The 68,505-nt window shown below is 36.0% G+C and overlaps 1 protein-coding gene across 3 annotated transcripts; it reads right to left on the reverse strand.

The window, feature by feature from the left end:
• Positions 1-703: 703 nt before the first annotated feature.
• On the reverse strand, positions 704-59,839 carry DPY19L4 (dpy-19 like 4). 3 transcript variants are annotated; one of them, XM_045560744.1, is made up of 19 exons: positions 59,703-59,839; positions 55,693-55,803; positions 50,124-50,248; positions 46,556-46,646; positions 46,169-46,290; positions 45,919-46,064; positions 40,405-40,528; positions 34,886-35,020; positions 33,108-33,239; positions 32,909-33,007; positions 32,272-32,345; positions 28,375-28,533; positions 27,112-27,231; positions 18,562-18,682; positions 17,297-17,353; positions 16,196-16,278; positions 13,229-13,361; positions 6,452-6,610; positions 704-4,795 (listed from the first exon to the last, which is right to left on the reverse strand). In XM_045560744.1, exons 1-19 carry the CDS (start codon positions 59,716-59,718, stop codon positions 4,631-4,633), a joined length of 2,172 nt encoding a protein of 723 aa, XP_045416700.1. In that variant the 5' UTR covers positions 59,719-59,839; the 3' UTR covers positions 704-4,630. The 3 variants fall into 3 exon arrangements, with proteins under 3 accessions (XP_045416700.1, XP_045416701.1, XP_045416702.1); XM_045560745.1 differs by lacking the exons at positions 13,229-13,361; positions 16,196-16,278 and having other exon boundaries at positions 59,703-59,813; XM_045560746.1 differs by lacking the exons at positions 704-4,795; positions 13,229-13,361 and having other exon boundaries at positions 6,468-6,610; positions 59,703-59,813.
• Positions 59,840-68,505: the final 8,666 nt, after the last annotated feature.

The raw sequence follows: 68,505 nt of genomic DNA on the forward strand, positions 1-68,505 counted from the left end.
ACTGGAACCCTCATAACTTGTTGGAGGGATTGTAAAACGGTGCAGCCATTTTAGAAATCAGTGTGGCAGTTCCTCACAAAGTTAACTGCAGAGTTACCATATGACCCAGCAATTCTACATATAATACATATGTGTGTTTATGTGTGTATAGACACCCAAGAGAAATGAAAACATGCCCACACAAAAACTTGTATACAGATGTTCAAAGCAGCATTATTCATAATAGCTAAAAACTGGAAGCAACCCAGATGTCCATCAACTGATGAATGGATAAATAAAATGTGGTATAGCCAAACAATGAAATATATTTTGGCACTAAAAAAGAAATGATAACGAAATGACATGGATGAACCTTAAAAACGTTACGCTAAATGAAAGAAGCCAGTCACAAAAGACCACGTATTATATGATTCCATTTATATAAAATGTCTAGAATAGGCAAACGTAGAGATAGAAAGTAGATTAGTAGTGGTTGCCCAAGGCTGGGAAGGAAGGAGTGGTTGGGTTTGACAGCCAAAGGGTATGAAGTTTTTTTAAAGGGGTGATAAAATGTCTCAGAATTGACTGTGGTGATAATTGCACAATTCTGTGAATATACTAAAAACCATTGAATTGTACACTTTAAATGGGTGAATTGTATGGTATATTAATTATATCTCAATAAAGTTGTAACAAAAAAGTTCACATGCAAATAAAAGACAACTTAAAATTCTGAAAAGAGTTTTATTATGGAAACAAAACAAGAAGGGTAATTAAGCATGAAAGAATTTCAGTCTTGATAAAAGTATATTGCATATTACGAAATCTGAAGTAAACTAGTTTATAACCCAACTCTCTTAAAGGATTTATATTTATTGAAATTAACTTTCATCCTTTGTAAAGATGTAGCATTAGTTACAGGAGGAAAATGTTTAATCTAAATACACATTGTCAGAGATATTACTCAAAGGTCAATATGCATAAAGGTTGTATTCATCTGCATTAAATAGCCATACAAAGCTATTAACTTGAAATATGAAAGGGTTGTTTATGAGTTATTTCAAACTATAAGTTTGGAATGCATGTTTTTTTGTGATACCATTATTCCACTAAATACATGTAATGGTCAGAAATTCAGTGTATTTCTTATAGAACTACACATAGGATTATATGTGCCAAGATTAAAATGTCGCACAATCAATAGACTTATAAACAAAATGATTCAAAGTTGTCCATGTGCTAAATTCAGCAAATGATTCCAAAATGTCCTTTTCAATTATGAAAAACAACTAAGTATTATGTTTAGAAATCTTAATGGACAGAAAATAGTTGAGTCATATATATTCCTTTGTAATTTTCACATCTAATTTTATTTTATAAGCTGTTAACACTACATACTCGGAAACTTAATAAAAAGATATTGTTTCAACAAGAAGCTGTTCAATTTTACTTGCAGCTTTTCAAGCTATAATTCTAATACATATTGGGATCTAAAACTATTATCAAATAGCAACAATAGAGATTATACATTCTGAAAACTGGACAAATGAAGCAAGAACGTATTGAGATGTAAATCAGGTCGCAGTTATTTGCTTTACAAAACGTTCTTAAATATACAGATTAATTAATAACATATGCCCTTTAAATAGTAAAGCATTTAAAATAAATTTACCAAAAAATCAACGTACATACTTTTTCAAACCCCACCAATTGTATAGAGAGGCACTACTTTTATCCACAAAAAGCATCAAAATGTTTTAACATTTCAAAAATAGAAAGAGCCCAAAACAACTGATTTCTCAGAAACAGTACAACTTAATAAGATGGCTATTCACAGTGTCCTTTAAGAAATTAATCATCTATTTTTTTAAAGTTCTTTTTCAGCCCTGAATTGTAACATACTTTGACTTCCATTTCTGCTTTTCTTTGAATCAATGTGGACTGTAAGGAAGAATATCACAACATTGAGGCTATTAGAAATTTGGGTTAATGTTCTGAAAAAAAAAATGCTGTCTATATACATAGAAAGTAACGAAGAAAAAAGGTAGTGTTGAAGTACAGTGCATATCCCTTCAATGGTAAAACTCTACCAGTCTAACAAAAATCACCAAGATACAGATGCCAAAGTTAGAAAATATAAACCAGCACAGAGTCAATGTCATATACCTTATTCAAGTAAGTTTTACTTGTTGGATTGTTTGGCATTTGGGAAGCTAAATAAATTAATTTAGGAGGCTAGAAATCCCATCTCTACTCTTAACAAAGAGTTGCTTATTACTGAATTAAAGTTAATAGGGAAAATAGCATAGTGAAGACTCTTTTTTGTGCTTATTGATGAGGAAAAATTACCAAAATTTTCTTAGGGAAAGAAAGAAATGGATAATATTCTTTTGGAAAATAAAAAGTACACTTAGAAATAAAGTTAAGGCACTTATTGCAATGGGTTTGCAATATCAAGGGCAAAGTATATTTTGTATTTCTTTGAGAAATTCCTTCTACCCAAAACCCATAAACTTTGCTCCTTTCATAGTAGATCTTTACTGTCACACCTAACAACTGTAAGTTAGCCAAGTGGAATTACTTGCAGAATTCTTAATCATGTGTTACTCTACAAGTGAAGAAACGAATTAAATGCTTCCTACTCAGTTTTGTAGTACTACTGTTATAACCACAGTTATAATAGAAGCAAATAAGCTTATTTCTCATATCCAATAATTTCTATAATCAAGCTTACTTTTCCTTTTCAACTGATGCCAAATATTCATTATTTAAAACTTTCAATTAAAAATTTCTCCAAATCTGTTTTATTTAAGAAATAAGCTGACAGAGGCAAAAGCAACTTACTAGTATGTCAAACAAAACAACCAAAACTAATTCAGCACATGTGATCTTAATATAAATCAATAGAAGTTCAAGGAAATATTTCACAATACATAAAACATAGGGTGTTTTATTTCCCCTTCAAAATATGCAAGCTGCCTTTTAAATTACATTGTTTTACATGCTCTAATCACAAGTACTACCACATGACTATTCACTGTGTACTTAGGTAACTATATTAATATCTTCATAAGGCTTGAAGCTTAATACCAGTGACTAGATATACAGAGTCAACCTGAGGCACAGTGTCTGCAATTATCTTAATATAGTTAAAAAATTACATAAAAGAGTGAAATGAGAACCAATGAAACTAATGCCTCAGATATAAGACACTGCCATCAAACAATTCTTAAGCTCCAAAAGAGCAAAGCATCTTAGAGTTTGTCTCAGAATGCATGAATTTTTAAAATATATATATTACAGAAAATAAAGACAATGTAAAGATGCTTCCTTACTATAAATGTAGTAATTTATAGTACTGAAAATGCAATTTTTGCAGCACTCTAACAAGTGAAAGTTTTGAAAACCTGCCCACTGAACAGGCATAAGGTAAAACTAAACATGCATCCCAACGTACTAAAATGATACATATATAGACTACATCTATCCTAAATCTCTTTATAAGGCCAAATTAATTATTTTAGAATTTCTTTTAATAAATGATGAAAAATACAAGAAAACTTAAAGGAATATAGCATTTAGACTGTGAAATTGTGTTGTAAATTTTATTATAATCGTCGTTTTGTTCTTAATATTGAAGACTGAATCACAGTTTCATAAATAACATCACATGTGTTTTATAATAAATATATCTGTATGCAGAGGTATATTTAACAGCATCTGCATATATCTCCAGACATTGTTGCTCATTTTAGTGTACATATTCTGATAAAGACTTAATTTTTTTACTTAATAATTCAGTAGAAAACATGTAAATAGATTGTATACTCCATATCCTTATTTTGTTAAGTATGTCAAATCTGAACAACGTTGTTTTAGAGACCCATTTTAAAATATATATAGGTAATAGCTATTGTTTTGTCATGATTAAACTGGTATTAAATTAATGAACATAAGTGAAAAAAGCTAATCACTTAATAGACAGTCATAAAATAATAAAATGCAATATCATGCACTATGTATTACTAAACAAGTGCTCACTTATATAAGCAGCAGATGATGAGAACAATATCATGGAAAATTATGGATATATCTTTATGTATATCCTTAAAAATCACTTTTCTTTATATAATTTCTATTTTAATTTAAATGCTACATATTTTCAGTGAACATTTAAATTAGTTTTTTATTATAAAATTTCAGTTGTTATAAAACACTAAACACCTCCAAAAACTTGCTTGAAGGTAAGAATAATTCTTTCCTTCCACTATAAAATTATATCACATTAAGTATTACAAATGTTATATTTGAGAAATATAGTCTGATGTTGAACATATTCAAATTCAAGATCAGTATTATGACAGAATGAAGATTTATGGGGGAAATGTTGCAACAGACCATATAATAGTAAGGAAGACACCTGTCTGAAATACTGCAGATGATAGATTTGACATTTTACCAAAAGACAGTAATGCTTGATTTTCTCATATTTCCCACAGAACTACGGATCCAGTTAACAGCAGGAGGGGAAAAGCAGCAGCAACATTTCAAATGTCCATGCGCTGATCTATAAAAGACACCATGTAGGTAGAAGAAAATCGCATTTTACTTCGGGTAGTATAAGTTTTTGAAATGAAGGCTCTGTTATTTTTCAAGACTGGAAGGATATCACAGTGTTGATTTTATATACAAAGTAGGATCTGTTCCAGTAAACTCTAGTGAAATAATTCACATATGGAGAATAGTTAATTTTGACCTCATGACAAAATCGCCCATATTTTGAGTGGGTTAACTTGTCACCTTCTTCACAAACCACCTATCAAAAGATATGAAACATAATATTAAAAAGCTGGTTAAACTTACAGAAGAAATATAATCAATCTACAAGTAATTATACTTTTATGAAAAAAATATATTGCTAAATATAGACTGTAAAATATCTCATATTTAGCAAATAAAACCCTCTTCATAAGTGAGTCACCATGCCCACTAAAATCCTGAACTTCCCTTTGAGATTGAGAAACCAGTATAAAGCGTATCCAATTTTTAAAAGATTTCATCATAAAATTTAGAAGACAATGTTTTCATAATCACTGCTTTAAAGAACCTTATCATGAAGCCTACCAAGGCTGAGAAATAGACATATTATATTCCTCATGTACATTTAAACTCTTCTTTGTGTGTAGAACTGACTCACAATGATCTCATAAGCAAGTAGGCTTTTGTGACTTGCCCAGTGCAAAACTTTATGTTCTCACCTAATGATGTTCACTAAGATAGCTTAACTAGCCTGAAGGCATTTTTACAATAAAATACTAAGTATTATTTTAATGCCTATGAAAGATGTCAGAGAGCCAAATTTAAGAGTAAAAAGATGGATTAACTTAAGTCCAGGCCTGGCATTACATGAAAAGGAGAAGTAATCTGATCTTTAGTGTAGAGAAGGTGGGCAGCCAAGAGCAGAATAGAAAGGTTCTGGATAGCAGACGGCAATATATTATAGAAGTAATTACTTAATACCATATCCAATGTTTAATAAAATTCCATTTTGTCACCAATAACCAAAGTTCACAGCCTCAAGTGCCAACAGAGAAAATTCAAAATACATGTAGCATAAAAGAGAATAAGTTTATATTACAAGATTAAGGAGTCATGAAGAAAACAAAGGGAGAAATCACAAAAACTAATTTCCCACCCCCAAATTGGTCTCAGATGATAAGACAAAGAGCTATGATTATTTAGCAAGGGATAGAAAAAATCTTGGCTGCAACTTGAACAGAATGTGCTCTACAACTTAAAATGACCTGAACTTTTCCTAAGATCCTCTCAGGAGTCAAGGCATTCATTCCAGCCAATGCTAATTACCAGATACACAAACTCCCCTGTCAGTCTTCTTGGTTACCAGATATACAGTATATCCACTGCATGGTAAAATAGCTTGGTAAAACAGGTTGGTAACATAGCTGAAATCAATGTAGAAATTAAGATACAGCTAAATCCTAACAATGAAGGTGGCTCTGAATACACTCATTTCTGTGGATAATAGGGAATCAATGGATAGGCACTGTGTTAATTTAGTAAGTAATTTTTTTGGATCTGAATCAAATTCTAAGTAATTTCTCAATATAAGAATATAACAATTTACCCAGCTGTTCTTTAGATTATTATTATAAGTTAAAATTCATTCAAATCAAATTATGCGATTCTTTTGTGTATAAATGTTGAACCCTGCACAAGTACAGGCAATGAATAACAAATTTAGGTATTGGTAAAATTACTATTTTTTTAATAAAAATGTTCAACTTTTGTATATTTAAAAATACTTCAAACTACTTTGAATGCGCTCTCACCATTATTATATAACTCTTAATTATATTCTTAAGTTCCAAAAATAAAGTTTGACGATTACCAGTTTAAATAAATAGTCGTTTTTCTAAAAAGTAATTAACTTTCCAAATAAATGGTTACTTACATGGCCATTTGCAATGTCTAATAAATCTTTAACCCTACAGCCTCTCATGGTTCCCACCTCATTGCAGATAGCATCCTCCACAATTAGGTAATTAGCTTTGTAGGATGTCAGAATTTTATAAATATCCTCGGCAGATCGTTTTGAATAGATTTGGTAGATCTGAAAGAATATAATTAAAATTATTTTAAAAAGCATTTAAAACTTCTGTTAATCAAAACTGTATGTTGAGCATCTACTATATTCTTAGTACTGAGTACTACTATATTATGGAAAATAAAGATATTCACTAAGACTTGATTTCTTTTTCTTTTTTTTTTTTTGAGACGGAGTCTCACTCTGTTGCCCCGGCTAGAGTGCCCTGGCATCAGCCTAGCTCACAGCAACCTCAAACTCCTGGGCTTAAGCAATCCTTCTGCCTCAGCCTCCCCAGTAGCTGGGACTACAGGCATGCGCCACCATGTCTGGCTAATTTTTTTCTATATATGTTTTTAGTTGTCCAGCTAATTTCTTTCTATTTTTTCAGTAGAGACAGGGTCTTGCTCTTGCTCAGGCTGGTCTCGAACTCCCCAGCTCAAACGATTTACCTGCCTCGGCCTCCCAGAGTGCTAGGATTACAGGTGTGAGCCACCCCGCCCAGCCAAGACTTGATTTCTGCCCTCATGAAGCTTATACTCACGTTTCATAGCAGTCAAGATGAACTATAAAACAAACAACAAATATAATGTGGTTTGTAATTAACCTCTAAATCACATTATGCAATTCTAATGACAACCATATAAAAATATGTAATGTACATAGACACAGACTAGGGAATGTAAAAAATTTTAAAAATTGGGGCAAAAACATGACAGGTGGATTTTTTCTTTTTAAAAATTTACTGTTATGATCTTTGATTTTTGTGTTGTGAATAAAAATTGTGACACGAGAAAAGTTTAATGATAAAGATCACTTCTGATTAGAAATAAATTTTCCAGATTTATATAAATGATGTGCACTTAAGCTTCTCAAGACCATCCTTCATATGTTCTATAGAACATAGAAACTTAAGAACTTAGGAGTAATTTTCTGAGGAAAAACTATTAACCTACTTGAGCTGAAATAAATATATAAAAAGCAAAGACTCTCTATATGTGTGTGTATACATATATGTGTATTGTGTGATTAAGTGTATTCTCATGATTAAAATATTCAAAATATTCCACTGTAATATGCAAAGTAAATGGGAAATAATTTAAGCAAATTTAGCCACCACCAATAATCTAATGGAAGAACATCTAAAGAGATGGATTTCTTAAAGTGTGTTCTGTAAACAGTCTTGCAGGATGCTCTAAGAATTGTTTTTACAGGCCAGGCACGGTGGCTCACGCCTGTAATCCTAGCCCTCTGGGAGGCCAAGGCGGGTGGATCGCTCGAGGTCAGGAGTTCAAGACCAGCCTGAGCAAGACCCCATCTCTACTAAAAAAATAGAAAGAAATTATCTGGACAACTAAAAATATATATAGAAAAAAAATTAGCTGGGCATGGTGGTGCATGCCTGTAGTCCCAGCTACCCGGGAGGCTGAGGCAGTAGCATCGCTTAAGCCCAGGAGTTTGAGGTTGCTGTGAGCTAGGCTGATGCCACGGCACTCACTCTAGCCCGGGCGACAAAGTGAGACTCTGTCTCAAAAAAAAAAAAAAGAATTGTTTTTACAGTTGTCTGTTGTTTATCTTCCTAACTGTGTTGCAGGAGAGCAAGGACCCCATCCTTAGCACCGGAAATAGGGCCAGGCATACAGTACATGTTTAATGAAACATTTGTTCACAGAACCCATGTGTCCACATTAATGCCTATTAACATCTTAATAGTAAACCATACTTGGAAAATTCCACCCTAAAATCTTCTCCTCAAAAAGAATAAATAAATTCTAAACACACTTCAAATTAAAACATTTTTTTCAATCACTAAATGTAATGTGGTTTCTTAGATTGGCTGTGGGAACCGAAAAAGGACATTAGTGGAAAATCTGATGAAATCCAAATAAAATCTAAAGTTTAGTTAATGGTATTGTAGCAATGTTAATTTCTTAATTTGCCAAATATATCATGGTTATGTAAAGTGTTAACATTATAGGAAAGCTGGGTGAAGGGTACACAGGAACTCTCTGTAGTATATTTGCAACCTTTCTATAAACCTAAAATTATTCCAAAATTAAAAGGTTTTTTTAAATTTTTTTTTATTTCAGCATATTATGGGGGTACAAAAGTTTAGGTTATGTATATTGCCCTTGCCTCCCCACAAATTAAAAGTTTATTCTTAAAATTTTTTAGCTATTTAGATTTTTATTTTATGTTCACAAATGACATGGTAATAAATTGTACCAAGTTAGGTCTGGTAGATTTTGAAAAATGGACTAAGAATACTAAAAACTCCATAAAGCACTGAAAAAATGATTTGTTTTACTAGGCCTCAATTTTCTAATTTTCATAATGAGAGAATGGGATGGGTGACCTTTGTTATAATTTTCTAGTGCTAAATTTCAATAAATAAAATTTTAGTCAAAGAAATTAAATTCACAATAATTTATCTCTAATAAGCCCATTATTAATTCATATTCTATAAGTATTTTAAAGTATTTTTACATTCTTGCCAATTAGAAAAGACTTGTTCAATAGATAAAACTGAAGGAAATACAAAACAAAAGCAACAATTTGAGGTTAAAAAAACCTGTGACTTTTAAAGCTATAGTTTTGTAAGTAATGTCTTTTAGACTGCTCGTAACTCTATCTCTGGATATTATATCTTTATCTAAGAAAATGACAAAAATTATTATCCTTATATTATTATAAACTCAAATTGCCTTTTATATTATATCCTCTTTTAATCTTTTTTTAAAAACAGCTTTATTAAGATTTAGTTCACTTACTATATAATCTACTTACTACAATTCAATGTTTTTTAGTATATTTACAGAGGTGTACATCTATCAGCACAACAGATTTTAGATCATTTGCACTACCCCAGAAAAGAAACCTTATACCTCTTAGTTGGCATTCCCCCAATCCCTATCTCTTTTTATAAATCTAGCTGTTCTGGACATTTCATATAAATGGAAGCATAAAATATGTGGTCCTTTGTGACTAGCTTCTTTTATTTAGTATAATGCCTTCGAGGTTCATCCATGTTGTAGCATGTATCAGTATTTCATTCCTTTTTAATGCCAAATAATATTCCATTGCATGGATATATCACATTTGTTTATCCATTCATCAGTTGATGGACATTTGTTTCCACTTCAGCTATTATGAATAATGCTGCCATGAACATTCACGTACAAGTTTTTGTGCAGATATATATTTTCATTTCTCTTGGGTATATATCTAGAAGTACAAATGCTGGATCCTATGGTAACTCTGTGGTTAACTTTGTGAGGAACTGCCAGACTGGCTTCCAAAGCAGTTGTACCATTTTATATTCCTACCAACAGTGAACAAGGATTCAAATTTCTCCGTATCCTTGACAAAACTTGTTATTATCTGTCTTTTTCATTATAGCTATCCTAGTGGGTCTGAAGTAGTAGCTAATTGTGGATCTGACTTGCATTTCCCTAATGGCTAATAAGCCTGAGCACCTCTTCATCTGTATATCTTCTTTGGAGAAATGTCTATTCAAGTCCTTTGCCCATTTTTTAACTGGGTTGTCTTTTTTATTATTGAGTTGTAATAGTTCCTTTAATCTTTTTCATTAACATGTATCAGAGTATTTTGTACTTATTTTACACATGAGATAGAGTCAGTAAGGTTAAAAATAATTTGATCATTGTCACAAAATCCTAAATAAGCAAGGATGCTTAAAACTCATGTCTTCTAGCACTCTGGGAGGCAGAGGTGGGCGGATCGTTTGAGCTCAGGAGTTCGAGACCAGCCTGAGCAAGAGCGAGACCCCATTTCTACCAAAAAAATAGAAAGAAATTATCTGGATAACTAAAAATACATAGAAAAAAAATTAGCCAGGCACGGTGGCACGTGCCTGTAGTCCCAACTACTCAGGAGGCTGAGGCAGGAGGATCGCTTGAGCCTATGAGTTTGAGGTTGCTGTGAGCTAGGCTGACGCCACAGCACTCTAGCCCGGGCAACAGAGTGAGACTCTGTCTCAAAAAAAAAAAAAAACAAAAAAAACCCCTCATGTCTTCATTCTGTGGTGTTTTCCATACAACTTTGCTGACCTTATTAGATAAAGCTCTGGATCTTATTAGATAATAAGATTTTTCAGTTTTACTGAAATGCTAACATTGGATTAGCTCTGGTTATCCTTCAGAAAATAATAAAATCATAAATGTCAGGCCCAAAATATCACATATTATTTATCCTGAAAATACTGAGATTTGAAATCTAGATTGGACAACGTTCCAATCTACTTGCAGAACACTCAACAGCTGCCTACAACAAGTCACACTTGCTGGCTCTCTATCTGGCACCTTCAGGTCTAACGTCCACTAACATGCTAGGGATACCTACCTGAACATTCTGTGGCACACACAGAATGCTAACCAATTAAGAAGTTTCTCACTCATTTCACTGCGCTAAATAATTTTCAATGACAATGGTTCTATTCTACCCGTCCTATAACTATTAATAGTTGTTTACATATATTTTTATTTATTTTTAAGTTTTAAGAAACTGTAACATACTATTAGGGCATTGGAAAAAAACAACCCTTCCATGCAATGGCAATAACATTACTGATAGCCTAGAGAAGAGGTGCTCAACCTTGACACTATTAACATTTTAGATAATTCTTTGCTGGGACAGGAAGGAGGCTGTTCTGTGCACTGTAGGATGTTTACCAGCATCCCTGGTCTCTACCCACTCAATGACTATAGAACTCCTTCTCCTGTTGTGAAATCCCAAAATATCTCCACATATTGCCAAATGTTCCCTGGGGGCATAAATGCCCCAGGTTGAGAATCATTGGCTTAAGGGATTATACAAAGATGGGCCACATATTATGAATTAGAGATAGTGTCTAATTTAAATGACATGGTCTCATTTATGTAGCTCGATTTGGATTTTAGTTTTAACAACAAACTTATTCAGTACCTACTATGTACTAGGTACCATACAGAAAGACAAAGGTTTGGAAAAAAACATGATTATTATTCTCATAGTCAAGTTACATAAAATTTAAAATTCTAAAATGTTTTAATTTAATTAGAACCTAACTAGAACTCTCACCTAATTACATGTGATTCTGAAATTCCCTATTAGAAAAAGAACAAAATCAGAGTTGGCTGTTTTAAATCCACAAAAAATAAAGTCCAGGAATATGCTATCTATATTCTGCCTAAGAAACTCTTATCTTTTCAAAGTATAGCAAATACAAATCAGAGATGGCTGTTGTCTCTTAGGGAAATCACTCTCAGGTAGATCTCCTCATCTCTGATCTCTCCCCTGCCTACTGCAGTCTGTTCTCTCTGTGGTGATCACAAAATCTTTTTAAAAATTTTTCACAGAGAGAGGGTCTCACTATGTTGCCCAGGTTGGTCTGGAACTCTAAGCCTCAAGCAATCCTCCCACCTCAGCCTCTCAAAGTGCTAGGATTACACTCGTCAGGCATCATGCCCAGCCCAATAATTAACACTCTAAAACAGATCTAATCATTCCACTGGTAGGGTTATTAAAGGTCTTTGATGTTTCCCAATTACCTCAAGAATAAGTCTAAATTCTTTAGCATGACATTCCAGGTCCTTCAGAACTTGGCCTCATTTTATTTTCTAGTTTCATGACCATACAAATTTCTTGGCTCACGTTACTTTTTCAGCCTGGAATCAGATATATACCTTTTCCAAACAAGTTTCTAATCATCCTTCAAAGCCCAGATCAAGGGACTGCTCTTTATGACAACTTCTTGGATTTTTGTAGGCAGAATTGATTGCTCCTGCTTTTGAACTCCTCTTTGTACCTTGTGTGTGTACATACAATTATAATTTAATAGTAAATAATAACATAATACATTCTCTCATTTAATTCTCACAAGCAGGTGAGAATTATTTTTCTTTTCAAATTCAGTAACTTGCTCAAGGTCATAAACCTAATACATAGCAGAGCTAGCATTTCAGTCCAGATACTCCAATTTCAGAGTCTGCATTCTTAACCTCTATTTTCTGTATTTCTTCTTTAGCTTAGAGTATACTTAAACATTATATAAAATTCTGTAAGTGAAAAACAGAATATTGGGAACTAAAGTTCAGCTGATCATTACTTTCAGATGTGAAGTTACCATTTAAATCCATACGAAACATTCAAAATAATATATTCTCTAAACTGTAATTAAATAGATATCACTCTAATGTTACACTGAGTTATTAATAAATGCCCATTTTTTAAAAATATCAGTGTTTTATAAGCAGTAATAGAATTTTAGCTTAGAAAGACAAAGTGTATCAAGACATTGACAGCCTTCCTTCAATAATTTAATTGAGAACAATAATATTTTCAAAAGAATATTTCCCTTTATGAAATATTACAAATCAAGTCCCTTGATACTTTGTGGAGAATAATATTTTTTTCATAGAAACACGGCAATACTATTCCTAAAACAAAGAATGTAATACTTTAATTTTGGCTGTGCTCTTGGTTAAATGTATTATATTATGCAGATTTTTAAAAACTAAAGCTAGTTAATTCTTCTAAAATTCTTTGGATTTCCCTGGCTAACTAGGAACACATGCATCGCTATAGACTATACTAAAATACAGAGTGCTGTGAAAAAGATCAAATGCAAAATTTTAAATGCCTTACATTTTCATTTCTCTTGAGAAGATCATCATCATTATAAAGAGGCAAGCTTGTCACCGTCCATCCAGTGCATAATTTAATTACACCCATTAACTGTGGACTCCCTGCAAACACAGCTGCAACTGGAGCTTGCCTTCTGCAAAGAACCATAAAGATTTACACACTGAAAAGGCAAGTATACTATGTAAATCACTGATTTATATCAACTTTGCAATACCAGGCAACCTAAGTTGCAATGTCAGTTTTCATTTCATTTCATTTATAGAATCACTCAAAAATAATCGAGCACCTACTATGCACCAGGTACTGTTTTGAGTGCTGAAGATACAGAAACGTTTTTTTTTTTTTTTTTGAGACAGAGTCTTGCTCTGTTGCCCAGGCTAGAGTGCCATGGCATCAGCCTAGCTCACAGCAACCTCAAACTCCTGTGCTCAACCAATCCTACTGTCTCAGCCTCCTGGGTAGCTGGGACTACAGGCACACGCCACCATGCCCGGCTAATTTTTTCTTCTTCTTCTTCTTTTTTTTTTTGAGTTGTTTGGCTAATTTCTTTCTATTTTTAGTAGAGATGGGTCTCACTCTTGCTCAGGCTGGTCTCGAACTCCTGAGCTCAAGCAATCCTCCCGCCTCGGCCTCCCAGAATGCTAGGATTACAGGCATGAGCCACTGCACCTGGCCCCAGAAACTTTTTCAAAAAAGAGGAAGCATGGGGAGACAATAAGTAAATATATATGTCAGCTGGTAATAATGTGATAAAGCAGAGTAAGGGGATGTGACAAGAATATACTACTTTACATAGAGTTTAGTGGTGATGCTGTAAATTCTCAAGTTCATCTTTTGCAAATATTAGCCACCATAACCTAACTCCTTCCAGATCCATCTCTCTTCCTGCTCCTTCCCTATCTTTACCCATGTGCCTGTCTGCAGATAACACATATAGGACTTCTCCACTCTAAATCATGATCTGAAGTCCCAGATAGATGCCCCTTTCAAGGCGGGTAACCTAGAAACAGGTCCCAAAGGGCGGCTCTAAGCCTTCACTTATTTATTCACTCCCTGTATTCAACATTAAGCATCTACCTGCTTTGTGCTAGGGATAGTGCCAGCCTCTAGAAATAAAGACATGGCACATGGCCATTGTCCTCAGTAGTGAGGAAATAGACACAAACAGAATAATTACACCACAGCAACATTAATATTCAACTGTACAATTGTTCAGGCCTTTGCTATGTTTTTAAAAATACTGTGGTAAATCACACACAGAGATGTAACTTCCTCTTTTGTTAATGGACAACACAAGGCTGTACAGTCAGTGTTCCACAATGGCAAAATACAATTCACAAAAAGTATTAATGGACAATAGTTACGGGTGATCTAAACAAAACAATTTTTATACATGCAAGGGGTATCTTTATAGCAACTGACATTATAATAAGACTATTCTCATTTCTATTACCTATTCTATAAACCTATTCCTCATTCTTAGAAACATTTTGTCTTTTTTTCCCATATTTTCCTGGGCTTTTTTTTTTAAATAGTGTTTTATGCCTTTTTCATGTTTTCATTTCTTCTTTTATGTCTTTAATAATTTTCAATATAGTTATTTCATAATCTCCATCAATGGAGTAGATTGATTATAAAAATGGCTGCAATAATTTCTCTGTCCATAGCCATGGTCTTGGAGGGAACAATTGACCTTGGTCATGTGACCTGCATTGGCCAACAGAATGATAGCAAGCATAATGTAAGCAGAGACTTAAAACGTGCTTGACATTGAGACCCCTCTCTTGCTGCTCTTGGGAACTCTACAACTAACTACCTTGTGAACAAGCCTGGAATAACCTACTGGGTGATAAGAGATAGTGGACCAAGTCAATTTGATCCCCTTAGCTGACACCTAGCCAACCCCAGGTATGTGAGAGAGGCCATTCCAGACTATCCACTCCAAGCTGGGATGAGCCACATCAGAATCCTCCCCACTGCCTCTACCCTCCTGACCTTCAAAATGGTGTGAAATAACAAATGTTTACTATTTGTAAGCCACTAAGTTTTGTGGTAGTCTTAGGTAGCAAATGCTAAATGATACAAACAAATTTTATTATCAGAAATTGGAACAGGTCTAACTCTGCTGTTTATCACAAATACCAGCTGATACTTGGTTGCGCTGAATTGTTTCTTCAAGTGCTTTGTAATTTTGGAGCTCAACTTCATAAAACTCTATTTACTGAATTCTGTGTAGCCTGAGTTGAGGATGTATCAGTCATCCCAGACCAGCCCAAAACATTTTTATGTTAATTTCTCAATCTGGGGTTTCCTGGATTAGACAAGTATAATTTCAAACTACAAAACCACATGAATTCAGATCTATTGCTACAAATTCAGATGGGAAACTTTTTTGACCAAGAGCTGAAGCCAAGAGAAATGTGTTTTCTCATCATCTTTTTCTACCACTTGCTGCATACTTTGTTATTGCATCTTTTCACTAACAGTATAGCCTTTTGAGGGTCCCTGAGTTATATTTGTGTGTTTTGGGGGGGTCTCAATGCCAACTCCCTTCTTCCATAGGCCCCAGACAACATCTCCTGTCTTATGTGAGCGTTAAATTCTAAACTCCTTGGTTATCAAAAATACCAATTCACCACCTATCTGTCTCCAACCCAGGACAAAAGAGGCATCTTCTTGACTATCTAAATAAAAGGATATCTGTTCCTTTTTTATGCTGTATTTCTAGATGTTTGATAGTGGGAGTCTCAAATCTCATATATCTTCAAGCCCAAGGGGATGAGTTTAATTATAAAATTAGAATAAATAATGTCTAATCAAAAAGTAAATATCCCTAAAAACATAAAATACCCGGGTTTTATATGAAGAATTTAGAAACATATAAATTTGTTATTTCCCCTGAATCTATCAGATAGCATGCAATAATTAACATAGCTTAACAATAATCTTGGCCAGTTCATTTCTTACTTTATCCAGGTCATAAGTTCCACTGTATCTGGGTCATAGAATTCCTGTAGTTCCGTTAATTCTGTCATTAATCTTGGAAAAAACTAAAATGCAAAACAAAATCCCCAAAAGGTGTGTGTAAGTAATCAGAAAGTTTAAATCTGTTCCAGAGTATTTTAAAAAACTAAGAGACTAACTTCAGGCAAATGATATTACAACACTCTTCTCGTGGAAAAAAATGTCATGGATCTCTTTGCTTTCTTTCAACAACCTGTTTATTCTTTGCAATCCAAATAATCTAGCCTATGCTATGGTTAATTCACTGCCTAGACTCCATAAATAATTTTATCATTACCAAACAATGATAAATTAATCATCAGTTGTATCCTTCATGCACATACACTAAATAAATACATAAATAAACAAATTTCAGGTCAAATAATTTGCAAGTTTAGTGAGAATAGGTTTCATGTTACATTATGAAAAGCCAAAGAATTTATATCACCTTGTAGATATTAAAATTGTGGAGTCACCAAAATATTTTTTAATATTTATTTTGAGATAGGGTCTTGTTCTGTCACCTAGGCTAGAGTGCAGTGGTATCATCATACCTCACTGCAACCTCAAACTCCTGAGCTCAAGCGATCCTTTTGCCTCAGCCTCCCGAGTAGCTGGGACTACAGACGCATGTCACCATGCCTGGCTAATTTTAAAATTTTTTTGAAGAGATGGTGTCTCACTAATTTACTGAGGCTGGTCTCAAACTCCTGGCCTGAAGCAAACCTCCCACCTTGCCCTCTCAAAGTAATGGAATTATAGGTGTGAGCCACCATACCCAATGATTCTTTATTCTTAAGATCTATTTATTCAGTAATTTCCTTTGCCAATTATAAACTGAATTAATAGCAATTAGACTACAGAAAACTGCATTCTAAAAATGGCATTCTAAAAATGTTTTAGCTTTTCTATTATTTCCTAATGATAAGGAAATTAAGCATTACTAAGAATATCACATTTTATTTTGTAGAATAGTGTCTCAGTGTTTCATACCCACATATATAAACGTATCACTATCGTGTAGATAAAGTACTTTTTAGTAATACAAAAATCTGATTTTCTTACCTCTTTCCATAAACTGAGACCTATAATAGTGGGCACAGCCATGCTCAGAATAAGTGCCTAAAATATTAAAGCAAAAAGAGTTATGGATAAATATATTTCAAAATATACTTAGAGGTACCAGACATTGACTCTATGACCAATCACATATCCTTATCATTATAAAACTTTCAAAGAAACTGAAGTCATCATAGAACCTAGTTCACAGGGTGAGATGGGTAAAGATTAATGAATTTCAGACTTATTAAGCTGGAGGTAAAGGGAGACATACATATTTACTAAATAAACATAAGGCAGAACATTAAAAAGGTAATGCTCATAGTAATATTTCAAATAGCAAATCAATATTCGAAAATTTTGACAGGAATTTATGTTATAAAGAGCTCACAAAGGATACTGAACTGCTACATTAAAAGCTAACAACAACAAAAGACAATGAGTTAACACAGGAAAATAGCTAAATATATATCAATACCAATGTATTTAGAAGAATGTAAAAATTCTTCTAAAAATAAGACTAGCAAAATAGAAGATGACTACTAGTAAAGATAATTCATCATCTTCCTACTAAAACTTGTTCTATTGTCCCATGTCTGTTGGTGACCCGATGACCCACAGTCACACAAACCAGAACCTAGGAAACATCCATGACTTCTCCCTCTTCCTTATTAACCCATACTTAAGACAAGCACTCAGTCTTATTAATCTGCTTTTCTTTCTTTTTTTTTTTTTTTTGAGACAGAGTCTCACTTTGTTGCCCAGGCTAGAGTGAGTGCCGTGGCATCAGCCTAGCTCACAGCAACCTCAAACTCCTGGGCTTAAGTGATCCTACTGCCTCAGCCTCCCAAGTAGCTGGGACTACAGGCATGCGCCACCATGCCCAGCTAATTTTTTCTATATATATTTTTAGTTGTCCAGATAATTTCTTTCAATTTTTAGTAGAGACAGGGTCTCGTTCAGGCTGGTCTTGAACTCCTGACCTCGAGCAATCCACCTTCCTTGGCCTCCCAGAGGGCTAGGATTACAGGCGTGAGCCACCGTGCCCGGCCAACTTTTTATTTTTTAAGTCATGTGCATTAAAATATATTACTTTTAAATCACAAATTATTTTTAAAAATGTTTTTCGCAGGATCTGTTTTTCTACCTGTAAATCATAATGTGATTTACTCATGCTATTTCAATTGTATTCAATGTGGTTTCCATTTATTAGCATTTGATTTTATATAATTGGAAGAGAAACAAGTACTTAACACAAAATATCATCTCACCAACAATATTGGGTGTACAGTTCTTAATCGAAGCCATTTGAAAAGTGTCATCCAAAGTTCAGGAGAACATACACCAAATGCTGCTAACACACACACATAAGGAATCCAGATGTATTTCAAGCTGAAAAAAACCAAAGGAGTCACATATGAGACACCCTATGGACATCATTATTATCTAATTTCTCTTTCATGAGTTCTTTCCTACTACCCATGAAATACCAAAATGTTAAAGAAGAATGAAAAAGCTTAGCCTCTAATTTTCAGCAACAGATTGTTATCCAGTTCTTAAATAATCAAGACACGTGGGTTACCAAATGAGGATATTTTATTTTAAAGCATTAATACTGATGAGAGTGTAGCAAAATTGTACTCTTTGATAGTATATAAACTGTTACAGTGTTTCAGAAGGCAATTTGGCAGAACCTATAATAATTTAAAATACCGTAAGATAGGCAATGCCATATCTAGTAATCTAGCCTACAGATACATTAGCATTAGTGTATAAAGATATACATGCAAGGGTTTTAACTGTAGCATGTTGTTTTAATAGCAAAGAAAGTGGAAACAACCTGAGCATCCTTCAATAAGTATTCATGAAATAAATTATTATGAAAAACAAAAAAGCAAAATGCAGAACTTCATGTACAGTGTTACCCTAGTTTTTTGCTTTTTACTTTTTTAAATGTAGATATATGGTACCAGCAAAAAATAATACCTGGAAAGATACTGCTAAGAGTAGTGATCTCTGAAGAATGGGATGGAGGGATTTTCATTTTTTACTTCATATATTTCTCTATTATTTGAGTTTGTTATAATCTGTATATATTACTTTTGAGATTAAGTTTTAAAAAAGAAAGATTAAAAATTGGGGCTCCTAGGCCAAGCACAGTGACTCATGCCTGTAATCCTAGCACTCTGGGAGGCCGAGAAGGGAAGACTGCTTCAGCTAAGGAGTTTGAGACCAGCCAGAGCAAAAGGGAGACCCCGTCTCTATTTAAAAAACAGAAAAATTAGCTGGGCGTCATGGCAAGTGCCTGTAGTCCCAGCTACTTGGGAGACTGCGGCAGGAAGATCCCTTGAGGACAGGAGTTTGAGGTTGCAGTGAGCTATGATGATGCCACTGCACCCTACCCAGAGCGACAGAGTGAGACTTTGTCTCAAAAAAAAAGGGGGGAAATGAACCTCACTCCTCCCCCTTCATTAAAAAAAGAAAAAGAAAAAGAAAAGTAATTGGGGGTCTTAAAAAGATTAAAAATCCAGGTGTATAGAAAAATGAACTTGTATAAATAAAAGAAAGTACATTACGTTGTAGACTACAAAGAAAACAAAAGGAGCCCATCCCATGAGAGATGGTAAAAGCTGAAAATGGAAGAGGAAACATTTAGAAAAATTTACAGATATCAGTGCTTCATACAGATTATCAAGAGAAAATAACATTCCAGGAGACAACTTCTGTAATTAATACTAAGGAAAACAACTAGATTCTTCCATGATATATTTCTTGATATCAAACTCAGAATAGATAAGAAGAATCTGAGGTCAAAGTATAAATGTTATATATTATTGTTTTATAAAACAGCAAAGCTACAGAATGGAGAAAATAAAGAAATATTCATTTATTTGATAAACATTTATTGATCATGCACTGCAAACTGACCACAGTACTAGAAAGGAAAGAAGAAAAACAAGACATAGTTACAGCCCTCAGGGAGCTTTTTATCACGATGAAATAAAACTGAAAATATGGAAAATAATTAGAAAATAAGTATAAGAAAATTTATGTAAGATCTAGGATTATGTAAATGTGAAATAACTAATTTGAGAAGGATATAGTTAATGAAGGTTTTTAAAAAGTAAATACTAACTCAGGCCTTGTGAAGTAGTAGGCATATACAGAATACCTGTTGCTAAGACAGAGGAATTATACTGGTTTCCTCTGGTCAATCAGTATCTCCTCTTCACTTCCTCATTTCTGGAAATATCAACCTATACTTCCAGGCAGCCAGAAGCAATACTAGGGTCTGGTTTATATTTCCAGGGGACCCCATTCACATTACATGTATATAACATCCCCTGGAACACAACCTCTCTGCTCTAGAGATTAGTCCATTGATGTTAAATCCACTGATTTCTCTGTATCCATCCCTTCTATACCACTTTATTGCTTTAGTAACATCTCTGCCTTTCAACTTTTCTCCAATTCAGCCAAATGCCAAATAAATCTTTTTCAAATAAAACTATGGTAAGACATTTTCTGCTCAAAAAGCATTAGTGGCTCCCCAGTGCCCACTGGATTAAATGAAAACTCATCTAAATGGTTTTCAGGGCCCTCTAAAATACAGCCTTGACTCACATTTCCCATCTTTTCTCCTACTATAATACTTCCCTAAATATTATAAATGTCCCAGCCAGGCTGGGTGTGGTGGCTCATGCCTGTAAATCCCAGCACTTTGGGAGGCTGTGGTAGGAGGATCACCTGAGCAACATAGCAAGACTCCAAGACCTGTATCTCTACCAAAGATAAAAAGATTAGCTAGGCCTGGTGGTGATAGTCCTAGCTACTCTGGAGACTAAGGCAGAGGATCACTTAAGCCCAGGAGTTCAAGGTTATAGTGAGCTAAAAATCATGCCACTGCACTCCAGCCTGGGTGACAGAGCAAGACCCTGTCTCAAAATTAAAACAAAATAAACAAATTTAATTTAAGAAATCTTACATGGGATTCATATTATTCACCTCTCCCTACAGCCACTCTTATCCCTCTACTTCAGAGTCTTAATTACTCCTCTTTATGGGAACAATTTATCTGATTTGTGAGTGTGCAAGAAGAAAGTGAGCACACTTAGCTCAAACCCTTCTAGACTTCTATATTTTAAATCTGCATCCAACACAGTGAGTATACACAGGTGCAGTAAGCTTACCAAGGCTCTGCCCCTTCAAGCAGCAAGGTCTGCAGTTTGGGGACTAAGCTCAACTTGAGGTAAAAGATACTAGAAGTTCTTTTGGTCACACATGAAGAAGTGTTCTCCAAGGCAACTTTTATCACAATCAAAAGTTGTTGTTTTCATCTCCAGCTAACTTACACCTATGTCTTATTTCACTTTAAGTCCAAACTTCAAAGAAAATGGTATAATTTATTGAACCTTTACTCTAAAAGTCCTAGATTTAATCAAAGAAAATCAAGTTACCTTTAGAAATCTCAGAAATTAACAACCAGCAACATAATAGCATTTATATAAAGAGATTTTACCACTAACAGGATGTCACTCTATTGAGACACCTTTCTTTCAATATTCTCAGATAACATATTTAGATCCTAAATACATTTCAATCATATTTGGTATAGGATTAAATGGTAGATGACTAAATACATTTCAATCACACTGGTTTGTCTTTACAAACAATAGGCCAGTATTTATGGGGGGGGGTAATCATTATGATTTTTTAAACTATTAAAATTAGTGATCTTATTCTGACTGTAAAATATTAAGAAAACACCAGAAGGTAGGCCAGGAGTGGTGGCTCCTGCCTGTAATCCCGGCATCACAGAAGGCTGAGGCAGGAGGATCGCTTGAGGCCAGGAGTTCAAGACCACCCTGGGGAACAGCCAGGCACCTGCCTTTAATGGGGAGAGGGGCTAGGGGGGATTAGCTGAGCCGGGTGCGTGCACCTGCAGTCCCAGCTTCTCAGGAGGCTGAGAAAGGAAGATCACTTGAGCGTGGGTGTTTGAGATTGCAGTGAGCTATGATGACACCACTGCTCTCTGGTCCAGGCAACAGAGTGAGACCCTATCTCAAAAAAAAAAAACAAACAACAACAACAAAAAAAACCCAGTAAGCACAGAAGGATAAACTTTAAAATTATACATAATCTAATCACTCAATGTAATCACTTTATTACCTTCTAATGTACACATATAAGTATTTTTAGCAAAATTGTGATCATGCTGTAACCTGCTGCAGTGCTATGATATATATGTTTTCATCCAGGGTTTCATGCTCATAACTCCCATAGCCCCTGTTACAGTCTTTTGTTGTATGTTGGAAGCTTTATGCCGCAGAAGAGCAGGTTTCAGGAAACAAAATCTCTGTGAGAGTGGCATCCAGGGAGGGCATGGAAGCTCTGCACCCCTTCCCTTATATCTCATCCTACCCATCTCATCTGTATCCTTTGTGATATGCTCTATAATAAATCAGTAAATGTAATTGTTTCCCTGAGTTCTGTGAGCCACTCTAGCAAATTAATTGAACCCAAAGTGGGAGTCATAGGAACCCCAACTTAAAGCCAGATGGGTCATAAGTTTCAGAGGCCAAGACTTGCGACTGGTGTCTGAAGATGAGTGTATGATTTTGAGAACTGAGCACTCAACCTGTGAGATCTGATGCTTTCTCCAGGTAGACAGTGTCGAAGCTGAATGGGAGGACACCCAGTTGGTGTCTGCTGCAGAACTGACCGCTTGCTTGGTGGTCAAGAGAAACCTCCACACACACATTGGTCACAGAAGTTTTCTGTGTTGATTGTTGTGGTGTGAGATCAGAGGAAAACATGGTTTGAGTTTTTCCAGAACACCTGCTTTTTCACTTAATATTATATATTCTTAAATAATTTGGATAACATAATTTTGAATACCTGCATAAAAAGGTAGGGATGAATATACCAAAAGTTAAATAAAATCCAATCAACAGAGTGCCAAGGCAACCTACAGAGAGAAAATATTTGCAAATCATGTATCTGATAAGAGATTAATATCTAAACTATATATTAAAAACGCCTACAACTCAATAACAAAAAATCAAATAACACTATTAAAAATGGGTAAAAGACTTGAATATTTCTCCAGAGATGATATGCAAATGGCCAACAAGTGCATGAAAAGATGCTGAATGGCATTAATCACCAGTGAAATACAAATCAAAACCACAAGATATCATCTTACATCCATCGGAATGACTACTATAAAAAAACCAGATAATAGTTAAGTGTAGTAAAGATGTGGGGATATTGGAACCATTGTGAACTCTTGGTGGGATTGAAATATGGAGTGACTGCTATGGAAAATATCATAAAGTTTCCTTAAAAAATTTAAAATAGAACTACCACACAATCCAGCAATCTCACTTTTGGTTATATATCCAAAAGAATTGAAAGCTGGGTCCCAGGTCAGGCACGGTGGCTCACGCCTGTAATCCTAACACTCTGGGAAGCCGAGGTGGGAGGATAGCTTGAGGTCAGGAGTTCAAGACCAGCCTGAGCAAGAGCGAGACTCAGTCTCTATAAAAAAAAATTAAAAAAAGAAAAAAAGAAAGAAAGCTGGGTCCCGAAGAGATATTTGCAAACCTATTTTCACAGCAGCACTATTTACAATATCCAAGAGGTGGAAGCAACCCAAATGTCTATTGATGGATGAATGGATAAACAAATATGCACAGGGAATATTACTCAGCCTTAAAAAAGAAGGAAACCCTGTCATATGTTACAACATGGATTAACCTTGATGACATTAACTAAATGAAATAAGCCAGTCACAAAAAGGTAAATACTATATGATTTCAATTATATGAGGTATCTAAAGTAGTCAAATTTACAAAAGCAGAAAATAGAATGGTGTTACCAGGGCTTAAGGATAAGGGAAAAGGGGGAGTTGTTTAGTGGATATTAAGTTTTAGATTTGCAAGATGAAAAATTTCTGGAGATCTGTTATACAACAATGTGTGAATATACTTAACACTACTGAACTGTACATTTAAAAATGGTTAACATGTTAAATTTTGTTACATGCTTTTTTAGCATAATTTTTAAATAATTTAAATGTAATGATTTTTATACTTTTAAACATTTAGTTTCTATACAAGTAACCTGTCTAATATAGACAGAATTATAAAGCTGTAAATTTCTAAACATGGTAAGATTTTCCTCTTTCATCCAGAAAAAGATGAGATGCTCTGATATGAATTATAATTTAAGAATAATTAATGTTAATAAGCAAAGAATCTCATACATTGACTTTTATTTATTTATTTATTTATTTATTTATTTATTTATTTATTTATTTGAGACAGAGTCTTGCTTTGTTGCCTGGGCTAGAGTGAGTGCTGTGGCGTCAGCCTAGCTCACAGCAACCTCAAACTCCCGGGCTTAAGTGATCCTACTGCCTCAGTCTCCCAAGTAGCTGGGACTACAGACATGCGCCACCATGCCTGGCTAATTTTTTTTTCCATATATATATATTTTTTTAGTTGGCCAGATAATTTCTTTCTATTTTTAGTAGAGATGGGGGTCTTGCTCTTGCTTAGGGTGGTCTCGAACTCCTGACCTCGAGCGATCCACCCACCTCGGCCTCCCAGAGTGCTAGGATTACAGGCATGAGCCACCGCGCCCGGCCGATATATTTATTTTTATGTATCTTACATATTGTACACTCAAGGATTAACTTTGACTAAAGAGAAATTTGGGGCCGGGCGTGGTAGCTCACGCCTGTAATCCTAGCACTCTGGGAGGAGGCGGGAGAATTGTTTGAGCTCAGGAGTTCGAGACTAGCCCGAGCAAGAGTGAGACCCTGTCTCTACTAAAAAAATAGAAAGAAATTCGGCCGGGCGCGGTGGCTCATGCCTGTAATCCTAGCACTCTGGGAGTCCGAGGAAGGTGGATCGCTCGAGGTCAGGAGTTCGAGACCAGCCTGAGCAAGAGCGAGATCCCGTCCCTACTAAAAATAGAAAGAAATTATCTGGCCAACTAAAAATATATATAGAAAAAATTAGCCGGGCATGGTGGCGCATGCCTGTAGTCCCAGCTACTGGGGAGGCTGAGGCAGTAGGATCGCTTAAGCCCAGGAGTTTGAGGTTGCTGTGAGCTAGGCTGACGCCACGGCACTCACTCTAGCCGGGCAACAGAGTGAGACTCTGTCTCAAAAAAAAAAAAAAAAAAAAAGAGAGAGAGATTTGGTCTTTGTCTTCAACTCTTGGGAGGGAGGTCATCTCTTGCCTCATAAAAGTATCTTTGTTTACCTGGGACCCTTGCTTGGGTCATACCTGAGAATGTATGCCAATAATGCAATTTACGTTGGGGGCCCTAGGCGACGTGGCATCAGTTAAACCTTTGTAGGGGCTGAAGACTGACATCAGCCATACAGATGGTCAACCACATATATGTAATTGAACCCCAACAAAAACGCTGAACACAAGGCTTGGGTGAGTGTCCCTGATTGGGAGTACTCCATGTGTACTGTCACACTTTGTTCCTGAGAGAAACAAGCACTATCTGCACAACTCCACTGGGAGGGGACAACTGGTAGTTCTGTGCCTTGGTGTCTTCTGGACCCTGCCCTATGCATCTCTTTCCTCTGCTGAATTTAATCTGTATCCTTTCACTGTAATAAACTGTGAGTGAGCATATTGACTTTTCTGAGTTCTGTGAGTCCTAGGCAGTTATTGAACCTGAGGGTGGTTTGGGGGACTCCCAAACTTGCAGCTGGGACCAGAAGTAAGGGTGGTTTTAGGGACTCTTGAAGATTGCAATTACCCAGCAAGACCATGGGCTTCAGGGAAGGGGAATCCTATCTTATATATTTTTATATCTCCTACTATAAAAGCAGGAACAAGGGAAGTTTGAAAGTTGAAGACTTAAAAATATACAGTGCAAGATGTTTCAAGGATTCAAACTCTGGAAACAACTATGATATAACTTACCTGAATACTAATATAGGGATACCTATTTTGCTTTAGCAAATGTTAAGAAGGCAAATAGAACATTAAAATGATCAAACAAATGAAATGTAAAAATTCTACCTTATTGAACATTAAATGGGGTCACATATGTACTCCATAAAGGTTCATATGCCATTTAAAAGCAATAAAAGAAATGAGGTAAGGGAAAGGATAAAAGAAAAAATAACTACCTCCAGACCTCAACAAGGCCTACTGCATGCTCACTGGACTTCACATAACGAGAACCTTTCCCTTCCAACAATGTCCCATGATCCTTCCTACCACAGGCCTTGGCATATGCTATTCTCTCTACCTGGAATACACTCTCCTCTTCTGTTCACCTACTTCACTCCCACTCATCTTTCAAGTCTTAAGCACCTTTTCCTTAGAGAAACTTTCTGATCTCTTTAAGTCAAATTCTGTTTTAATGTGTTCTCACAGCACCATTTACCTCTTCTTCACTTATCAAAGTTGTAATTTTATTTTTGTGTGATTAACAGCTTTCACCTCCATTAGGCCATAAGTTACATAACATTAGAGACTGTGTGTCCGCTTTTGCCTATCACTGTCTCTAGCACCTAGCACAATGCCTAGACCTTGGAAGACATTCAATAGTTTTTAAACAAATGAATGAATAAGTAAATGTCAGTTCATTGTACTATAAATATCTTTGTAATAGTTAGATTAAGAAAGTTTATAGATTTTTAGTTTTTCTTTTACCAGTGATCATCACTGAGTATGTTTTGTGTTTTAAAAAGTTTTATAAATGTATTCTTGAATATATCCACTTATTACTATTATAAAGGACAATCTTTATAAAAACCAACAGATCAAATAATGTACACTTACCCTTCCATAACCATTGCAAGAGAACCCAATAAAATAGTGTGAATTACGTGATAAATTATTTCTGGTCTTTCTCCAATTCGTCCATCTTCAAGAGTAACAGTTTCTGTCAGGGACTTATCACTACAGAAAGGAAATGTGTTTTTTAATACTTTGAAAATATATTTTTGAAAAATCAAAAATTCACTGTTTATCATCTTTGAAGGCCATACCTGAAACTTTAAATTTCTTCATTACAAAAAACTTGAAAGTATATTGTTATTCAAATACCTAACTTACATATCTCCAAGTCTCTGTAAATGGCTTTTAGAACTTGAAGACAACTGACTATAAAGACTAAATATGAATTTTCAGGATAATAAAAAATATTTTGGCCAGGTGCGGTGGCTCACACCTGTAATCCTAGCACTCTGGGAGACCGAGGCGGGAGGATCACTCGAGGTCAGAAGTTCCAGACCAGCCTGAGCAAGAGCAAGACCCCGTCTCTACTAAAAATAGAAAGAAAGATTTGGACAGCTAAAAATATATATACGAAAAAAATTAGCCAGGCGTGGTAGCACATGCCTGTAGTCCCAGCTACTCGGGAGGCTGAGGCAGAAGGATTGCTTAAGCCCAGAAGTTGGAGGTTGCTGTGAGATAGGCTGACGCCACGGCACTGTAGCCTGGGAAACAGAGTGAGACTCTGTCTCAAAAAATAAATAAATAAATAAATAATATTTTTAGGTTCTTTTTCTAAGATTTAATTATGGCTCAAGTACTGATTGCTAAATCAATATAGTTAAATCATAATTTGAATAAATTTCCAAGATGAAGAAATTACAACCTGCTTTCAAACATAATAAAAATATTCAAGAAGAGAACTTTATGATTTAAAATCACTTATACTACTAGTTTCATTTAAGTTAAATGGAAGAAATTATTCTTACATTAAGTAAAAATTTGAGTAAAGCTGAATAGAATTATTCTTACATTAAGTAAAAGTTTGAGTAAATTAGTGAATGGTCTATAAAAGTTTAACTGATTATTTACATATCAGTTATATATTAAATCTACAACTATATTAAATCTGTACATTACTTATTTAGATGTATAAAAGTAAATTTGAATTTTTCTGGTCAACTTATAATATTTTTCATATCAATGAAGAGGGAATGGAATTAGGAGCTCTAAAATAAATACAAAAATATTGGAAGGATATTAAAAATAAGTATTCTACATATTTTCATAATATAGTCAATAATGTAATTGATTCCTATAGGTACTTACTTAATTCTCCTAAAAATAACTTGCATCATAGAAAGAAAACAAATAACTAATACTAAAATATAGAAAGGTAATAAAGAAGACTGAGTCAATCGCAAAAAAAAATCTTGAGATGGTGCTTGCAGGGATTCTTGACAGAGGAGCCAATTCATTGTAAAATTCCTATATAAGACAAAAAGCATGACATTAAAATCATAAGTATTTTAAACTATTGAATATAAAAGTATATCTTTTTTTAATCTCAGTGGAAACTAGGACAAAACATATTTCCTAAATCCATTCACTTATAACAGCAAAGTCCTATCCTTTATAAATGAAGACAATAGTATTAGTAAACCTCCTCAACAAAGCATGCACTCTCATCAAAACTGTTGTAATACATTAAAAACTTCTGTGTTTTATTACCTAGTAACATGATCATCCCTAAAGCCCAATACAGTTTTTAGGGAGTTTCAATTTCTATTTTTATCTGGAAGACAACAAAAAATTCAGCTGGCTAACCTCTACCATCTGCACTGTCTAGTGTGGTACCTACTAGCTACAAGTAGCTTTTAAACACTGGAAATGTGGTCAATTCAAATTGACATATACCTTAAGTACAAAATATACCCAGGATTTCAAAGAAAAAAATAATTTAAAAAACAAATGAGACCAGGTGCGGTGGCTCACACCTGTAATCCTAGCACTCTGGGAGGCCGAGGCGGGTAGATCTTTTGAGCTCAGGAGTTCGAGACCAGCCTGAGCAAGAGCGAGATCCCATCTCTACTAAAAATAAAGAGGAATGATTTGGACAGCTAAAAATATATACAGAAAAAATTAGCCAGGCATGGTGGCGCATGCCTGTAGTCCCAACTACTCAGGAGGCTGAGGCAGGATTGCTTGAGCCCAGGAGTTTGAGGTTGCTGTGAGCGAGGCTGACACCACGGCACTCTAGCCTGGGCAACAGAGTGAGACTCTGTCTCAAAAAAAAAAAGAACGAAAAAAAGGAAAATATCTCATTAATAATTTTTACACTGTTTATACATTCAAAAATATTTTCGATATACTGGATTCAAGAAAATATACTATTAAAATTCATTTCAGGCCGGGCGTGGTGGCTCACGCCTGTAATCCTAGCCCTCTGGGAGGCCGAGGCGGGTGGATCGCTCCAGGTCAGGAGTTCGAGACCAGCCTGAGCGAGACCCCGTCTCTACTAAAAATAGAAATAAATTATCTGGCCAACTAAAAATATATATAGAAAAAATTAGCCGGGCATGGTGGCTCATGCCTGTAGTCCCAGCTACTCGGGAGGCTGAGGCAGTAGGATCGCTTAAGCCCAGGAGTCTGAGGTTGCTGTGAGCTAGGCTGACGCCACGGCACTCACTCTAGCCCGGGCAACAAAGTGAGACTCTGTCTCAAAAAAAAAAAAAAAAAATTCATTTCACTTATTTTTTATTTTATTTTTTTATTTTTTTTTATTTATTTATTTTTTTTTTTGAGACAGAGTGTCACTTTGTTGCCCGGGCTAGAGTGAGTGCCGTGGCATCAGCCTAGCTCACAGCAACCTCAGACTCCTGGGCTTAAGCGATCCTACTGCCTCAGCCTCCCGAGTAGCTGGGACTACAGGCATGAGCCACCATGCCCGGCTAATTTTTTTGTATATATATTTTTAGTTGGCCAGATAATTTCTTTCTATTTTTAGTAGAGACGGGGTCTCACTCTTGCTCAGGCTGGTCTCGAACTCCTGACCTCGAGCGATCCACCCGCCTCGGCCTCCCAGAGCTAGGATTACAGGCGTGAGCCACCGCGCCCGGCCTTCACTTATTTTTTAAACATGGCTACTAGAATTATAATTATATAAGTAGCTCACTTACATTATTATTGGACAGCCCTACTTTAAATTGATAAATGTAACTCAACTAGGATCCATTTTAAAAAGAGATACCTATTTACTAAGACAGAAATCATAAAACTTGAAGTGCAAACCTTGTGAGTTATAAAAATCAAGGTAAACTTTTCTGACTCTAAGCTAAGTATAATAAGACTCCTAGTTATATGTACTTTTATCTGCACCCTCATTTCTAATCCATCTCCCATCTCCAATACCTCTAGGGAAGGAAGAGCTGGAGTGATGTTCAGGAGTGCTCATGGATGGACTCAGAAAGTCTACCTTCCAAATTACTGGGCTTAGAACAAAAAGTTAAAAGTTTAACAATGTATCAAACAGCAGGTATATTTAAGAGGGTGCCATAAAAATATCTTGTACCTGTGATGAATCCACCTTTTTAAAATCTGCCTATTAAAGTTTTTAATTCTAAATTCAATTCAAATACTAATTGAATGAGTATTCTTTCCATATCTCCCAGTCTCAATCTTCCCTTCCGCATAGTCCCATGGCAGTTTACTTACCCCACTATTATACTGCTTAATGTAGTCTGCCTTGTGTTAGATTATAGTCATTTTTTTTATCCCCCAGAGCACCCGGCCTACTATCCTGCATATCTAATAAATATCTATTAACATTTCTTCAGTGGTTCCTGCAAATCTGTCTTAACAAAAATGTTTGCTGAAATTTGATGAACTCCAAATCCTACTGTCCAACTGGCACATTTTAAACATAACACATTTACTACTTATACCATCTATGTCATTAATCGTATAAAAACTATCTTACGAGATGGCAATATTCTAAGGACAGGAACCATGTCTTATTCTTAAAATACCTAGTGCATTAGCTTATGATGCAAATCTAGTATCTGACATACTGAATAAAGAGGGCACTACATCAACTAATAAACATTGGCAAAAAGCAGCCCTTAACCTTGGGAGACTCTAGATGAGCTTAACCTTGGATGTGGTAAGTCAGTGGAAAGGCCAGTCACTTACGAAGGGTTACACCAATTTTTACTGATTGCCTGCTATGTGTAAGGCCTACGCTTACACCTAAAAAAGACACAGTCCCTACCTTTTGGAGCACATGGTCTCTTAAAGGATCCTTTTATTTTAGTAGATATACATATGTAATTTATACATCAGAAGACGTCTCCAGCATTTAAACCCTGTTAAATACTTTGTTAACTGCAATCTATCACCACGTGAAATTCTATGCACAGTGTCTACAATCCCACATAATCCCAGTAAATGAGAATAAAGTTCTAAGGTATATTAGAACCAGAGAAATACATAGGTAAATATATATCTCCTCTGTTATGCAAATAGACTTTATTAAAATACATAAAATCATTTATTTCGTTTTAGATTAAAAAACAAAACAAAAACTGATTTACCAACAAAAAATAACACAACATTATTTTGAATTAAAAAACAGTTAGCTTCTGGTCCAATTATTATGACCCCAAGATGAGATTCTTTGCTATGAAATAAATACCTTACTGCTCTCCTTCTGCCTCTTTTTAATGTAAGCATGTTGTTGATATAGTGGTTAAAATTATCCTTGCTTTATTAATTTTAAATCTTTATTTATTCTGACCTTAGGCTGTATCTTTTTTCCTCATCAAGGGAAGAAGTAGCCTTAAAATACTATAATACTTTTTCTTTTTTTTTTTTTTTTAGTAGAGACAGGGTCTCACTCTTGCTCAGGCTGGTCGTGAACTCCTGAGCTAAAGTGATCTTCCTGCCTTGGCCTTCCAGAATGCTAGGATTACAGGCATGAGCTACCGTACCAGGCCACTATAATACTATGAAGGTTTAAGTATATCTAATTTATAGGAGACTTAAATGAGATATATAATTAAATGAGAAAAAAAATTAATGTCATTTTCCCCAGATATTATAATATCTAAAATTAATTATTTTCTAAATGTTATATAATTAGGTGTATATTCCCTGCATTGAGTATTTTTGCTCTTTATTGTCTAAAGTGGTATAGATTTAGGTAAACTTGCATAATCTTAAACTTACTTAGTCATATTTAGTCCAAATTTTACTTCAAGGAATTTCAGCATGTGCCCATTTTCTTTGTGTGGGACAAACATCTAGAAGAGAAAAACACTAACTAAATAAAATAATATTAACTATGCTTACAGCAATACGCTTTTTCCAATACTAGAGATAGAAAACACAGCAATACTACAAAACAAAAATATGAATTAAATCATATGTGATATGACTATGAAGTAAAGAGATTTACTGACATAAGTCAATCACACTATACCTTATGCTTAAACATAATAACTAAAATGGGGTAGTAGAAAATTTCAACCATATCCCACCTGGCTCAAGTAACCTACCCACTCTTCTGAACACCTTTCATTTGTCTCAATTTATTCCATATATTGCTTAATGTTAATTGGGTAATGATGATATTTTAAATTAAATGGAAAATAAAGTGTATTTCTCTTTTTCTTTTTAAGTATATAGAGAAAAGACTCAGAACCCTATTTTTTCACCCAATATGCTACTTATGATCATTGTTCAACTCAAAATTACATTGTTTCAACTCCATTACCTTGCTATCTCATTATTCTCATTAAAATTTAGTCCAATATAATTCATTATTCAATTTGCTGTACTACAAGAATCTCAGGCAGTTGCTTACCTTCATTATAATATTCAACGTCACTGTCAGAGTACACACCAAGTAAAAATGAATTACTTTCATCATTTTAGCTACAAAAGTTCCTTTCTTCACATTCAGCTACGGGGGGAAAAATCACATGAACAAAGAAGTGAGGTACAAAAAAAATTCACAATTTAAAAATTTATCACAAGAATGATAAAAAGGCAATTCTAATTACCTGAAGGCACTTAGCAATCATTAAGGCTGCTACTAAACTTAATAAAGGAGACACCAATAACGCTGGATTCTCAAATTGCAGTAAATATCCCACAAAGAGAGAAAATATATAGATTTTGTAAACTTCATAAACCTATTGTAACAAAAATAAAATGAAAGAGAATAATATACATTTTATTATACATCTTTTCATTAGTTTTGTTTCGACTTGACTATAATTATACAGTAAATGCTCTACTATAATTTAAGACAATATTATACAAATGTTGAATTCATATTTTTAATGTTATGGTATATAATAAATTTATCACTTTTTTCTTAGAACTCTCTGAAAACAAAGTAAAGAGCTTTAAGACTACTGGTGTCTAAATTAGACTGAAAGGAACTTCCGGACACTGGCTTAATCTCGTTGATTTGCTCTGATATTAAAATTCATCTATGTAACCTCAAACTGCATAAATCAAAAATCTTGATCTTTAGCAGCTGTTTCCAAACCTACCCAGTGAAAATATACTGCCATGAAATGTACCCCCAGAGAAAAGTACTTTTGCTTTTGATCCAGTTTACAGTGAGCATAAGAAAGTTAAATTCAATGTTCTAATAGATCTTCCAGGAAGTTATATGTCTTAGATTTTTTCTAAAATTAAATAGTATAATAACTTAATGCATCATAAATTAATTAATTTACAAAGGGAAAATTAAGATAAAACACTAAAAGCACTAGTTAGGAAGAAAAATTAAAAGCCAGAGTGTTAAAGTAAAAAACAAATAAAAAAAGACAGTAAGAAAAAAAATCCATAACAAGCTAGATCCACTTTAGAAAAAAAGCCACCTCCCTGTTACAAATCAGAACAGTAGCTACCCTTGGGGGCTGAAGTAATGACGGGGAGAGAGCATGATGGAGTCTTCTAGGTGCTGGTAATGTGCTATTCTTGATTTGAGTGCTGGTTCTACAGATGTGTGCCAGTTACCAAGTCACTCTCTCTTAGCTTCAAACCCATCCTTCATCCATCCTCTGCTTAGTAATGCTGGGGCTGGGACTCTATAATCTACATTTCTCCTTTTCCAGTTGGTTCCCTATGAAGCTCTGGCAATAGGAAATGCTAGACAGACAGTGCAAGGCTGGAGGAGGAAGGAGAGGCTTGCCCTTTCCTCTTGTTTCCTATTTGCTGTGGTTCCTGAAATTATCACCTCAGTGACGCTTCCTCACCCCAACAGAGCAAGTCCTTTCTGCTTGAACACTGAATACAGGTACAGTTTTACCAACATTTGAAGAACCAGCTTCATCACATCCTCTAGCCCCTGAGATCCAGGACCAGCTGGCCAGAATCCCATCATCAGAGGCGTGGGTCCCAGTTCTGAAGAGCCCTTCTTTTGAGCCCAGAGACACCAGCTAAGCTGAGCAGTGGCCACTTCTCAGAACTCTTGAGTTTCAGCTTATAAGGTCCCTACCCTATGTCTCCAAGTTTTAATAATTGTATATTTTCCCCTTTGTTTTCTCAGCCCTAGTGGTGGTAGCTGCATCCTGCAGGTGTTACCTCTATGAAACTTTCAGGATCTTACTACCCTTTCAATTAACAAGTTAGTGACTTTATAATTGGTTAGCAATTCTTCGTGTTAAATTCTCTCTGTTCAAATAACTTAAATGTTGGTACTCATCAGGGCTCTGAACCATCTGAGTATATGGGATAAAGAAAAGAAAGGGAGGTTTTAAAATATAACATTATAAAAACATTTATTCTTTGGATTTAAAATCATCATTTCAAAATGCCATAGTACCTTGTCATTTTGCTCCAGTGAAAAGATATCTAGCAGGAACAGAGAGATTGCTTGAAGAAACAGGAGATAGTGGCTATACTCCCACATCATCATAAATACATATGTTGAAACATTTATCAACACGTAGCAAAACCTCTACAGAAAAAAGGGAAGAAATTGAGCATCAAAAGCTTTATTATCATACTATAAAAATCTATTTAGGTTTTTACCTCAAAGCTGCAGCTCTGTTATTGGTTCAACTTTAAACTATGTAACTCTTAAAAATTTGTTTTTAAAACACATAATTACTATTCAATCCTTACAAAAACAGTAAAATCTTAAGGTACTCTAGAGAGAAAACAAACACTTGTCCTTCAATGTTCAACATCATATTGAGAATTTCAGAAAGACAAAAGGAAAAGAAAAAAGAAAATTCAATACAATTTTCTTTCATCTCAAAAGAAGTAAAGCAATAAATATAAGACAATGGTGGTTTTACTAGACTTGGCTGGTGAGCTTTGTTATTGTGAAAGTAACTACTTTTGCTGTGAAAATACTTTCACTTCCATGGTGCTTCATATTTTCCGAAGAACTTCTATTTAAATAGTCTGTTTACATATCAGCCTATAACCCCATGTCTTTGCTTTCTTCATTTCCTCTTAACAAAAGTGTAGCCTTAACTTTCCCCAACGCTTGTACTGTCAACCATATAAAACTCTCAGCTGTTTTCCTCTGCTAAATATTAAACACAAGGATTTCATTGCCCTTGCCTGATATCTGCCTGGTTAAATCAGTTCTATCCTTCCAAATGTTGTCTCCCAAGTGATCCCTTAGTAAGCATCCAAGTCTGTGGCAAATCCACTGTCACATAACATATTTCCAACGACAGTCTCTCCTTCCTCCATGAATCCAACTTTTTCATTCTCAATTTCTCCACGGGTTGTAGTGTCAAATGACCTCATTCAGATAAGGACAGTGAAGGAGAAGGATAATAAGGGTCAGGTCAAGAAACCTAAGATGAGAATTATGTTCTCTAAAACTAAATCTTTCATGCTCAACTGACTATATTCAAGGATAAATTCCAGAGTCAGAAATACCTTAACCATCAGAAGATAACAGAATTTTCCAGCACGCTGAATAAGATTAAGACCAGAGAACAAAATGTAAGAGATAGCAAAATTCTACCAGTTGGTCAAACAACACCAACTGCAAAGCTCAGAAGGGCTCCACATGGAGAGAACATATAAGCTCCTGCTCCTTCTACCACCATAGCTACATATAGGGAGAGTGTTCTAGAAACTTTCTAAGGTGGAACAATCAGAACTATAATAACCAGGCCTGAAACCATCATCCCCAGAGAAACCAGCTCCATAAATCAATGAAGGCTCAAATCTAGACCCAGCCTAATTAACCTCCTGGGCATTTAGAGATTACTTTGTAGATTCTAGGGAGAAGCTACAATATAATAAAATAAACCACTAATTCCAAGGATTTATTCTCAAACTGCTCTAAGAATATGCAGTGAAAATAGGTCTTAAAGATAGAACTACATGTCAAACACAATCTGGACAATTAGCTAAGTTTTTCCTTTTCCTGAACATTTTCAAAGTTCTATGCAGTCTTGTCTACCCCTTACCTTGCTCACAGTGCCTCACACGGCTTCATTTTTCACTGTGCCTGTAGTGTGAACTTTTTATATAAATGATTTAAGTGACACATCAAATAGGTTTCAGTAATCAATCACAGAAGTCTCTGGATGACTCCAGATAACTGCACAAAAGATCTGAGCTTGGATATCCTGATGCAACTGGGACCACGAGATCTAACCTCAAGAATGGGAAGCAAAGTACACAATATGTGATTGAAAGAATACATGTTGCTGGAATACTACTCAGCAATGACCAGGAGCTAAGTATTGATACATACAACAACTCAGATGGTTGTAAGGGCATTATTAGGCTGAGTGAAAAAAGCCAATCTCGAAGGGTTAATACTATATGATTCCATTTATATAACTTTTCATAGTGACAAAATCATAGTGATAGAGAACAGCTCAGCGGTTGCCAGAGGTTAGGGTTGGAGGAAGGATGTGACTATTAAAGAGTAACATGACAGAGTTTCTTAGTGGTGATGCCTCCACTGTACAAGTTCTATATCTTGATTATGATGATGGTTACTCAAATCTACACATAACAGTGCATACAACTATACATCCCTCGGTCCCAAAACACCAGTGCATGTAAAGACTGGTGAAATCTGAAGAAAGTCTGTACCTGAATTAATAGTATTGTGTCAATGTTAATTTCTTGGCTTTGACAATGTTTTATGGTCAAATAAGGTAGTATTGGGGGAAGGTGGGTGAGAGGAACATGGTAATTCTCTATATTATTTTTGTAACTTCTTGTGAATCTTAAACTAATTTAAACTAAATATAGAGAGAAAGAGAAGAGGAGAGGGAGGAAGGGAAATAGAGTATACATGACTGAATGATTGGACAGTTTTGCTTCTTGAAAAATTTAGTTGTTAGCATAGTTCGGAGGCTATGAAGAAAAAGAAAAAAGAAATAAATAAAAGAATATTTTATTTTCCAAGATTTTCCAAGATTTCTCAACATTTTGTAGTTTTCAGTGTAGAGACCTTACCTTTTTTTAGATTTATTCATAGATATCTGATCTTTTCGATGCTTTAATTATATACTGCTTTTGTAATACTCAAAAAGTATGAAGAAGAGAGAATATGCAGAATACGTATAATGTAAGCTTAAAAAGCAGAATGTAAATTTATTGTAGAGTTATGATTCTATTTATATATGGAACAAATACTTGAATGGATTATAGGGCAGTAGAAATGCTTGATTTGTTATAATAGTGATTAGTGCTGGTATTTTTTTTCCTGCTGTGTATTTCTATAAAATCCTTAATATTCTTACCCCTTTAATGTTTGCATATAGATATTTTTCTCTTGTTGTGTATACTTAACTACCAATGGAGTGAATGACTACTTATAATCGTATAACTGATAAATACCATTTTCCCCCTTTATCTTAACATTAAGAGACAAAGACAGAGGGAGTGGGAGAGGATATTATGGAGTATTCTCAAAATACAGAAAAATAATTGTGGTTAAATTAAAAAAAAGAAACAAAATATAACCTAAAATAAGATTATGAACTATTCTTGGATCCCTTCAAAGGTACAAGGTCCTTGGTAATGACAGCAAACTGTAGGAAAATACACTTTTCATTACATACCATTTGCACTGATAGAATTGTTTTTTACTATGTGTTAATGTATATTACTTTTTTAATTAAAAAAATTAGAAAGATGTAAAACATAACATGGCAATGGAAAAAGACTCCAAAAAGAATAATATGCTAAAAAAAAAAAAAAAGAATAGTATGCTATAAAAGGGAAAAATAAGTTTACAAAAACCTTCTTTTAAAATAAGTAAGACTTAGATGGAACTGGAGACCATTATCCTAAGTGAAGTATTTCAGGAATGGAAAAACAAACACTACATGTTCTCTCTTATAAGTGGGAGCTAAACGATGGGTACACACAGTCATGAAGTGGTGTAATGGACATTGGAAACTAAGGGAAAGGGAGGGAGGACATTGAGGGATAAAAATTACCTATCGAGTAAAATGTATACTATTCTGGTAACAGGTACACTAAAAGCCCTGATCTCAGCATTATACAATTCATCCATGTAACAAAAAACATTTGTATTCTCTTAATCTCCTGAAATTTAAAAAATTTTTAAATTTGAAATAACAAATAAGAACAATGATTTCATTAAAAAGATACTTAATAAAACCATTTTGGGGGACAACAAAAGTTTCATTTTAGTGCAAAATAAAGGTGAATATAAAGAAACTTAGGCAGTTTGTTTCACTATACTAAACTCTTTCATTTATTAATACAAACCGGGCCGGGCGTGGTGGCTCACGCCTGTAATCCTAGCACTCTGGGAGGCCAAGCGGGAGGATCGCTCAAGGTCAGGAGTTCGAGACCAGCCTGAGCAAGAGTGAGACCCCCATCTCTACTAAAAATAGAAAGAAATTATATGGACAACTAAAAATATATAGAAAAAAGAAATTAGCCGGGCATGGCAGCACATGCCTGTAGTCCCAGCTACCTGGGAGGCTGAGGCAGAAGGATTGCTTAAGCCCAGGAGTCTGAGGTTGCTGTGAGCTAGGCTGACGCCACGGCACTCTACCCTGGGCAACAAAGCAAGACTGTGTCTCAAAAAAGAAAAGAAAAACAAACTGAAGGGAAAGAGGGATGGGCGAAAACCTACCTAACAGGTACAATAAACACTATTTGGGTGATGGACACACTTATAGCCATGCCTCAAACATTACAAAAGTGATCCATATAACCAAAAACTTGTGTACCCCCTTAATATTTTGAAATTAAAAAACAAAAACTGAAGAATTTGCCACTGATGTATAATAGTGGAAAAAAATTAAAAAATAAAAAAAAATAAAAAACTGAAGAATTATTATTCCCTAGGAGACAACTGTACAATCTGACAGGAAAATAGTCATAGACTCCTTGACTATTACACTAAATATTCTTGCTCAGAAAGCTATTTTGACAAACACATCAAAAAGAAAAATTACAAATCTGAAACGTGTCATGTTATTTTGCATAAAAATTAAATATTATGGTTATAAAAATGAAATAATAAAGTTTGCTATACTCAGGACATTTATCACCACTGAAAGGAAGAGAGAACAGTATATTTTTCAGAGATTTCAAAAAAGAACCATAAGTGCATCTTGTTTCTCAGACAACAAGGCCTAACAGAAGCCTTTCCTTGGTCCGGATTCTCTGCTCTCTTTTTCTAGTCAGGAATTCTTAACCCAACATAGGCAGATTGCCAATAGATTGCTATACTTCAGTCAATTTCAATATAATTCTTGCCTTTGTAATCCCATTTATTTCATTTTACACATTTACAATATTCTGAGACAGAGTCTGTAGGCTTCGTCCAAGTGCCATAAGGGTTTGTAGCAACAACAACAATGTAAGAATTAAATTATCTGCGACAGTCCTCTGAAACTTGCACTAATCTACCTACGCCTCAGTCACACAAACCAGGAGAAGAAAACAGAGAATATACAGTGCTATCATCAAAGGTAACATTGCTGTCATTTGTAGTCACTCTTTGTATCTTCATTAATATTTCTTCAAATTATGATGACTAATGGCCATCAATATTTTAGAAGTACTAAAAGAATAGAAGGACAGATCAATTTTCAAAATAGATGTTCATCATATATTTGCCAACTAACTGCATTAAAATAATAAAGTAGTTACTTTCTCCTAAAAATAATTCACTGTTAATAACAAAATCTGATTATATAACAGTGTTATTATAAGAAAACTACCTAGCCATATCTTTTATAATATAGTAACTAGGTTTCATCGAATATAACTTAACTCTTAATATGAACAAAATTTCTTAAAAATTATGTACCACATTTGCAATACATCAGAACTAATTGTAATGGATAAAACAGATTTGTATCTTACCTGTACATTAGCATTTAAGTTGCTTTTTAAATATCCTGTAAGTGCAGCCACTTGACATGCAAAATATGGTAGTGCCCAGTTTTCTCTTAAAGGAATAGAGTATTCAATTCTTGTTGTATCTACCCTAAAATTAACCACAGATGAACAGCAAAAGCAAAATATTATATTTGTGTTACACGAGACTTTTCAAAGCACTTTCACACAAATCTTTGTCCTCTATAACAATCCTGTGAGGTAGGCATAGACAGACCTTTCATTGCCTATACAGCATCTTTGAGCAAATTTAATAGTGTCTCACCTCCGCCCCCAACCCAGGAAGATGCAGTGCTGCTGTGCACTGTGTGGGTGAACACACAGGCCTCTATGAAAATTGGAAAAGGCATACCTTCTCTGGGTAGATTCCGCCCCATGCTAAGGCATACAACTTGTTGCACAGAGTACCCTGGATTTCAGGGCCACCACCTTCCCTTAACCAGATGGCTACCCTTCTCTAAAGTACAATCTGTTCTACATAATTAGCAGCTTGGCAGATCCAAAGTTCTTATCCTCCTTTACAAAAGGAATATGAAGCTCATATAAGACATGGTATGACTTAATCAAGGTCATAGAGCCAGCAGGTGCATTCCTGGGATTATAAAACTTACCTTCTGACATCTAGTTTAATAATCTTTTCAATCAGCAGGTTACCCAGAATTAACATCATAATAGTCTTTTATGGGATATACCTAGAGACTTTTGAAAATTTCCAGAATGACAAATACAGAAATGTCTTTGTAGGTTACTCTTAAATTTCTCTTCAATCAATTTTCATGGAGAGAGTATTGTGTAAATATCTTCAGACCACAAGGGACTACCTTTCCAACAGTCATTAAATTTGGCTCTCTTACACTCAATGGCTATTTTCCACACAAAAATAAAAGTGCTATTGTTTTTCTGAAAATTTATGAAAATTGCGGCTTTTAACTATCCTGAGTAATAATGATGGACATACTTACAGAAAATTTAGTTCCCTCAATAGCTAAGTAGTTACCTATATATGCATATGGTATCACAGCTAGTAAATTATATTTCCAGTTACACTGATCATGACCCACTGGATTGCGTGCAAATAATCAAAATTACAATTGTTAAATCCTCATGGACCAAGAAGCTATAGTAGTAACAGCAATAATCCAGCCAGGCTCAGCATGATATTACATTCAAAAAAAACAAACTCAAATTTCAAAAAGCCATAAAAACCAATGAATAAAACATTTTTTAAAAAGCAATTAAGGAGAGGCCAGGCACAATGGCTCACACTATCATCCCAGCACTTTGGGAGGCCAAGGCAGGAGGATAGCTTGAAGTCAGGAATTCAAGACAGCCTGAGCAACACAGGCAAGACCTCTTTTCTATGAAAAATTTAGAAATTAGCTATGACGATGCCACTGCACTCCAGCCTGGGCAACAGAGTGAGACCCTGTCTCAGAAAAAAGAAAAAGAAAAAAAGAAAGCAATTAAGGAGGAATTACATAGCACATATGATGAATCCTAAAAATTCTCCTTACTCAAATCTCTTTTCCTAGTCTCAGATCTATAAGCGCTAATAACTTTCTCTTTCTATTCCCACCCCAATTCCTGTCTCATTCACCCTTCTTCTCCCCATCAAATCTTTTATTTTTTTCTCAAGAGTAGCACAATTTACTTTCTTATGTTGAATCATCTACAGCTGCGGTCCCCAAGCCCCGGCCACAGATAGGTATGGTCAGGTCCTTGGCCTGTTAGGAACCAGGCCACACAGCAGGAGGTGAGCGGCAGGCTGGCAAGAGAAGCTTCACCTGTATTCACAGCCCCTCACCATTGCCTGAATCACCGCATAAGCTCCGCCTCCTGTCAGATCAGGGGCAGCATTAGATTCTCACAGGAGCAAGAACCCTACTGTAAACTGCACGTGCGAGCGGTCTAGGTTGTGTGCTCCTTATGAGAATGTAATGCCTGATGATCTGAGGTGGAGCTAAGGCAGTGATGCTAGTGCTGGGGATCGTCTGCAAATACAGATTATCATTAGAAGAGGTTTGACTGCACAATAAATCTAATGCTCCTGAATCTTCCCGAAACCATCCCCCAACCCCTGTACCTCCACCCCCATCCCAGTCTGTGTAAAAATTGTCTTCCATGAAACTGGTTCCTGGTGCCAAAAAGGTTGGGGACCATTGACCTACAGCCTTCACTGGGTTTCTTCAGATTTACATTTTGACCTATTTTATGTTTAGCGGAACAGTTCAGTAGCTAAGCAAAACAAGACACAAGATTTTCCAAGGAAGAAAGAGACAAGACCATGGCAAAAAATAATTGCACATTAATATTTTTGTTCCTACTGATATGTATAACAGCACTAATCACTATTATAACAAATCAAGCATTTCTACTGCCCTATAATCCATTCAAGTATTTGTTCCATATATAAATAGAATCATAACTCTACAATAAATTTACATTCTGCTTTTTAAGCTTACATTATACGTATTCTGCATATTCTCTCTTCTTCATACTTTTTGAGTATTTATTACAAAAGCAGTATATAATTAAAGCATCAAAAAGATCAGATATCTATGAATAAATCTAAAAAAAGGTAAGGTCTCTACACTGAAAACTACAAAATGTTGAGAGACAGTAAAGAAGCCCTAAAGGGGGAGATTATCATGTTTTAAATATCTTAGAATGGAAGATTCAGTATTGTTAACATGTCCATTCTCCCCAAATTAATCTACTGACTCCCATAACATTCTTATCAAAATTCAAGCAAGTTTTTTTTTAAAAAATTAAAGTCAAGCGCAGTGGCTGACATCTATAATCCCAGCACTTGGGGAGGCTGAGGCAGGAGGATCACCTGAGGCCAAGAATTCAAGACCAGCCTGGGCAACATAGCCAGAACTTGTCTCTACAAAAAAGTTTTAAGAAAAAAGAAAATCAGCCAGGCATGGTGATATACACCTGTAGTCCCAGCTACGCAGGGGCTGAGGCAGGAGGATTGTTTAAGCCCAGCAATTCCTGCCTAGGTGACATACTGGGACTCTTAAAGAAAAAAATAAAAAATCTTATTTAGAAATTGGTAATTAAAATGAAATTAAGCATTTGTCCTTACTTTCTAATAGTTCCTAAATTTGAAGGTAACCAAAGAGTCCTGGGTAGTGAAGAAAAATTCTTTTGAAGAACATAGCTAACAAAAATAGAAAAATACAATTTTATAAACCCTAATGAAATTACTAGTTAAGGCAAAGATTACAAACCTTAGTTAGGTAAATGGTGAATGGTAAAAAAAAAAAAAATCCCCTAAATAGGAATTTGGGGGTCAACTAGGGAAATCATATTATGGACTAGAGATAAGATAAAAAGTTATTGAAACAGAACAGTCCAGACTGTGGAATAAAGAAAGTAGCATATAAAACAGTACAGATATAGTACGTATGTGTACTATGTCATTTTGGTAAAAAAAAATACATATACGCACACACACACACTCTCTCTCATATAGAAAATGATCCAAAACAATATGCACCAGGGTATAAACAATGATGAGTGATCTCTAGGTGGTAGAAATATAGGTATTATTTTATTTTTGCTGGTCTCAATTTTCCATATCACTTTGTACCTATATTACTTTGTAATAATAAAGTTTGGTTCATCTCTGCTTTTTTTATTTTTTATTTTTTGATGCAGAGTCTCGCTCTGTTGCCCAAGCTTGAGTGCCGTGGAGTCAGCCTAGCTCACAGCAACCTCAAACTCTTGGGTTCAAGTGATTCTCCTGCCTCAGCCTCACGAGTAGCTGGGACTACAGGCGCATGCTATTACACCTGGCTAATTTTTCTATTTTTAGTAGAAATGGGGTCTCGCACTTACTTAGACTGGTCTCAAACTCCTGAGCTCAAGCAATCCTCCCACCTAGGCCTCCCGGGGTGCTAGGATTATAGCCATGAGCCACCGTGCCTGGCTCATCCCTGTGCTTTTAAGAAGAAAACACACTTAACCCATTAAACTGGATAGCTATACTTGAAAACTTCTAAGGAAAATTTTAAAAGTCCTTCATGTAAAATTGTTGCCAGCATGTGATGCTAAATATAAACAAAGCCCAGTTAGAGATATAACCCTTAATGCTCCCTGTCGATAACCTGAAAGCGTCATATTTTTCATCAGGCAACTGCTTAAGGAAAATAAAAGAAAATGTATAACAGAAGAAACGTTTCATTTTTTAAAATTTAATTATGCTAAGTGCTATGGTGGGGGGAAGTGCTATGGAGAGGAAGGAGAATGTCCATCACATAAGAAATAAATTTATGACATTGACCAATGCTAGGAAAACTTTATGACATGTCTCATATGAGCTCTCCATTTCAAAAAAAAGGCCCCATCCCCTACTCTCTTTTCCCTCACTATTAAAGAATTGAGGCTCCTTTGATCACCAAAGGGGATGGGTTTATTAATTCAAAGTACACTGTCATAGATTAATATAGAGCCCTTATCTACGGTGGCTAACTTAACAGTGCTGTATTTGATGCCTCCTCCTTTTCAAGAAGTTATGTCATCAATTTTAAATAAAAGAGAAAAGAAGAGGTATATCCATGTATACCAGTGTCACTATGTCTGAAAAAAGAGATATAAGGCAGGTGTATTATTTTTCTATTGCTGCATAACAAATGACCACAAATGCAGGGGCTTAAAACAACACAAATTTATTATCTCACAAAGGCCAGCAGAGTATGGCTGGATTCTCTGTTCAGAGTCTCCCTGAGCTAAAATCAAGGCATCAACCAGGGTACAGTTCTCATAGGGGGCTTGCAGTCCTTCTTACAAGCTCACTGGTTGTTGCCAGAATTCATTTCCTCCTCACTTCAAGCCAGCAGTGGTGCAGTGAATCCTTCTCATACTTCAAATCTCTCTTACTTCCCCTTCTAAGCTGGAGAAAGCTCTCTGCTTTTTTTTTTTTTTTTTGGAGACAGAGTCTTGCTCTGTTGCCTGGGCTAGAGTGCCGTGGTATTAGCATAGCTCATAGCAACCTCAAAATCCTGGGCTTGAGCAATCCTTCTGCCTTAGCCTCCCAAGTAGCTGAGACTATAGGCATGCACCACCATGCCCAGCTAATTTTTTCTATATATTTTTAGTTGTCCAGCTAATTGCTTTCTATTTTTTTTAGTAGAGACAGGGTCTCGCTCTTGCTCAGGCTGGTCTCAAACTCCTGACCTTGAGCGATCCTCCTGCCTCAGCCTCCCAGAGTGCTAGGATTATAGGCGTGAGCCACTGCGCCTGGCCAAGCTCTCTGCTGTTAAAGGCTCATGTAAGTAGATCAGGCCTGCAGGGTAAGCTTCCTACCTTAAGGTCAATGTGCTATATCACATAATCACAGTAAGGACATCTCACCATATTCATAAGTTCTAGGGATTAGGATGGGGAAAATCTTGGGGATGGGGGGCATCTTCAGAACACTGACTACCATAGCCACAAAAAATTATAAAAATCAATTAGAAACACCTTTCTTACCTGTTAATAATGAACCACGCAACAGTAAGCATTCCTGCTAGCCATGTTCCACTCATAAGCCAACTTGTAGCAAATAAAGCAATAACATATATTCCTTGCAATCCAAAAACAATGCTAATATAAAAATACACTGGCTCCATACTCTCCTAAATGGAAAAAAGAGAGTAAGATAATAGGATGACATTAAATAATTTGAGGATTCATAAATATTTGAGAAAATAAACATTAAGGTCAAAAGAAATATACATACGTTGCTTCCAGTTGCGTGATATAAAACACTGGTGATAAGTTCTGGATATAGAGACATTTGCTGCACTGCATTTATTGTCTTCAGAGATACAGTTTTGTTATTGTGTGTCAGTTCGTAAACACCTAAAGGCAGGAAGATTTTTCTACAGATTATTTATTCTGTTTTTAAAATAATTAAATATATATACCATTCATTAGTCATTAAATATTTAATATTATCAAGAAATCCCAAAATATAATATCCATGCCTCATTTTTCCAATATTTTTATTAAGTACTATATAGAAAAATACCTATATTCTGAGACAAATCCTCACAAAGGCTCCAATATAGAATAATGTTTTAGTTTAGAAAAATAGTTATTAAAAATATAACTGTGATTATCATACCTCTTTCAAATGAAGGCGCCTTTAACATATCTTTATAATAGGAGTAATAAATGGCACTATCACCCTGAAATGTGATCTCCCGTTCAAGCTCCTAAAACAAAATGAAATGATTATTTAAATAACAGTGTTTTACAAAGAAAAGTTAAATGCCTGAGGTGATAGATACCCCAATAACCCTGATTTGACTAATTCATATTGTATACCTGTATCAAAATATCACATGTACTCTATAAAGATATACAAATACCCATAATTAAAAATTAAAAAAAAATCAGTGTTTTAAATTTCAGCTGCAATCTTCCTTCTCCCTCCTCATCTCCTAAATTAACATATTGATTTATCCTTTTATTCAGACATGTTTGAATTTCCATTAATCACCAGTAGCCATATTAATGAGGAGATTAAACTTTTCAACAATCTGGCAATTATTATCATTTTTTTAAGGAACACGGTTTTGCTATGTTGTCCAGGCTGCAGTGCAGTGGCTATTCACAGGTGCAGTCATAGCTCACAGCATCCAAGAATTCCTGGGCTCAAGCAATCCTTCTGCTTCAGATGCCCAAGTAGCTGTTTTCATTTTAATGAAAACACTTAAGGTTTAAAATTGATTATAACTAATAAGTCATTAGCTGTTTTATATATAAGGAAAATCTAAAGGGAAAACCAAAAGAAATGCCCTAAGGATAGTAAGAATAGTAAGACAGGTAATAACAAATGATAGTTGAAGTGTTACAGGCCCATAATAAAAACATGTTCAGGAAGTAAGTAGTATTTTCTATTACTACTCCACATTCCTATGTATCCAGAACAGTAAGCCCTTCCTTACTTAGTACTTTTCAAAAGCAGCAGATACTTAATCAGTGCTATTCAAATGAACTTTCAGAAATATATGCAAGTCTTAAAATTCCTAAAATTAGGTTAAAGAGAACTAATAACGTAATAGTCAAAATTATTAGAAGGCCTTGTGCTTTTTATGCTGAATTAAAACTTCTATGAATCTATAATCTTTTACAATCAAACTTGATTTTCACACGTAATATTTACCAATTAGTACAACAAAAGATATTAGAGCATTTTTCCAAAGTTTGATCAACAGAACTTCCTAAGATGTTGATGGGTGTTACTAAAGAGTTCTGTAGCTAAATAAATTTTGAGAAAGGCTGGATTAAACCCAACTAAAGGCTTTCTTTATTGCAAGACTTTTCAGAGTTTCAGTATATGTTATACCCTGTGAATCTCCAAGAGGAAGTCTTTCCCAGATCTATTTGACCAATGAACCCTTTTTTCCCCATTTAGAGCTTGCTATGGTCTGAATGTTTACGTCCCCCCAAATTCTATGTTGAAATTTAAGTTCCAATATGAAGGAACTTGGAAGTGGGATCTTTGGGAGATAATTAGGTCATGAAGGCAGAGACTTCCTGAATGGGATTAGCGCCCTTACAAAAGAGGGCCCACAGAGATTCCTCACCCCTTCTACCATTTGAGGACACAGCAAGAAGATGGCCACCTAACTAACCAAAAGTGGGCCCTCACCAGACACCAAATCTGCCCACACAGTGATCTTGGACTTCTCAGCCCCCAGAACTGTGAGAAATAAATTTCTGTTGAAAAAGCTACTTAGTTTATGGTATTTTGTTACAGCAGGCCGAGCATATTAAGATAGAGCTTACTTACCTAAATAAATTTCCTTAAAATGATTTTTTATTAATGAAAACAGATGTTTCTGTTTAAGATTTCAAAGATTAAACTCTCAATCAGTGTTTCTCAAACTTACTGTGCATATGAAATACCTAGAAATGTCATTAAAATGTAAATTTTTAGTCTAAATTGGGGTCTGAGAGTCTGCAATTCTGAAAAAGCTCCCTGGTACTGTAATGCTCCTGGCCAATACACAATGCATTAAAAAACAAAGTTCTTGATGAAGGCCTTCTATATTTTCAAACCTTTGGTTGTTCTCAGTTCTGCCTACATCACAGAATCACTTGGAAATATTTTTTGAAGTACTGATCCCAGCCCTTCCCCCTACTCCTACCTAAGAATCTGAGATGGAGGTTATCTTTTTAAAGATCTCAGATGATTCAGTCATATATCCAGTGTTGAGAACTCCTATTAATCTGCATAACATTTTCAAGAAAATAACATATGCTACAGTAATAGCTAAATCAATACACATGTAGTCAGTAATTACTCAGTTAAATGTTTTGGCAGTGTTAAGTAAATTCATGGCTTAGGAAGCTTGACTACCTGCTCAAAAATAAAAACAACAAAAAACCCAGTCTGGGCTCAAAAATTTTAAAACCCTATAAAGTCAAGGGAACTTTGAAAACAAACTATTTCAAAGGTCAAACCATGAAATTATAAATATAACTATAGTGACTAAAGAGTCTGTGGAATTAAAACCAAACATTAATCACAGTAACACGAGGCAACACCTTGAGAAATACTATGTCATTACCCCTGTAATGTTCTGAAATAAAAAACACACACATATTTTACATGTAAGCAAAGTTTTACATGGAAGCAACATATTTTTTGCATGGTTTTAATATTCATAAAATTTTTCTAGGGATGCAAATATTGTTTGAGAGGAGACTGCAGTTGGCTCTGTTCAGAATTTCACGAAGGATTGTTCACAAGTTCATGGCATTTCAGTACTCAACACAACATTCCTATATCAATTTGCATTTGTAGCTATAGCATTCATGGTGATTCTATATATCAGTAAAAATATATGATTACTTGATTGTTTTTACTGTAGTTATGTGCAAGTACTTTCACATTAAATAAATTAATGTTTTATTAAAAAAAAATACTATGTCATACCTTTTAATCACTTTCAACCCTCCCAAAACATTCTAATCATATGATCTAAAAATTAAAATATTTTAATGCTGAAACTTCCACAGACTGTTTCTTTTTTTTTTTTTTTTTTTTTTTTTTTGAGACAGAGTCTCACTTTGTTGCCCGGGCTAGAGTGAGTGCCGTGGCAACAGCCTAGCTCACAGCAACCTCAGACTCCTGGGCTTAAGCAATCCTACTGCCTCAGCCTCCCAAGTAGCTGGGACTACAGGCATGAGCCACCATGCCCGGCTAATTTTTTTGTATATATATTTTTAGTTGGCCAGATAATTTCTTTCTATTTTTAGTAGAGACGGGGTCTCACTCTTGCTCAGGGTGGTCTCCAACTCCTGACCTCGAGCGATCCACCCGCCTCGGCCTCCCAGAGCTAGGATTACAGGCGTGAGCCACCGCGCCCGGCCGACACAGACTGTTTCTGAAATGTGAGCTACCAAAACTACTAAAAGGCTGAATAAACCCCATAACATTTCACTGCCATCAAAAGTCCCTGATAATTAACTGCACGAAGGAGAGCACCCTCATAGTTTCTATTCTATGAAATATACTATTGAATTTTTTAAGGTTGATACCATGACTACATTCTCAAAAGAGCTTCTAAAGCATTTTGTTTCTAACAATCATTAAATAAGACAGCACTTGTCATACTTATTACACATATATTTTGGCTCCCTAGAAAAACTTTCGTACACTCAAAATTCTTTCTTCTTACCTGCTTGTTGGAAAACCAGAATTTCCGTTCATGGTATGCTGATAAGTAGAGAGCATACATCATACCACTAGTAAGTGCTGCAAGACAGCCAATGAGAATCTTTGCAAAGCGTTGAAATAATACATCTGAAAAAAAATATTAAAAGTAATCAAAAGGTAATAGACACTCTTGATATCGTGATAAAAATGGCATTCTACCTCTATTGACCTTTCTTCTCAAAACCCAGAACCCCAGTCTAATCATGAGAAAAATATCAGATAAATTCCAACAGAGGGATAATCTACAATATACCTGACCAGTACTCCTCACAACTGTCAAGGCTTTTAAACAAGGAGAGCCTGATAAACTGTCAAAGCCAAGAGGCACCTAAGGAGACATAATAATGCAATATGGTATCTTGGACAGGATCCTGGAACAGAAAAAGGACATTAGATAAAAACTAAGGTAATCTAAATAACATATGAACTGTAGTTAATAATAATACATTAATATTGGTTCATTAATTGTAACAAATGTACCACACTAATGTGAAATGTTAATAAGGGAAACTGCATGTGGGAGGGCATAATGTGGGAACTCTACTATCTGCTCAATTTTTCTATAAATCTAAAATTGTTTTAAAATTAAAGTCTATATTCTGCAAGATGAAAAAGTTCTGAGATCCATTTACAACAACATAAATATACTTAACACTATACAGCTGAACACTTAAAATGGTTATGATGATAAAAAATTAAGTCTATTAATTTAAAAAAGTAATCAAAAGGAATGTACAACCCAATTATCTAAAGAAAAAAAATTACATTCAGAATTACTATTGATTTTTCTTTTTCCTTTCAAGGAATTCTTTTTTGAAGAATAACTTATATACTATAAACTACAGTCATTTAAGATGCATAATTCAGTAAGTTTTGATAATTATGTTTTAAAAGATCACATACAACTGTTATATATATGTGTATATGAGTGTGTGTATATATACATATATATATATGTATTTAGATTTATATATGTATATATATTTATATAAAACTACTTCTTTTTTGGAGACAGAGTCTCGCTGTGTTGCCCGGGCTAGAGTGAGTGCCCTGGCGTCAGCCTAGCTCACAGCAACCTCAAACTCCTGGGCTCAAGTGATCCTCCTGCCTCAGCCTCCCGAGTAGCTGGGACTACAGGCATGCACCACCATGCCCGGCTAATTTTTTTTTCTATACATATATTTTAGTTGGTCAGATAATTTCTTTCTATTTTTAGTAGAGATGGGGGTCTCGCTCTTGCTGAGGCTGGTCTTGAACTCCTGACCTCGAGCAATCCACCCACCTCGGCCTCCCAGAGTGCTAGGATTACAGGCGTGAGCCACCGCGCCCGGCCATAAAACTACTTCTTGATGAAATAACATCAAACACATTTGGATTTTGTACACACAGAATGATTCAGTCCTTCTACAGCCATTAAGTATAACAAGCACAAGCCTAAGGGCCTAAAGCCAGCGTCCATTACTGAATGATTGACAGATTTGTAAAAATCAAATTCTGTTAGCTTTAGTTTAGGTAAACTAAAAATCTTGGCTATTTTTAAAACACTAGTAAATATTAGTTTGCACAGCAACATAGTTTACTATGCAAACTAGTTTAAATAGAATAATTAGATATCACTAAATGAGTAAGAATTATATTCTAAATGTTCGTGCAGTTACACTTCATGGCAATAAAAATAAATAAATAAATAAATAAATAAATAAAGAGAAAAAAAAAATGTTTGAAAAACACTACCAAATAAATCAAATATTAGCATCAGTATGATACGATTGTTTTAAAATTTCTGTTTCCAAATGGCACATATAAAGCATTTGGCATGGTGCCTGGTACATAGTAAGAGCTTAGAAAATATTAACTATTATTATTGTGTAACACACACATAGCTGCAAAAATATATGAGATAGTTAAAGCAATGTTGACAATATGAACTACAAAAACTCATAAGAAAAACTGATCTATGGTGGCAGCTTGGGGAAAGCACTTCAAAGTTTCTCAATGTTTCTTATTTTCTTTTTCATTAAAGCTTAGACAATGGCAAATCAATCTCGCTTATCAGGAGATATTATAAAAAGTATATTCAACCTATTTGTATATATGAATGTCTTACCTTAATAGTAAATATTTTGCTTTTGTAAGAAGTCAAAGATGGAATAGACATCAAGCTTTCAGTGTTTGACATGGTATATATATTTTAAAGAAAATAAGGAGCTGTTGGCCCTGGAAATTGTCTTAAGAAATAAGAATTTGAATTTGAAAATTGAAAAGTAAAGAATTTGACTTCTACTTAAGCTGTCAGTCATAAACCAGCCTAATCAGTTAACTTATACATGCACCAGTTCCTTCATTTGTAAAATGCTAATCAAGCACAAAAAAAGAAAAAAATGATTACATATATGTCACTATCAATAATACAGAACACAGTTAAGTAATATTTAATGCACAGAAAAAAGCTAATGATATATTAAGAAAAGAAATGCAGGATTCAATTTCACAAAAAGTGAAAAAAGTATAAGTATACAGGAAAAAAGATAAACAATACTTATGCTAAAATTTTAATAGTTATATCTAGTGAAATTATGGATGTTATTTTTATTCTTCTTTTCTCTATTTTCCACATTTTCTACCTGGAAAATATATTTTTGTAGTCGGGGAGAATACTACATTGTGGCGCTTATGTCTAAATTGTTTAATTTTCATTCTTATATTAATATTTTCCAAATTTTTTAAATGGCCATTCTATTAGTCAGTTTTGCTATGATAACAAAAGTGACCCCAAAATATCACTGGCTTATAAAACAAAGGTTTATTTCTCATATTACTTATGGATTGTGGGTCAGCAGTGACTCTGTCCCAAGCTGCCACCCAATGCTAGACTTTAGATTAGCTCTGGCTTTTCTTTTATCTTCTAAGTTCCAGACTGGGGTCAGTCCCTATTTGGGACATAGCATTCTCATGACAGAGGAAAAGAGCTGGACACCAGGCAGAGTCTCTGCTCAGAAGTAGTACACTATTACTTCCACTTACATTCCATTGGCCCAGGCAAATCACATCATCACCCTGACGATGAGATAGGGATGGGTACTCTGCCTCAGAGAGGCAGTCCAAATGACATGGCAATGGAAAGAGATGTATAATCCACTTTTAGGGAAAGGAGCAAACGTTTGGAAACAATAAAACAGTCTACCATGCTATGCCATCTTAGTCATAAACATTCACTTCCTTCCTAAAAGTAAAGCACACTCACTCCTTCTCAAAAGAGAACTAAAAATAGCCTGCTCAGACTATATGATAGAGGCTTTATATGCCACGTTTTAAGGCCTGAAGAGTTGAGTCCTTTTGAATCTAGGCAGGAAGTTCTTTTGATAGAACACTCTCTCAAAAGCTTAACCAGTTATTCTTCTCCTAGGCATTTACCTAAGAGAAATGAAAACATATGTCCAAAGAGACTTGTATAAGAACGTGCACGGCAGCCTTATTCATAACTAAATACTGAAAACAACCCAAATGCCCAACAAGAGAAGAAGGGATAAACAATTATGGTATAGTCATGTGCCACATAATGTTTCAGTCGATGATTGGCCACATATACAATGGTGGTCTCCTAAGATTATAATACCATATTTTTAATGTAGCTTTGCAATGTTTAGTTATGTTTAGATACACAAATATAATTGCCTACAGTATTCAGTAGAGTACATGCTATACAAGTTTGTAGCCTAAGAGCAATAGGCTATTCTATATAGCCTCGGTGTGTGGTAGGCTATACCATCTAGGTTTGTGTAAGTTCACTCTATGTTCTCACAATGATGAAATCACCTAATGATACATTTCTCAAAATGTATCCCTGTTGTTAAGCAACCCATGACTGTATACTCAATGGTGAAATACTACTCAGCAATAAAAAGGAATGAACTACTGATATACACAATATGGATAAATCTCAAAATGATCATATTTTTAAAGGATAATATACTGAGGTGAATGAAAGAATCCAGACACCAAGGCATACATGTTTGTATGATTCCATTTATATTAAAGTTCTAGAACACACAAAGTTAATTATTCAGTACTGATAAAATATGGTTGGGTTGCCTTAGGGGCAGTAGGGAAAATCAACTGGAAAGGAATACAAGGAAACTTTCTGGGATAATAGAAATGTTCTATATTTTGTTTTGGTTACATTCAAGTATCAAAATTCATTTAATTAAACACCTAAGATTTTGTGCATTTAATCGTATGTTAATTATACCTCAACTTCTATTGATTGAAAAAGACAAAAAAAGATTTCCTACCCAAGAGTAAGAAGACATATTGCCTAGTAGGATTTCAGAATTGCTATGGACCAGTGGCTGATGTATGTCTCCTACTCTTCATTTCTGAATAGATGCATTTATTCTGATTACCCTGTTCCTATCCAACAATGTATATTAAAAGATGGGGCATGTGCAGAAAAGAGTTATTATAGCAGACCTGAGACTGCTTTCCTAAGAAAGGCCTACTTGCAATGTAGGCTCTCGGCTGGCATCTGGGACTATGCCTACCCTATTTGTACAAACAATGTAGTTTATGCTTTCCTTCTGCAAGTCAAGAATTTTGGCATATGGTAGGCAGAGGCTACCTACATGACCAACCAACAATAAAGACCCTGAGCACTGAGTCACTAATGAGCTTCCCTAGTAGACAAAACTTTATAAACATCACAATTTGATCTTGAAGGAAGCAAGCACATCCTGTGTGACTCCATTGGGAGTGGAATTTTGGAAGCTTGTCCTTGGCTTCTTATGGATTTCACCCCATGGGCCTTCTCCCTTTGCTAATTTTGTTTTGTATTGTTCAGTATAATAAATCATAGTAAGTACAACTATATTCTGAGACCTGTGAATCCTTCTAGCTAATGACCAAACATGGGGATGGTCTTGGGAGCTCCTGACACAAAACAGCTAACTTGTCTTTTAGTTCATAGGTCTCTGGATCAGAATGATTCATAGCTGACCCTGAGGTAGATAAGAAGACCCTGGGTTCAAGACTCATGTTGTGACTATTTTCTACTTCCCTATAAAAAGATTATAGATTCTTGCCCCTACCACATGACCTGTAACACTTCCCTGTAGTCAGAGTATATTTCTCTATCGAATTGCCTGAAGTGATTATATGACTTGCTAGGGCCAACAGAATGTTAAGGCCAAGTGAGACTGTTCCAGGTCAGCAGAAACTTTAAGCAACATTGCATGATTCTGTCTGTTCTGCTCCTTCCCTCTGTCACAAAAAATATATGTACCAAATAGGGGCTGTTCCTTCTTAACACAGGAAACTACAGCCAACCTGCAACCACAACATGTAATATTAATCAGAAAAAAATGTTTGCCACATGCCAGTGAGATTTTGAGGTTGTTCTACAGCAAAACCTAATAAAAGTCAACCATATACTTAATCTCAAAATATGTTTATACATTAAGATATTAACATAAAATATATTTTCTATCATAACTTTTTTTGTAGTATCACAAAAACTCCAAATCTGTCTCACTTACATTTTGGAGCTCTTTCAGGAATTGGAGTGTCATTGATTTTCTCTTCTTTGGCAGATTCCTTATTTTCTGAAGACTTTGGCTTTTTTCTTTGGCGCAATTCTACAGTTGGTCCTTAAAACATTTGAGATAATATTGCAGTGTGTGATCAAAATTGTTCTAGTCTATATCCCGAGCTGATTAACTTTTATTATACTAAAGCAAAAGTCACAGTGAGATCTATTAGTACCAAAGATAAATTTTTCATAATTATTTTAGCACCCCTGCAAACCTGTCTTTTGTACAAAAAAAAAAAAACAAAGATAATTTAGGCTCCACCCCCCACTTCTTTTTGAGAGTCTTATTGATAAACCAAGTTAACAAATCTATTGAGATAGTTAACAAATATACTGGCTGGACGAGGTGGCTCACGCCTATAATCCTAGCACTCTGGGAGACCAAGGCAGGAGGATTGCTCGAAGTCAGGAGTCCCAGACCAGCCTGAGCAAGAGTGAGACCCTGTCTCTACTAAAAATAGAAAAAATTAGCCTGGCATGGTGATGTGTGCCTGTAGTCCCAGCTACTAGGGAGGCTGAGGCAGGAAGATAGCTTGAACCCAGGAGTTTGAGGTTGCTGTGAGCTAGGCTGATGCCACAGCACTCGCCCGGGCAAGAGACTGAGATTGTCTCAAAAAAAGAAAAAAGCCAAACATATTGTATGTGACTAAGAGGCCAGGTAGATAGGTCTTTTGCATTAGATAGAGTCAAAAAATACACATTTAAGATAAATTGGGAACAGAATATTCACATAAAAAGCATTCTTACAAAAAACTGTCATTTTCCTTTTAAGAAATTTTCTTTATTAAACACATCACTTTTAGGAACTTAAAAGTGTTCTCTCTTTGCACATACAAATGAATTTTATTTATGAAAGTATAATTTACACAAAAAATTTGCATAGATTTTCAAATAACTTATGAGGTATACAAATCTCAACAGTCATCTCTCAAGGATCTATATTAGCAATGATCAAGAACCATAGAAATAAATAATCTATAAAGGATCAATAACACTATACTTTCTGCATCTGTGATGCCATATATTTGAAGATACTATTTAATAATAGGTTTTCAAGGATAAAAAAACACTATCATACTGAATGCATGCACTGATTTTCAGACATATCAATTTTAGTGGCATTAAATTGTAGGGGCAAAAAGTACAACTTGAGAAATACAGTATTCATTTTAGCCAATCTCCTTAACTTTGTCCCTAAAACTAACTTTTTGCCTGTCACCAAGAAACAAAACTGATCAGATGCAAATTTCACCTCATTTCCTTTCTATTAATCATGTAACTTCATAATTGAAAGACAAAGCCAGATATCTCTAGGAGGAAAAACATCAAAGGCCAAAGCAATGGCCAAACTAGATTATTAGTTCTGATAGGAAAGTTCTCGGGTAGAATTCAAGTTTCCTTTTCACTACTTTTTTATAGCATTGTAAAGAAAAACTCAAATTAAATAAGATTATAACATACCCACAAAAATAACCTGCTATTTTAGACTTGAGTCCAGTGATCTTCATACAATATAACAGGGCTACAAACAGGCTTGCAAATGTCTATCCAGACTATACATAGAAATTTCCAAATGAAACCTTAATATTGCTCTACTCAAGTTTGTCACTTCTTTCTTGGCTCTGACATTTCTTTCAGGAAGCATAACTATAAACACCCTGACTATTGTTATCAAGGAAGACATGTTTTGGAAGTTCAGATTCCCAAGGAGTATTTATTTAGAAATAACAGCTGGACAATGAAGAGGATCCAGTGAATGTGAATAGTAAACAAAAAGGGATATAGAGAATACCTGGATATAAGTAAAACACAGAGACTAGTCTTTTTTTCTTTTTTTGAGACAGAGTCTTGTTCTGTTGCCCCCAACAGAGTGCAGTGGCATACCTCACTGCAACCTCCAACTCCTGGGCTCAAGCAATCCTCCTGCCTCAGCCTCCCTAGTAGCTGGGACTACAAGCATGCTGGCATCCTGCTAATTTTTCTATTTATGGTAGAGATGGGTCTTGCTCTTACTCAGACTGCTCTTTAACTCCTGAGTTCAAGTGATCCTCCCACCTCAGCCTCCCAGACTGCTAGGATTATAGGCATGAGCCACCGCACCTGGCCTATTTAGTTTAATTTTAATACAGTGAATACAAGATAATTTGTGTTTTGAAAAAAAAGCACAGAGTGCCAAATAGACATAAAGCACTCAGAATAATGCCTAGCACATAGACATGTTTAATATAAATATTATCACTGCTAGCATTATAATAAATGAATTTAATCACTCATTCATTGTTGACTGTTACAGCTCATCACCCAAATATTTATGGAATTAAAAATTTGTTGAAACTATATTTTAATAAAGCTGCAACCCATTAATTGTTCCATATAAGATATAATTACTTTTGAATTACCTGTAATTCTACAACCAAAAATCATTTATCATTTTATATCAAATAAGTAAATTTTATAAAATGGTATAGTCTTTTTAATTGGTTCCACATCATATCTATTTAATTAGGAGTAAATATAATCTAAAATAATTTTTCATTTTACATGATGTATATTAAAGACTTCCAGTATTGGAGTGCTAATTTTTTTCATACTTGAATTAAGCATGAACGTGCCCATAGGAACATACAAGCTAGCCCATCAACCTACCCCTATAGATTTGCAATTAGTCAGAAAAGGAAAATACACCAAGAAGTGTTTCAAATTACAATATGTGTAACAACAGATAGAACCAAGGAAACAAATGGAATTACATTCTCCTTACCAACTACAAATAGCTTGGATTTTGAAGCTGTTTTTAGTTACAGTGTCTTAAATTTAGATCAGCTTCAACACTCTCAAAACTCAAGTGGAGGAGGCAAATATGAACCAAGCATGAGCATAGGGACAAGGGCAGCAAGTCACAGAGCAGTAAATACTTCTTACACTTAATATTTTTAAAAATTAATTTCTACTGAATTTTACAAACTCCTTCCTTGCACTCTTGGTTCAAAAAGGATTAAATCTAAATTAGATCAACTTACTATCACATTCACAACTCCACTCATAAGGTAAAAAGTTATGTTTTCCACCAGAATACAAATTCTAACTGCTGGGTCAACTGACTCACCATATATTGTTCCTGAAACTAGTAGGGGTATCATGAAGTTATTATGCCATAAATATTCCTTATAGTATCTATCACGAGCTGATAAGTTTCTTCCAACTGCCCATTTTTCTCTGACGCCAATCATTTTCTATAATTATTGCTGAAAAAATGGATTTTCCTGGCATTCACTCTAAGGAGGCATGGAAACCTTTCTCCAGGCCACCCACTTTCACCCTTGAAGCCCTCTTGGCCTCATCATCCCCCAAAACTACTTACCTGCCCCTGCCCTTTGCCATTTTCTGCCTAAACCATAAATGAATTTGGCCTTCCTCAGTTTCTGCGTCCTCATCCCCTCCCAATTCACCTTACCGTGTTTACCCCAATCCCCGCCTCTATTTATGCGTGTGGCGAGCGTCCCCTCTCAGCCTGCGACTTTGTGTTCGTCAGCATTCACAGGCCTTCAAAGAGCGCACGCAGAATGCGACGCATCTGGTTAAACAACCATCGCATTCAAATATGCACTCAGCACCTAAACCTACGTCTTCTAAATCACCCCAGGTCCCCCACTTCATTAATGACCTGCTCACAACCCTCCTTCTCAACCACTCCCCACAAGCTTTCACTCTTGCTACGGGTTCCCAACTTTAAGCACCACCCTTGCTTCCCAATTCGGCCGACAAAACTTGGGGCCATTCACTCCGCTCCTGCTGAATTTCTCCGCAACCCTCTCCCCGCCGCCGCGCTCCTTCACGCCCTCCCCACGCGACCGCAGCCACCGGCCGCCCGCAGCCCGGGCCTCCGGGCCCTCGCGCCCCCGCCTCTCTCCCCAGACCACGGGCGGCAGTTGGCGCGCTGGACGCTGGGGCCGTCACCTTCTTCCTCCGCCATCGTCTCCGCGGAGGCCGGGGCGCCCCTCCGGCTCCCGAGCGGCCCGGAGTCTCCCGTCGCCCAACCCCTGGGCCGCCCCGGGCCCGCTCCCGGCCGCCGCGCCCCCACTTCCTGACCCGCCCCCCTCCGGTGTCGCTGCCAACCGCATCCCCCCAGGCGGCCAGGGAACCAGAGTGCCGGGAGCGGAGAACGGCCGGAGCGTTTCGCTGGGGCGCCCGGGCCCGCGCCGGCAGGAAGGAGGCTCCACGCCAGGGGCCCCTACCCTGGCAGCCGGTGCTGGCCGCTCCCTCACCTGGAAAGCGAGGCTGGAGGGTTCCGCTTCCCGCTGCGGCCTCTCCCTTCGCCCTTCCCTTCCAAAAAAGTGGGGAGTTGAGCATGCTTTCCGCAGCTTTTGTGATTCGACTTAGCGAATCAGAGACAATCATCAGATACACCCTCCAGATCCAGCCAGCCCCTATCCTCGCCCCATTTCGAAAAGGGGAAACTGAGGTCCAGCGCGGTGGAAGTCGCAAGGCTAGTCAGAGCCAGAACTGTAACCCAGTGCTCCCAACTGCTATCAGTGCCTGCATTCTCACTGGAATTTCGAAGTGCACCAAAATGTTCTGGGTTGGCGCTTTGGTTTAGTAGGCCATTTGACCATTGCAAGAAAGAGACTTGTGCTTCGAACTTAATGTTTTTGATCAGCAAAACTGATTAAACAAATACATTGCATTTCATGATATTCTGGAGAAAAACCCAAAATACTATGGTATCAGGGTGGGGTGCAATTAGATATTCCACAGCAACAGAACATAGGTTTAATTTGTTAAAACTATGTATGTCTTCACTTTCGTTATTACCTAGCATACTCCAACGAATACCAGAACCTTTTCCCCAACAGTGCTCAGAAGTAATTTTAGGAACTGACAGATTTTCTTTTCTTTTCTTTTTTTTTTTTTTTGAGACAGAGTCTCGCTCTGTTGCCCAGGCTAGAGTGCCAAGGTGTCAGCCTAGCTCACAGCAACCTCAAACTCCTGGGCTCAAGCAATTCTGCTGCCTCAGCCTCGCGAGTAGCTGGGACTACAGCCATGTGCCACCATGCCCGGCTAAATTTTTCTGTATATTTTTAGTTGTCCAGCTAATTTCTATTTTTTCAGTAGAGATGGGGTCTTGCTCTTGCTTAGGCTGGTCTCAAACTCCTGAGCTCAAACGATCCTCCCGCCTCAGCCTCCCAGAGTGCTAGGATGACAGGCATGAGCCGCCGCGCCCAGCAGGAACTGACAGATTTTAAAGCAGGAGAAACAAGCATAAGAACTTGATGTTATGAGGTAATTATGGATATCCCCTTATTAGCAGGCAGCAAGATTCACCTAATAGCACCTTTAAATTAGGATATTTGAAGAGAAGCCATCTTTTTTTTTCTTTCACAGAATATCAGTGCAGAAGCCATCATGCTTCAGTGCTGCGCAAAAACAATTCCAGGAATTCTTTTATGTCTTGGTTTGCTGTGACTGTCTTTTGCCTTCAGACAACACTGCATAAGGAGTTAGAAAGAATGCACCAGAACAGGCCTGGGGTCAAAGGAGAAAGAGAACAGAGTGTATGAGACCTGGAAAACCACAGGATATGTCAGGGCCCATGGACATGGGCAACAGATACTCAAGTGTCCTTCTTATCAAATCAGCTGGCTAAAAGAGCCACACTTCATGGGACACCAATACAAGTAGCCATTGAGTTTGGCTGTTTTCCAAGTCTAGGGTCTTAAGGTGATACCTACACTTCTTTCATGATCAGCTCAAGATGACTAATGGACTTAATTGTATATTTGCCTGCCCTATATCATAGTGGGGGAAAGAAAAATGATATAAAAAATAGCTTCTTAAAATGAGAAATGTCCCAGCTACTTGCGAGGCATAGGTGGGAAGATTGCTTGAGCCCAAGAGTTCGAGACCAGCCTGGACAACATAGCAAGACTCAGCCTTTACAAAATATTGAAAAATTAGCTGGTCATGGTGGTGCGTGCCAATAATACCAGCTACACAGGAGGCTGAGACAGGAGGATCACTTGAGCACAGGAGTTTGAGGTTGCAGTGAGCTATGATGACACGGCTACACTCTAGCCTGGGTGACAGAACGAGATTCTGTCTCAGTAAATAAATAAATAATAAAAAATGAGAAATGGAAATATGAAAGAAGATAGAGATAATTATTCAATCATTAGATAGAAATCAGTAGACTAGTGGTTGTGTTCCCTAGTAGAAACATTCTTCCCTTGAATCCTAAAAAGGATGAGAGTGGGGCATCTTATTCTCAAACTGGTATAATCTTGCTACGAGAGAAATACGCCTTTTTTTTTTTTACTCAAAATACATAACTTCATCCAAAAAGAACCCTAATTGCTCAGGATGTTGCCTTGCAACAGGCATTATAGCCGAGTTTTCATTAGGTCATTCCATAAGGCCAGCTGTTTCCAAAGGGTAATGCACATGACTAGTGAACACATGGTCCTAAGGCAATTTCAGGTGATAACCTGATTCCTATTTTACCATAGCAAAACCATGGGCTGCAGTTTCCCATCCAAAATTTGAAGGATAATTTCATTTCCCTTTGCCTCACCTTGATCAGTCCTAAACACTCCACAATTCCTCAAAGTGGTCTTTTATTTATAATCTACTCTCCAAGAGCAATATGATTTTCTACCACCTCTAGAAGTTTGAGGACCCCTTCTGTATGCAGTGGATATTTTAAGGGAGTAATGTGAAATAGTCTTTGTTTTAAGAAGTCGTTAGAACATGTAGATTAGGAGGCTTTTATAGTAAACTGGGCAAGAAAATACAGGCCTGGAATAAGGAAATGGAAATAAAATGTTCAAAGAGAATGTATTCAAAAGATGCTGGAAATAAAATCTACAGTGCTTGATGACATATTGGATGTGATAAATGATGAGTTAAAGATAACTTCTGAGGTTTCAATCTTAAAGTTAATCCTATCTATTCCATGTGCCAAGGACAATGTACTGCCAAGATATGAGAAAAATACAACATGACAGCCCTTAAGGATTTATCTACTTGAAACCAAAGAAATATATGCAAAGTCTGTTTCAAAAACATTCTTCTGATAAATGCTTCACCTCAATATTATTATAGTATTAACAAAACATAAGTGTGAAATCCTTGTGTCAGTTCAGCTTTTCTTCTATTAAAGATATGGAATTTTGTCCCATCTTTATTATGCAATAAAATCTTACCTATTGATTAACAACATTATATTCCCCTCAAACACTGCCTTGCTTGTGAAGTCTGAACCAAATATGATCAGTTTGTCTTTACTGCCATTATATTCTGGTTGGTATTTTGGCCATATTTTATCTTTAGCATCAGGTTTAAACTCTTTGAAAACATATTGTAGACAAATATTTTTAGAATTGATTTACAAGTTGTTGATAATAATAATTATAGCTTGAATGTGGTTTGGCAGGACAACATGACAAGTTTTATATTTTGCACTATCCGTGAGTACTATTCCTTGAATTGAAACTGTTTTGTTTCAACTTGTCACTAGTTCTAATTGTGACTTTGGATAATTGGGCTTTTCTTTTACCTTTTCTAAAAAGAAGAGGATCTATTGTCAGTTCTTGCAGTTATTTCTCAGGCAGGCCTCGCTTGTTCCTTATTGTCTGAGGCTGTACTTCAATACTCCCTGAATGCATTTTCCCTGTTACCACTCATCGTAAGAATCTGGTATGTTCCTCTTCCACTGGCTGAGAGCTACAATCATAAACACCAAAAGAGTCAAACTAGCAACATCCTTCCAAATGGAATACATTAAAAATGTATTCTATTTAAGCATTTTTGAGCTGGATATAGTAGACATCTTAGGACATTTTCTAAAATACAATTTTTCCTAGAGTTAAAACTACTCTATTTCAAGAGTTCGAGACCAGCCTGGGCATCTCTACCAAAAACAGAAAAAATTAGCCAGGCATGGTGGTGTGCACCTGTAGTCCCAGCTACACAGGAGGCTGAGGCAGGAGGATTGCCTGAGCCCAGGAGTTTGAGGTTGCAGTGAGCTATGATGATGCCACTGTACTCTACCAGGGTCGGAGCAAGACTCTTGTCTCCAGAAAAAAAAAAAAAAAATACTATTCTATGAAAAGATTTTTTTTTTTACCAAATTGGCAAAAATACTCATAAAGCAAAGCATTATTGAAACTAAGTGGCTCATTATCAAGATTTTCTGAGGCAAAGCTTCTAGTTTAGTAAACATAGATGGCTGACTTTGTACCAAGACTCTTTTCTTTCCTCTTTCATAAAGTAAGCCCTTTAAATATTTGTAAAATGGAATTGAATTGAATTATCTTAGAGGTGCCGGACATAATTCAGGACACTTTAATATAAGCATGTCCCATGCAATATTTGGGACATACTTATACTAAAAATTACTTATTTGAAATTCTCGTTAAATATCCTGTTTTCTGTTTTGTTTTGGCTTATTTTTTTGTTTTTGCTAACTCAGATGACCCTATTTATAGGGATTGAGACTGCCCATTAGAAGACACTTAGTATCAATTGTTCTCAGGCCTTCTTGGCCTTCTTGGCACATGTAAATGACCAATTAAATTCTTTCTTATTTTGATAGAGGGAAGGCAATTAGATGGCAGGTGGACTCTGAGTACTTTTATTCAATAAATTCATAAAAATATCTGCCTTCCTAAAGCCCTGACAGATGAAAGTGTTTCTGCTGTTTTTCCACCCAACAAAGGGCTTAGGCCAGTCCTAGATGGACTTAGTGGAGTCCTCGAGCTGCCCCTGAAGTACTGTTCAGTCAGACAGCCACTGCATATCATTTACCAGGCATGTCCAGACCTGACCTATTAAAAACTAATGAAATTCCAAATTGTAGGTATCTTAAAACCAAAAGAGCACAATGATTTTGGGGAAAAAAATGTTTTCCACCAAAATAATGACACCGCTATTACAATTTATCTGTAACAAGGAAACTGCCGTAACATTTTTCTTCTTTAAAATACAGTAAAATATAAACCTCATCGATTATGATATGACTAAAAATAGAAAAAATTGGCTGGGCAAGTGGCTCACGCCTGTAATCCTAGAACTTTGGGAGGCAGAGGCAGGAGGATCCTTTGAGGCCAGGAGTTTGAAAACAACCTGGGCAACAGCAAAACCTTGTCTCTACAAAACAAACTTAAAAGGCCGGATGCGGTGGCTCATGCCTGTAATCCTAGCACTCTGGGAGGCCGAGGCGGGTGGATTGCTTGAGGTCAGGAGTTCAAGACCAGCCTGAACAAGAGTGAGACCCCGTCTCTACTAAAAAATAGAAAGAAATTATCTAGACAACTAAAAATATATAGAAAAAAATTAGCCGGGCATGGTGGCACATGCCTGTAGTCCCAGCTACTCGGGAGGCTGAGGCAGAAGGATCGCTTAAGCCCAGGAGTTTGAGGTTGCTGTGAGCAAGGCTGATGCCACGGCACTCTAGCCCAGGCAACAGAGCGAGACTCTGTCTCAAAAAAAAAAAAAAAAAACAATTAAAAATGACAAATTAGCCCAGCCCGGTAATGTGCACCTGTAGTCCCAGCTACTAGGGGAGCTAAGGCAGGAGCATTGCTTGAGCCCAGGAGTTGAAGGCTGCAATGAGCTACAACGGTGCCTCTGGACTGCAGCCTGAGTGACAGAACAAGGCCCTGGGAAGGAAAGATGGAAAGGAAGGAAGGGAGGGAGAAAAGGAGGGAGGGAGGAAGAGAAAGAAAGAACAAAAAAATTTAAATGCTGTTAGAATCGTGGATAAGCCTTCTTAGGCCCAGAATAGGGTCCTGAAAAGCCAGTAGCACTATGTATCCAATAGATGGCAGACCAATACCAAACTGTCTTTGGGATGTATTCTTCAGTGTAAAAAGTGACTCCTTGAATCTATAATATGAAAAGCATACCATTAATACCTGGATTAATATTAACATTTTAAAAATTGACAAAACAATGCTGAAGAAACAATTTTTGCTATTTAGCAAAATTCAAATTTGTAAAAATTCTTAAAACTTTATAGAATCACACTAGTTTTCACCTGCTGGAATAAACATAAATTTATTTGTTCAACAGATATTTATTGTATATATCTCAAGTACTGACTAGTCACAAAGGTTACAGTGGGGAACAAGAAACACACTGCCATTAACAATATGGGGTGCCGCTTACAGGGAGATCTCACTGCAAGTCCAGGGAGCAGGAAAAAGATCAGATCTCTGAGTAAGAGTCGGTGGAGAGAGGGAAAGCAGAATAAAATTAAAGAAAAATAAAAGCAGAATAAAGGTATTTCAGGCAGAGGAAACAAACTAAAGCACATCACTCCTGCTAAGAACTGGAAAAGATACAAGAGTATAGGGACAAGAGGGAGGAAATGCCACACAAAAAAGCTACAGAGGTACTAAGCAGGAGTCAGCTCATACCATAGCATGCAGATCAGACATGTGCGCATTTTTTCCCTGTAGCAGATGAGAAGCTATTAAAAAGTTTTAAGAACACATAATCAGATAGATCTATGTTTTTAATTTAAAAGATTTATTTGTAAAAAAAAATCATTCTGGCAATAGAGGGGAGCAAAATTTGATGCTTGGAGTCCAATATTGAGGCAAAAAATAGGCAAGATACTGGTAGGTAGGACGGTGAGGGAGAGGAAGTTAAGAATGACTTCCTTAACTTTAACACCCAGAGAAACATTGTACTGGTTACTGAAGTAAAAGGAGCACAAGGAGCAACAGGCTTTTGGACATGAGAAAATATGTTCTATTTTAAGCATATTGAGTTTGAAATGTCTGGGAAACATCCAAACGAAAACGTCCATTAAGATGCTGGGTATGGAATCTCTAGCACCACACAAAAGTGTGGAAATAAATGAATTTGCCCAGAGAGAATGAATAGATGAAGATGCTGAGGATAGAACCATGAGAAATCCCAATCATGCAGGGAAGGACAAATCATAAACCAAGCTGAGAACCAGAACAAGGTGAGTATTTTACATTGATTGTTTAAGATGTGTTTCTAGTGTTTGACTCTTCTAAGTATCAGGTCTCAGTTATAAAACACTAGCTCAAATTCAACTGTGAAACTAGATTTGTTACCCACTAATCAACATTCACTTTTAGTATAACAACAACATACAGCAGCTGCTTGCTTAATGGCAAGATGGCAATAAAGTAAAAGGGCAGACCAAAGAACACTAGGAAGCCCTACTCTGTGATGCCGTAAACAATGAACCATATTCATGCAATGCTAGGAAAACAGCCAGAGCAGATGCAGCAACTATGAGAGTACTAACCCCATCAGCCACTCTTCAATTCTTACTTTGTCTTCCAGATCTGTTTCTTTTTCTTTCTTTGCAACCTTAAGCAGGTTTTATTAAGCTTTAATTCCCTAATCTGCAAAACAATACTAGTACCTACCTTAAAAGGTTGTTGTGAAGATTCATTTAAATAATAAAATGCTTATTATTGTTGAGCACACATGTTCACAGTAGTTCTGTTGTTGTAGCTTATACTCTTTTGAGGTTATGATTACCAGTTTGGATTGTGGCCCAAAATATCCCTCCACTTTCCACATAAAGGAATAGAGTGGAATGATAACAGACATTTGCCCTTTAATTTAGGTCTGAGATGGAGCAAGTGAAATAGTTTGCTTCCAACTCTTTTCACCTAGGCCCACAACCTTGGCTCCTGGCCTTCAAGAACTCACTAAATACAAAGTAGGAGGCAACAAAAATGTATTAATAGCAAAACTATGGCCAGGCGCGGTGGCTCACGCCTGTAATCCTAGCACTCTGGGAGGCCGAGGCAGGTGGATTGTTTGAGCTCAGGAGTTTCAGACCAGCCTGAGCAAGAATGAGACCCCGTCTCTACTAAAAAAATACAAAGAAATTATATGGACAACTAAAACTATATACAGAAAAAATTAGCCAGGCATGGTGGCGCATGCCTGTAGTCCCAGCTATTTGGGAGACTGAGGCAGGAGGATTGCCTGAGCTCAGGAGTTTGAGGTTGCTGTGAGCTAGGCTGACGCCACGGCACTCTAGCCCGGGCAACAGAGTGAGACTCTATCTCAAAAAAAAAAAAGAAGAGAAAAGAAAAATAGCAAAACTATTTTCTTTCTTGGGGCTCTCTTACTCCTCCTTAGTTTTAACCTTGTGGCCTTCGGGTCCATCGAAGTCGAGATCAGCTCTTGTGTAGTCTATGTGTCCTTAAATTAGCACATGGGCTACAGAACAGATTACAAATCACAATTAGAGATTCAGCCTTGAACAGAAGAGATTCAGAAACAGAATATTTCCACCAGTTCAGTCCTATATATAATCCTTTTCCTCCTCTCATTAAGAGTACCACCCTCTACAGTGGCCCCATTTTTTTTTTTTTTTTTTTTGAGACAGAGTCTCACTTTGTTGCCCGGGCTAGAGTGAGTGCCGTGGCATCAGCCTAGCTCACAGCAACCTCAAACTCCCGGGCTCAAGCGATCCTCCTGCCTCAGCCTCCCAAGTAGCTGGGACTACAGGCATGTGCTACCATGCCTGGCTAATTTTTTCTATATATATTTTTAATTGTCCAGCTAATTTCTTTCTATTTTTAGTAGAGACGGGGTCTCCCTCTTGCTCAGGCTGTACAGTGGCCCCATTTTAAACATGGAGCTTCATTTTAAATTTGACCCAAAGAATTTGTTCAAAATGCTACAAGAGGCTGGGCGCGGTGGCTCACACCTGTAATCCTAACACTCTGGGAGGCCAAGGCAGGTGGATCGCTCGAGGTCA

This window comes from Lemur catta, chromosome 9 (assembly GCF_020740605.2).
Source record: "Lemur catta isolate mLemCat1 chromosome 9, mLemCat1.pri, whole genome shotgun sequence".
Taxonomy (NCBI): domain Eukaryota; kingdom Metazoa; phylum Chordata; class Mammalia; order Primates; family Lemuridae; genus Lemur; species Lemur catta.

Coding starts and splice junctions, on each gene's coding strand:
- DPY19L4 (XM_045560744.1), bottom strand. Junction 50,249..55,692: donor TCCTGAAAGAGCTCCAAAAT/GTAAGTGAGACA, acceptor ATTTTTTTTCAG/ATGTATTATTTCAACGCTTT. Junction 17,354..18,561: donor CTGTACACCCAATATTGTTG/GTGAGATGATAT, acceptor TTAATATTTTAG/GCACTTATTCTGAGCATGGC.